The following is a 72,089-nucleotide window of genomic DNA, read 5'->3' as shown; positions in this document are numbered from 1 at the left end:
TCTTATTTCTTTCAATATTGAGCAGTAGCACTTTTCTTAAAAGCACAGATAAGCAAAAAACAATCTCCAGTTCTGTCTGCAACCAAATCGAAACAACATCTAAAGATTATTGGATCAAATCAGTCTTTCTTCTGACAGACCTAACAGATGTTAGCATTCCCAGTTTGATCCGTTGTAAAATCCATCACAGCTAAACATGGAAGGAGATTGCACCAGAACTTGCTGACACGGCACAGACATTAAAAACTCATCCAATATGGCTATTAACGGCTCACATTTCATCTTACAGATATGTTTTATGGTTAAGTAGGACTGGACTGTAAAATCTGACCAAATGCTGGCATTTAATTTCATCCGAAGCAGTCCTCTGTCACTTGCAGGCCACATGTCGATATGTGCAAACTTGATATCACACGCTGACTTTCAGTAGAGTCCGAGGAGTAACGGGAAAGTATAAAATAAAATAAACATGTTCATTAAAGAGTGCCTGAGAGGATTGTCTCAAGCTGGTTTCTGGAGGGTATGAAAATGAAAACAAGATTTAGTGATATGAGACTGTGTGGAATCTCGGCAACAGCCAGCAGCCAACTTGTCTGTTCACATGTTTCTTTTTATGATCAATGGAGTAAATGTTAACTGGCGATTAGCTGTGCCTTCATCAATTTTGCATAAAATCCCTGAGAGCTATTGTTTTATGTTCCACCAGCTAATATAGATCATCTTCTTGTGCACCTGCCAGAGCACAACTGAGGGTTTATAGCATTGACCTCCATGACCACGCTCACCTTAAAATACCTTTGCCTTTGCTTTGGATGTGTCAGTCAGATAAAGGTGATAGCTCATACTATTTCACCCTGTGCTTCTCTGTTATAAATCCAAGTGGATAACTGGTTAATTGCTCTGACAAAATGTTTGTGTTAGTGCAGGTATGACGTTCCTAACTTCCCTAAAGCTGCATGGGTGCAGCAGAACACATCACATTAAGTTTATGGCTTATGGTGAATGTGTCAGCAAACAGTTGCTACACATGCAGCAAACATGGAGCAACATTAGCATTAATGTAGAGTCGCCTTTCTGTCCGCCTTTTAGCTCTCTTTTGGTCTTCACACCAACTCTTCAGAAAAATATGTGGTTCGTAAAACCAAAACAAAGAGCTAACAGACATTATAGAGTCACTATTCACAGCACTACACATTTTCATGACTCTTTGGATTTTTTGTTGATACAAGAATACTGATTAGTGTAAATTTGAAGTTATAATCCTTAATCTTTCAGTTCTCGTTGATTTGGCAACACCTGTGGCTGCTGGTGGTTACCAACCAAGCATTCCTTGACGACACTGTGCCCCCTCAATACTGAGAAAATAATACCAGTCTGTCCAATCAAATATACAATATTTCCTTTTCTGTATCCTGTTGTTTCCTATTTATTTTCAATGTGTTTTTGTTTGTTAAGGAAAACATAATGGTGTGACATCCCCCCAGTTTTACACCCATGCTGTATGTGTGTATATGTGCATGCACACCTTCCAGTAAAAAGAGACAACAGAGGCAAAAGAGGCAAACAGAAAGCAGATAAGGTTCAAGGTGAACACCAGACTCAAACAACACTCTTATAACAATATTGCTGGCAGCATGTCGCGTGTTGTAATTTTATTATTTATTAGTTTGTCCGGTTCGAGGAAGAAAAGTTTGCAAAATGTAGCTAGCAGCCAACCTCCATATAGCTAGATGTTGGCCTGAGGTCTCTGCCTCTCTCTGGATTACTTGCTTCATTGAAATTAAACATTGGAGTTTCAAGCTTCGAGCAGAAGAGGCGGCTTGCTGACTGCTATGTTACGACCCACAGGGGCGGCTATCGGTAGAGCGGTTGTCCAATTATCAGGCTAAACCCCAAATTGCTCCTGGCCATCATGTGAATGGGTGTCAATGGGTAAACAATGTAATCACATAACTGTAACACAATAAGATGTTTTAAAAAAAATAGTAATAATAATCTGGAAAGAGTTTCCAGTGATTGACTGTTTCACCCTTGCTGGCAGTGAGTGTGTTTAAATAATACAGATCCCAGAACCCTGACATTTGTATTGGCTACTAGGGGAAGCAAACACACCTTAAATAGTAACTTAACACACCCTGAAAATGAGGGTTAAACTTCTTGTCCCACTGTGGTGATCTAGAAATGACTCTAGGGTGTGTCAGTATGCCGTGACATCACCGTTGGGTGTGTCTACGGGTGCAAAAGAGCCCGCTTCTGACCACATCCAGCCGCATCCATGAGCGATGCTGCGTCACCAGAGGTGGAAGTGAAACCCTGCTTTTCCGTCTCTCTTTAAGTGGCTGCTCTGCCAGAAAGGCCACATAAGAAGAGAATGTAATGTGCCTGTTTACAGTGCACCCACACAAACTGTGGGCTGAGAGGATCCATCGCGTCACATTGTTTTAAAGAGAAAGACTCTCGTGATTGTTTTCTGCGAATTCTCAGTGCATCTGTACGCAGTGTGAATCCTACACAGGACGGGAAAGCTCCGCCGGTAACAGTCAGAAAATGCAAATTCATTGTTTGGCTCCTGCCGAAAACAGGACCAGATATGATGAGAATCTATTGAGTCCATCTACAGAATATGAACAAAGACGTTTCACATCAGGATCCTCCAAACATCTGTTGCACTGAAGCTATTTGCAGTACAGTTGCTCTTTCACTCTCTGGCTCGGTGATGTTATGCCTCAAATCTTCATGACACAAGACTGTCTTTCACCTGGTCTGAGCTAACTTTGGCTTATACCTTGAAAGTAAAACTTATCTTTACCGTAATTCGAATCATACGCACCAAGATCAAATTGCAGATGAGTATTTAGAATCCTTTTGTAGTGAGTGAATTGAATTTGTTTACTTTGGGACTTTTCTCTCAGTTGAAATCTTAGAGCATGCAGCTCACCTGTTTCAAATTGTCTGAGAATAACACAAAATGTTTACGTGTCATCCAAGAAGACGTTCCAAAGTGGAATATAAAATAAATGAACAAGATTTCTCTTCTGAAATAAGAGGCAATTACTTCCTAGACTTGTTTTTTTTCCCCCCTAAATGAAAAAGCATCTGTTGTGTTTTGCGTGGTAACACTGAGTCTGCCCACTTTGTGTTTAAATAGGGACAAACATGTCAGAGCTGATAGAAACTGCACTCTTCTTAATCAAAATTGCACCCTGCGAATTTGACATCTCTCCACTGCAGCAACAGGAAAGATGGAATTTGTCTTTATGGAATTTAATCGCTTCAAGATTGATTTAGGTATGTACAGTATGTAGATCTTGTAAAGAGCGCGGAGCGATTGGCATGGCACATCCTTTCAAAGTAACCACATGCCTCGCGTGTATAAAAATAAGGTGATATTCCGGTTGTTCGTTTGAGGACCAATATGGCAAACACATGTTGGCAGCGGCGAAGTCTCAGGGCACGTTGTTTCAAATGTGATCAATCTTTATTTTCAAGTCATGGGAAGAGTTTCAAAGAAAATGCTTCCCATAACATTTGAGCTCCACATACATCTTCTGTTCACTTGACAGGATGGCTTTTATTTAAGTGCTCTCAATCATAATGTTGATGTTGAATAAATTGGTGTGATAAATTGCTGTGCACATGGTGTTTATGGCTATTCAGATGGTAATGTGGGTCCAAAAATGGAAGAGTTCCCTTCTTTAGTAAACACGGCTTTGATGGGGTTCCAGAAGTAGTGAGTTACAGAAAAGGTTGACATTCAGCTGGAGAATTATTTCATGAAATCGAAGCCCTAACCATAAACAAAACATTACATTTCACAAATAGGTTATTTGTACATTTCTTTAAAATATGACTGGGGCAGTCATCAGTTTAAACATTTTGTCCCTAAACACATGAGCCCCCACACCACCAGCACTACTCCATAACCACTCACACCAATTCTGAACATGCTCGAAAAAGCGCTGTTTTTTCCCTTTTTCTTTCTTTTTTCTTTCTTTAATGTAGACTACCTGTGAGCCATAAATCCTGAAGAATATTTATATTTATATTCGTCTTCACCCAAGATACTTGTTTTATATGTGCTGTATGTGAGCACCAGCAAGTGAACGCTCTCTCCAAATACAGCACTCATTTCTGGATTCTTTAAACAGTCTTCCTCAGGTAAAGGTGAGGGTGTGAGTGCACAGATGTGAGAACAAAGAATAGCTGCGATGAGCTCAAGATCTCATGCCCAAAAGCATGAATCTATGGCTATAGCACAGCAAGAATATAAATGTGTGTGCATGGAATTTCTGTGTGTATTGTCTGAACATTCCTGGTAGTGTGAACATATTGTCCTCCACTTATTGTCTGTGGCTTTGGGCCCAAACACGTCTCTGACATGCTGGTGCCATATGAACCTTGTAGGACCTTTAGGACATCTGGGGCTGGCCTCAATAGTTAGAACAAAACATGGTGGAGTCGTGTTTTGTTATTACGCAACACAGGCCTGGAATAGCCTCACACATAATATTAGACAAGCACCGACCATTTTTAAAGCTAAAAGCTTTTCTTTCTATTATGATGATGATGATGATGATAATAAAAGATGACTGAAGCTGAACCTTTTTTTTTTTTTCAATTATGTGCTACTCAAATAAAGTTGCATCAATTGTTCACTTTGCAGATGACATGTGCTCTGCCATCACAGCTCATCTGTATGCTACATACAGGTGTGTTCTCATCCTCATTTGGCCATTTGACCATTTGGGCTCAAAACATCATGTGCATGTAAAACAAAACAAGAACTTAAGAAAACTATCATTGCACCTAGACGCAATACATGCCTTACACATGTCATTCTCTACATGCTAATTTTCAGTTGGACCGAAGATCCCTGAAGAAGTCCTGTTAGCATTCTCCAGCTGTGTCCATAGATCTAGGGTTACAACATGGAACCACCAATCCATCAGCACCATGGCAGAAAGGGTTTGTGTTCTCCCAGGGTGGATTATCATGTCTGCACTTCACCAGGACGGAGTAGACAAGAAGACTGGTGATACAATAAACAGCAAGGAAAAAACAGTTCAGGATATCTTTGTTTACTTATAACGTTACAATGGGGCTGCATAGCAGTAATTATCCCTCTTATTTTGAAATTCCGTGATCAAAGTGTTCTGTCTTCTGCTGTTTGTCAAACACAGACAATTCTGAACCCAGTGATCATTTTAGTACTTCTGACAGTCCAATAAAGTGGTCATACTTGCCGGGAGACACATAGACAGAGAGACAGATTACAGCTCCAAACACTATTTTTCTTTTTCTGTCAAGCTGTGCTTTTGTTCTGAATCCTATTATTGTTTTCTCAGGCTTGTTTCAGGCCCTCCACTGATCAGATTGATCTATTGGGTTAATCAAATTAGTCAGTTGTGACTTTAAGCATTTACTTTTTTGGATTTTGTGGGTTTTTCTGCATTTAAAAGAATAACCAGCAGAAATAGTTGAGTCAGTGTTGTGCACAGCTGCGACAAACAATCTGCCCAGTCGCTAATTTACTGGTAATTCAGTCAGATTTGTCTCATTTAACACTACATCATTTCATAATTTAGCGTCCATGCATAAAAGAAAATTTGATTTGTTGTGGCATGACAGTCCAGCACCAAGTTACATATTCACAAGATAAGGCTACAGATTGACTTTTAGATGCTGAAGATTTAGATTTTCTCTGGTGGAAATGATGTGATGCATTTAATGCCTGAGCTTCCTGCATGAGTTTCATTCCATCTACAACAAACACAGATAAACATTCTATGTTCTAACTATTCGATTCTAACTATTTGGTTTTATTCTTTAGAAATATACAAGACAACTACCGTGTGAGATTTTAATTTGATCTAGGTTGTGATTTTGATGAATAAGCAGGGTACTGGTTGTCCTGTGTAACAATGCCCCACATTTGATTTAATCAGCCAAGAAGATGAAATGGTGATGAAAGGCTGTGCTTTGATAATGAACAATACATCTGAAAGTAAACACAGTGCTTCCCTCATGTTTTAGAGTTTTCTGCCAGTCAGCTTTTTCCTGGTTCTTTCTGTCTTAACGGGTGCGTTATTGGTCACGATAAGTGGTGATACTTAAATTTGTCATCACCAATACCTCGCTCGAACAGTTCCTTCCAGCTTCCTATTTTATCTTCAAGCATCTGATGGCAGTGCATTTAAACGCTGTGTAATGTGCGGATGGTAACTGAGCTGCAGTTTGTGTCTGGACATAATAGCTCGGGGTCATGCAGAAATCCTCTGCACAGATGACTGGGGGGATAATTGAGTTTGGAGTGAGCCTCAGCTGTGGTTTTGTCAGGCATTAGGAGGGAACTGAATGCGGTGAGGAGCTGTTGGACGAGGAGTTTGTGACACGTTACAGCGCAGTATGGCTGACTCACAAAATATTAAAACGCCTGTTTAACTGAGCCATTTACGTCTGACACATCTTGAAGGAATTGCCAAGACTGAAACACGTTGTACAGGATACGTGAATACAAGAAACAAAACAAAGCCAATCAAGCACAACCACGAAACAAAAAACATTACATTAAAAAAATTACATAATGTGGGTTATAATTTAGGTTACATCATAAATACTATGGACACTTATTTCCTAATGTCAACAGGATTATGGTCATTTATAATAACCCATTAAATTATATATGTATTACTTTATAAAACTGGACTGGTGTCCATTAAATGGTTTGACATGAAGCTATTTAACACTGAATCCTTTGCAGAAGCATTATAAATTGAGCTAAAGAGACACTTGTGGAAAGCTAGAATAGTCGAGATGAAAGACGGCAACCAGAGTGTTTCAGTAGGGAATAAGTGCCGTTATTGTGAGAATATCATGTCAAGATCATCAGTGTTCCAGATGCAATTTAACATGTCTTACATTTGAAATATGACACCATTATCTCTCCGTTTACATTAAAAAGACAGACAGAATGAAGAATCTTTTCTTTTCTGATCAAATTCAGGAGGTGGTTTCACATGCGTAGGCTGGGAAGGGAAATCCAAACCTGTCATGTATTTTGTTTATTTTAAAAAACTTATGATGTGTAGTTCAGATGATAAATGGTTACAACGTATTACATGGTTTTAAAATCAGCTCTTGTGATTTACCTTTTTTTTCAGGGGGGGACATTGGTGTTATTTTCATTTCTGGATGATGGATATGATGAACATCTGTATATCTTTTTCTGACATTCTCACTGTTCTGCACAGTCACAATGTTGGAGTCATAAACCTATCATTAGTCATCATTAATCCCCGGGTCTCTCTTTAAACTGGCTGCTCTGCAGTGTACCCTGGAGGTATTAGATTGCCCATAACTACCCTTGGCTTTTAGGCTACGACAGAAATTATGACCTTAATAAAGTCGACTTTGCAATATTTGCATACATAAGCATCTTACAGCTGATACAAAAAGTCTGTCTGGCTCTGTTTTAGGGCTCCCCTGTGCCGTCGCTTGGCAGGCAGTGGACGTCTTCATGACTTAACGGGCTGTGAGTGACTCAAAAATGCTTTAAGAGTAAAGTCCAACAGACTAGTTCAGAAGTGCCACTTGTCATTTACCCTCTTCATGTAAAAATAGTAACATTATATTGCTCCAATAGGAGCCTTTGCAGTCGTTGCTTATAAAATGCAGCAAAAACTGCACAAGTTGTCAAACTGTGCATGAACATTTAGGTCAGAAATGCACCAATCAGCTGGTAGAATAGTACAACCAGGTATATCTCACATTTTGTTTTTGCATTCATGCTAAGCTACGGCCACATGTTTTTCTTTGATGGCAGATGTCAAACTGCATCACAGGCCGCCATAAAGATGAAGTGATGATGTGCTATTTTCAGGGCTCTGGCTCTGTTTATTCCTTGGCGACTAGACACAAAAACAAACAGCCTGCTCTGTAACTTAATTCTCATGATAAATCCTTCAGCAGGATAAGTGTAGCTGAATGTGGCCGGTGTTTATCCAGTAGTCCTTCTCATCGTAACATTGTTGATAAATGTCACAGTCGCAAAACAAAGAATGCTGGTCTGCACGATCTCCAAGAATTGTTGTTTATGGCCCCCTGTTGGATAACAAGGAAATGGAGACCTCTCTAATATTTAATACTTACTGTATGTGTATATATACTGATTATGTGTTAAGATGAACAACAGCACCAACAAAAGGATTGAGATTTTCTTTTTCTTTTTTTTAATGATTTCATTTTAATGGTTTTTATTTTAGAGGCACAGGCTAAATTAACAGCATGATCTTTACATGTGTGAATTCAAAACGGTTCTTGGTTGAATTTATTTATTTATTTTTTTTGTCCATCTTATACTCGTGCAGATAGAAACGAGAAAACAAATCCAAGTTCAACATAAGCAGGGATGCTGCGTGTGCACGGAGTAACCACAGGGGCTCAAAAACCACAGTTAAAGGCTGAAGTAGGTTTGAAAATCATTTAAAAAAAAGACCAATCTAATAGCCTAATGTCTTGTTTATTGCATCAAACACTTCTGTGTCTGTTTCTGCTCTTTGCTTTATATTGTATTGTATATTTTTTTACTTTGTTATATTTTAATTTATTATTTATTTGTATTATATATTAATTTTCTCATGAGTAAGTGAGTAACTTTCTGTGCTGCATCTTTCCTGCCCAGGATCAGACACTTTCAAGCTCAGTTGGATTTAACTGTTTAAATAAAACTTGCAGAAATCAAATCAATATGAGTCCAGCTCTGCTCTTCTCAGGCGCTTTTTACGCTTTGTTGTTTAAGCAGAAGCAGGAAACTTAAAAAAAAAAAAAAAAGGATGTTAAATGGTCACTTATGGCGCTTTAAGTCAGACAGAGGCTCATCTGTGTTTGTCTTATATGGTGGCATGAAATACAGAAAGTGTATGGCACCTATTTGGAGTGGCTTTACTCCATGCTCCATTGGTGCACTAGCCTTCTCTGCAGGATGAAGGCCCAATGCGGAAACAATCATCTTCATCAAATCACATCGAATCAGGGAATAAACGTGAATTTGCACACAATGTAGGTCGTTTAACAGCGACACTTTCACCGCAAGTCCACCGCAGGTTTTTCATCTCTCAGTGAGAATCTGAGGGGTGGGGCCTGTAATGCCCGCTGGCAGTGCTGAGGTTTGGATGCAAATATCACGGCTTTGTAACTACTTGCCTGAGTTGGATGCAGTTCGACGCTTCAAAGTGGATTTAAAAAGCGCGACTCGCAGGAGCCTCAGCGCAAAAGCGCGTCCCGACTTCAGAGGACGAAATAAAAAACTCAGAGTGACTGAAGTCATCGGAATATGTATTTTTTTATGCATGTAATCTTTTACTGGAGGAATCCACTTTAATCCAGTGCGCACTGTCTGCCTTGCGCATCCTTTGCAGAGCCTGCAAAGAAGTTGCCTCGAAATTGTGGCAGATGTGAAAGAAATGAAATCATGTGTCTTTTTAAGTGATGACAGAGAAAGGTTGCATGGGGGTATCCTGTAGGAGGAGTTCGATGTGACCAAACAAGTAACGGATTTTCCCTTATAAAAAAGGAAATTGAGTCCGGAGCGCTCAATGAACAGCATTACTTGGGGACCCCGATGCACAGGTGGGTCGATTCTACTCTCACATTTTACTGATCGGATCAATTGATTCAAAGCTTTGGTTACATTTAGATTTGAAGAAACATCTTAATTCTGTGTTAAACTTTGTTATAACAAATGTTTATGTAAAAGTTACTTTATTGTTACTTTATTATTTATCATTGTTACTTTAAACAAATAACAGACTGAATTTTATTTTCATCATTATTATTATGATTATTTTTACTACATGTATGTCTGTGACGATCCTAATTCATTTTATTTTGCAATCAATAACATTTAACATTTAAGATTGAAAGTAGCAATCTGCAGCAATCATGACAGAACTTTTTCCTGAAATACAAACTTGCCCGATATGTAACCAAATGTGTAATAATAATGAGAATTAATCATTATTTTGGGACATTAGATTTTAACTGTGGCTAACCTGAACTTTAGAGTGAGATAGAGTTTACATTCTGTTTTTTTTTTTTTTTTTTTTTTGTCACTCATTAGGATTACATTGATATTTATCCATACACACACACACACACACACAGAGAGAGACACATACTGCCTCCCCAGCTTCAAAATGACAGACAGGGAGGCCTTTCTAAAAGCAACAGGACAATGTCGTGACAGGGGAGATGCTGGACTGGAGACAGGTGGGGATCTGCATCTGATTTTCCTTCTCCCTGTAGAGCAGCAGTGCAAACAGCTGTAACCCAGCCTGGTGTGCGAGCCTGCGAGACAAAGCTGAACTGTGTGCGACTGAGCTGCACAAGATCAATCCTCCGACTGCTGGAGCTGTGCAGGCTTTAGCCCTACGTGGAAAAAAAAAAAAAAAACCTCCAGGGTCTGGTGGTGGTTTGATTGGAGGGAGAGGCCGATGATGCTTTTCTCTGCTCTGAGTGTCCACTGTGATGCACATTTGACCTCTCAGCGCCTTGACCGTTTGAGCCGCACAGCAGAGGAAATAATTTGCAGAATGGTTTAGGCTTCTGTGGGTGGTGGTGGTGCAGTCAGGTGTTTCTCCACACTCTGCAGATAGCTGAGCTGCAGGTGATCTATCACCAACAGATTCTGATTGAAAGGTGTTGAAAGCATGGGTGCGTGCATAAGAACGATGATTATTACAATACCCTTGGTCAACACCTCATTTCCCCCATCCATTTGTTCTGTTGCGTCATCTCCTTATGTTCTTCTCTCTCTGTTTTCCTTGTGGGCTAGGCTGGCTAACTCCAGAGCTTATGGCTTGGATGTACAAATCAGGGATTTTACAAATCAAAATAAACTGAGCATTAATGGTCAGCATGAGAGGGTGAAATCAGCTGCAAATTCCTTCGCTTAGTACGCTGCACGCGAGCAGCCAAATTTGGGGAGCAAAATCAGCTAATTTAAAAGCCAGATTATTTGCCACTTATTCTACTGTTGGAGTCCAGATGCAACTTAGAAGTAATTTTATTTTGAGGTTAGTGTGGGGGCCACATGTTGCAGAAGTAGAGAAGAAGGAAGTGTTGGATCCAACATTTTGGTCATTCCCACATGAGGAAAAAGACATTTTGAGTAATGAGCTCAGTGAAATCTCTGAAGGTTGTGCCTTCTTTAGCCTTTCATTGCCTCCCATAGTTATTCTCAGTGTGTGTTTGTGTGTGATTGAGGCATTTTAACATACGTTACACATGTTGATGATCCTTGTTCAGCTCTTAAATATGCGTCAAAAAGCCAGTAGGTTCAGTCACAGGCACAAGGTACATCGACAGGTTGCATTTGTTACTCTGAGCTTAGAGTTGTGGCACCTTCTCCAGTTCAGTAAATTCCCAGTGTGGGAGCTCCCTTTCAGTGCTTGAATAATTGATAGATCAAACTTAAGACTTACAAAGGAGGCAATTTAATCTCCTGACTATTTGATGAGCGGGGCTTAGTTTCATTGGGCTCAGCTGAATGTGGCTGACGGTGAGGAAAGGCACTCAGTTAAATGGACGAGGGAGCGGAGACAGAGAACTTTCGAAACATGGTACAGGTGCCACAGTGGCAGCACAGTCACCTGGTGAGGTGTCTGCGATGCGGGACGCTAAAAATGCCAATGGGGCTAAGCCTGCAACAGTCATTTTTCTGAGGAACCTAACAGCCAGATCCTGTCTCTTATCTCCATGCTGTGTGAGAGCAGATATGGATGGGCTGAGGTGGGCTTTTGGCAGGTTGCGCGGAGTCGTGGGAGTGCTGTGTTATGAAAGAGCCTCTGGCACATGTCTTGAGTTACTCAGTGCTGGGAAGGTTGTGTTCTGAGTGATCCAGAGACTTAGCATGTCCCATTCTCCAGTCATCACTCTCCAACCAACAGGTGCTGCAGACGACTGGCTGCGCCACTCTTCTGGCGCTTTCCTGTAAATACGACTTTAGCCGAGAGGTGTCAGTGACATCGCGAGTCATTAAGTATTAAGCAGTAAATAAACTGGAGGGAAGAGAGACTGAAGTGTCTCCCGATTAGGAGGGGATACAAGTACCCGCGTCCTCTGTCAGGTGTAAATCAGTGCTATGGAACACTGAGAAAATGAACTTTTTTTCTAAAAGTCTTTAGAATTAAGAAATTATATATTGTGTGTGTGTGTGTGTGTGTGTGTGTGTTTGCGCTATTTTCTCGATTGATTTTCTTGGTGATCAGCGCCAACAGGCTTAGACAGATGCACCCATTTACCAGCAGCTCAACTTAACTCAAGATATCAAGTAATGTCATATTAATGTTTCACAATAATAAGACATTTTTATAATTAATGACTCTCTCTTTTCCTCCAGTTCATCACTCAAATCAATCCTGATTCATAGAAATTAAATAAAACTTAATCCTGGATGCTCAGTATATTTTGTGTCAGTCCAGCTAAAAGGAATATGGTGAAATCTGATTTGGTCGACACTGATATATACTTTAACAAAGAATGTAATGTCGCCTCCTGGAATGTTTAGACGCACCAAATGGCATTGTCCTTTGTGTGATTCAGAGCCACAACCAGCTCAACAGCCAAATATGGTCCTATTTTTCTTTATTGAGCTGCGAGGGAGGACCTCCCATTGCTCAGATGCTAGCATGTTCTGCGTGTCCTCTTCACACCAGAGCTGTAAATACAGGCAGCGCATGACACTATCTTAAAAAAGATCTCGGCACCAAATACGACAAAAGGCCTTCAGTCTGAGTGTGTGTTGCATTTCTCTGAGAGAGCTGACTTGACTGCATTTTCAAAGGATAAACAGGCTCAATTCATCATTCGGGTAAATAGAGCTTGAAACGACCCCAAAGTGTTTGTGGTTTTCAGCTTCCTGTTTTGACTGATCATTACTTCTTCACATTTCTAAAGCAGAGGAGTAAAATTATCATTTTTTTGAATGAGTGCAGTATAATGATGCAGGATGAATAGCATATCCTTGTTGCACGGGGTTAGAATTTAATGTCACTTGTCTGAGCATGCACAGCAGTGTGATGTTATTCTATTACTATTGGAATAACATATTAAAGTAATAGTCCCACATTGTGCTAAATAGGCAATTCTCTTTCTTGTTGAGAGCCACATGAAAGAGTTTGATAGCGCTCTTGAATCTGTACCAGAAATATGAAGCTACAGCCAGCAGCTGGTTAGCTTAGCTTAGCATAAAGACTGGAAACAGAGGGAAACGGCTAGCCTGGCTCCGTCCAAAAGTAACAGTTGCCCACCAGCACATCTAAAGCAAAATCTGCACAAAACCAAAAAAAGTTTTACTATTTCTTGGCCAGACGCTGTGACTTCTGGAGCCTAGTCGTAACCATTAGGATGCTGGCCGGAGACCTCAGGAAGTCACACCTCTAGCTAAGTTAGTGGGCTGTTGGCAGTAGCTTTATACATCTCAGGCGTGACAGAGTTATTGAGCTTCTCTCTCAACTCTGATCAAGAAAGCAAATTACCCAAAATGTTGAAATATTCCTATCTCTATCTGTTCTCCCAAACCTTTTTCCCATGTTTTTGTCTCCTCTGCCTCCTTTTGCTTTAGGTAGCTGTGTTGCCGCACGTAGTCAAGAACCTGCATCCACCTTGTTTCAATCAGCAAACCCTTATTTTAGTGCCTCCGCAGAGCACCTTTAATGAGACACATGCTTGTGAGCGCAGGCACTCACTGACAGCAAACCCTCCTCAAACAGCGGGTTCCCTGCTTCCCTGCCAGCCCACCCCAAGCTTCATGGGTTGAACCACCAGAAGTTCGGCAATCTCCTCTCCATTCTCTCCTCCTCTTCATCCTCCGCACGGCCCCTCGGCCCCCCTCCATCCTACAAGCCCGCTCTGTCTGCTTCCTTTGCCAGTACTACCACCAGCGTGATGGCTCGTTGTGCCTCAGGCTTGTTTGGACTCGCGACCGCAGCATCACCCTCCACTCCACAGACTTGCGGACGCTGCAGCCACTAGAGTGAAGGAGACAGCGAGACAGAGGGGGGGAAAGGGAGAGACAGACAGAGAAAGAGAGCAGTGCCACAAGAGAGAGGAGGGATCATCCGTCCCAGCAGCGGAGGGATTCACCTGTCCCACAGAGGAAGGCCCCCCCCAACCTGATCCATCTGGTCGCAGGGGGGGACCCTGCGTGGCCGGGAAGGCAACAGGGACTATGCAGCTGGGACTGGTGGCGCTGACAATGGTCTTCCTCAGCTCCATGGGTCACAGCGATGCTCTCAAGCTGTCCAAGGCGAGAAGGCAGAGACGGGGTGAGTTTCTCAGCTTGTTTTTTATCTCTTTTCTTTTTTCTCCCCCTTCAGCACTGCTGCCTTTCGTTTCTGCGGTCTGAGTCACAGTGGTGGACGTCTTACAAACATTTAACAAGCAAAATAAAGATAACATTTTGTTTATTTTCACATCATTCTTATTTGTTTTTTCAAGGCGGGTTATGTTAGGTTCAGTGTTTCCCCTGACGGGCTCTTCTTTCTTCCTCCTTTAGAGATTATGCCTCTCTCAGTTTATGTAAAACTTTTATGGGTATTAGGACTGTTTATAAAAGGGGTTTTGATGGATTCGCCCCCAAAGCCATCACTCTTTTTGTGTCTGGCTCTGTGGGTACATAATGGAATGAGTACCTGACAGTCCTAAGCTCTCAATTGGACCGTGCTGCCGGTGTTGTTGTAAGCATTTTTCTGACCTCACGCAACCACAAAGATGGTCTGAGGCCGACATGCAGTATATCTCTGGCCTCAGAGCCTCAGCGCTGGTGTTACTGTCAGCTTTGGAATAATTCTTCCTTTACACACAAGGAGCTTTCAGCCTATGCCAGCCTCAGCCCCAGCCTCTGTGAACCAGAATTCATATAATACCATGACTGGCCACAGTAACAGATGTGGTGTTATTGAAATCACACAGACTGGAGAAGAAGGACTGTCTGTGACTGCTGTTTATGGCATAAAAAAGAGAATATTTGCTACAGTATATAGACTCACACATACATGCACAATGACCTTAAATGCGTTCGCAGTTGTTCGTGTGCCATTGTAACGAGGACAAAAGGATTTAGGTCACTCACCATATACATGAGCTCCCTCTGCATCGTCACAGTCAGTTGAGGCTTTTGCCCTCCAGATATGGAAGAGGTCTGCAGTTTACACCTCTGATTTACGGCTTTTGCATCTTTCACGTCATCACATTCAGTGTTTTCTTTAACCATCCTCCCTGGAATGCGCATAGCTAAGCACAGAGGGACTTGGTGTCTTAGCTGTCGGCTTCCCTCTTTGAAAGAATTTAGTATCATGCAGGGATCAAACCATGAAACCATCGGAGAGGAGATGAGCTCATATCATGCTTCCGACAGCTTTTTTAGTCCACCACATGTCATAAACAGTTTAAAACACCACATTCTCACATCCTCCAATCTGCTATGGTTACTCCCCAGGACCATTATTACTTTTTTCATTATTAGTGATAGTGGGCAATAAGGTCTGGCTGTAATTGCTGCATGTGAGGTTATCGTGACTACGATTCGTTCGTGGGAGAACCCTTTAAACGCTTTTACCAGTCCAACTTATCGGTGCGAGGCAGGACGGCTGAGGGATTGCTGGGTGAGAGTATGTATAGTTAGAGGTACAGGACTGTAAATCAGCTCTGACGGCTGTGTAGAAAAAGGATGTGCACTTTGACACACTCTTCCTAGAAATGATTTAGATTACTGGTTGTGTGCTTTTTCCTCTTTGGGAGATGAGGGAGCTGGATTAATGTCTGAATCTGGGATTACAAGAAAGTGAAGCATAGCCTTAGTGCATTTTTGGAGTTAGGACAGGGGATTCATGCTGTTTGGTACCACCAACTGAAAACCAGTGCCATATTTGATTCTTGGCCATGGCCGTCACTATCACAGTTCTGTCATACCCAGATCATTTCTGACTGGGTGCAGTGGAGGTCCTGCGTGATGATACTTGACTGATTTCGACTGGCTCTTGGTTGGCTGTCAGCCCCGATTACCTGGGTTTCTCCCAATGAAAATCTGTTAAGTATCTCCGGCGAGCAGTTTGAAGTAAACAGTGAGTAAGTGTTCAAACAAAGATGTTTGGCCCAGCCCCCAGTTAGATTAAGCTGCAAGCATTAACCCCTCCTTGTTGGAGTGATAAAGCGCTGGCAGGTTTATGGCTGGATCTGTGGAGATGCCAGCAAAATATTAAAGCTCCCTGATGTTGTAGGCAGACTGTTGACCATTGCCCTTTTCATTCCCTCGTTAAAATTCATATCTGGCTGGAAACAATGAATCTTTTTATGTGATGCTCCGCCATGCTGTTATGTTGCCTACATCAACCTGACTGCTCCTTTCTCTCTGTCTGTGTTTCCACAGTTAGTACAGAGGGGCCGCCATCTTGCCCCAAAGGCTGTGACCGATGCTCTGAGTATAACGGCTGCATCAAATGTAAGCCCAAGCTCTTCATCTTCCTGGAGCGCAATGACATCCGTCAGATAGGCGTGTGCCTCGCCTCCTGCCCCATGGGATACTTCGGCATGAGAAACCCAGAAGGCAACAACAGATGCACCCGTGAGTTTTAGACTCAGTGGGCACATTAGATTTGTAGATACACATCTGGAATCTTCCAAATACACGCAGGCTCGAGCTAACTCGCTGGCAAACATCACACAGCTGATGTCAAATCAAGCCTGCAGAAGTGTAAACGATCTGTTTATCTTTGGCTCATCATCTCCTGTTTATGTACAATATGGGGGTATTTGGATGAGCAAAGGGATATCCTCCTAGTTCCTTTGTCTTTGTTTATCCGTATATTTCCACTTTGCTACACCAGGTTGTGTATTGAACAAAGACCAAACAAAAAATGGAGATCCTACCTGAATCAGTATTGCCCGTTTTGCCACACCCTTCATTCTCCTGTCATTTCATGCATCTTTAACCAATCTATGCAGCTATTTTCCATGTTTGCGAGTCAATAAAATGCCCCCACTTATTATTGAATGCACACTAACAAAACGCAAGTGTCCAGTAATAAGTAAACAGAAGCGACCACTTGATGAAATCCTCCTGTTGTTGCTCCTTATGCCTGTGGGAAAAGGACACAAAAAATAGCCACCAAATCCAGCAAAGTATTTGCTGAACCGGAGGAAAGTCAGTAGAACTTTTAATTGAACTGGTCTTCATTATAGTTATTGGCAGGTTTGGCTCATTTGGAAGCTGGGTGAAAGGGCGGCCACACTCATGGTACTTACCATGCATGCTTGGTTTGTTCTGATGGCACCGGTCCAGTCCTTTTAGCCGAGGAGTGCCAGCACCTCTGTCTGTTGTCTGTTTCCCCTTACGTGTGGGCAGAAAACAGGATCGGAGCAAAATCCCAACAAAAACATTTCTAATGCATTGTTGTTTGTCTGTTTTTGTGAGAGCATGTCTGTGTTTTTTATTTGGCCCTCATGTGCAGGGTTCATGCCAGGCCACAATCCATGTTTGTTATACTTTCACTTTTACCCATTTTTTTATTCTGATACACCCTTACTAACTGCACCATGCACTCTGTATATACATATATCTATAAACCCTACTTAGAAGGTTTATTTGAATGATAGCAGGTCTATATGACTACTGATTGTTCTTTGCACAGTAACTTTTATCACCTCAATAGTTAAGTCAAATTATTATGTCAAATTTGATGACATTCACTGATGCTTCAGGTTAGTCATAGGCATACAGTAGATGGTTGGGGGCAGCTACAGTGCCCACAGCTTGCACTGATTTTCTGCTAAGAAAAATGCAAACTATTCTACTCTTTGTTTTTCTTGACTTCCCGTTCCCACATCACCTAACATCTGTCAGATGTGCTAAATAATGTTTTCTCTCACGTTTACATAACCCCGTCAGATAAAGCTCATAACTCTGGCTATGGTGATGCAATATTTTCAGATTTTGATATTTCAGATTCCGAGTTGGAAAAACAGGAGCTGTAATTTTGTGCTCCAGCTGTCACATTGTAATGTGCTGGGCTTTCTTATTCTTTCTCACTGTACTGAGAGGTAGACAGCATAATCTGTATCTAATTCTGAAGTAACAGTGTAGATTACATTTAGAGCATTTACCTTTCAAGACTTGTTGCATCAATGCAAATGACACAATTGATGACACAAAACAATTTTTGCATCTTTCATCAAAATACTGGCTCATTTTCAACGAACCGAAGCCCCGTGTGTTGCAGCATTCATTCACTGTCCCGGCCTGTTGCAGAGAGGGCTGAATTTCCTCAGCAAATTCTTTTCGGAGGCCCTCAGTGGCTAACCTGGGTTATTATCCAATCATCTGACTTTATACATGTCATCCCAGAATGTCTTGTTAGCAACATTTGTCTTACATTATAGGGCTACAAACGTCAGTACTGTCAAATTTAGCTGTCAGAGGCTTAAAAATAGTAATTGGGAGCAGGAGGCAAGAACGTTAAGATCCCAGTGAGGATTCAGTGTTAGATCATTTCTGACCTTGGCATCGGGCCAGCTGCAGAGTAGACAAGTTAAGTTTAGTATGAGTACGATGAATCTAGATATGAATATTTCCTATATTGAAATATGGACAGGAATTTCCATGTTCTCCACTGTTTTTGATAAGAAAAAGGAAGTGCCTTTCAAGATGAACCCAAGCTTTTTAGAGTTGTTTAAGATGTTTTTTTTTTCTCCTATGTTTGTAATTATCCAAAATTCAACAAGTTGTTTGTTTGACTGGAAAGTTAAAGATTTTAATGAGTCTGAGGTGTGGAGAAACCCACTCTTGAGAAACCCACTGAAGGAATACGGTCCTGGCTGTACTCATTCACACCCGCTTTCCAAAAAAACAAGGCCTGTGGTGCATGTGTTTTTAAGAGAAGAGCGTTGCTCCCCCTAAATAGACCCCGTGTTGTTTAATCACTAATAAATCTCTCAGAGGAAATAAAATTCCTCTTGTCCTCTCTCTCTGGAGAACCATTAGCTCTTTTCAGCCAAGTGCAGCGAGTCAAAATGAACACACACACAATCAATGTGACTGAAACTGATGTGATCCTCTCATTTGATCCTCTCTTTTTGTCTCCCCTGTGTCTTTCAGAATGTAAAATAGACAATTGTGAAGCGTGTTTCAATCGCAATTTTTGCACAAAATGTAAGGAGGGCTTGTATTCACACAGTGGGCGATGTTATGTCAGCTGCCCTCCAGACCAGCGCACCGTCAATGAGACCATGGAGTGTGTCGGTGAGTGACCTTCAACCTTCGCAATCTTTAGCCTCAGCGTCTCTTAAAGCTCCTGTAATGAACCAAAGAGTATTATGTAAGTGCTGTCCACTTACTGAAGCTGCTCATAGGTGACTCATTTATTTAAGCAGCCAATTATGTTCAATTGTCTGGACCTGGAAAAGGGGACGTGAACTCATGAGAAAAATCACAAGATCTCTTGATCTCACCTTCTTGTTCTTTTGTTTCTCTTCTTCTTTGTAATTGAGAATAATTCTGTCGTAAGTTAGAAATGACAGCATCAACAGCGAAGTCCACCTCGGCTCCAGCGTTGGAAAGAGCTGGAGCCTTGAACTGACTTTCTGGCATCGGGTGTTGTTGTTCTAACTTGACCCCGCTGGTCCACTGAGACTAGACTAACATGACCCTGCCTCTGTCGTGAGTGCAGTATACATAATAGCCACAAGGTTTGGCACACTTTCAGGTTCATAGAAACCTTCTCCCATCTGCCCCTCTCTAGTCAAAAAACAAAAAAAGATGAAATTGCTTTCAGATTTGGAAATTACTTAACTCATTATTCTGAGCTAAAACTGCTGGGTTGTAAAAAAAAAAAAAAACAGACAGGAAGGCTGCGAGGCAAATGTGAGATGTTCGAGCTGTGGATCATTATTCACTCACTACCTCGGTCTTTGTCACGTTTTTTTCGCCCAGGTCAGCGTACTGCGGAGTGCGAATTGGGCGAGTGGAGCCAGTGGGGTCCCTGTATGAAGAAGAACAAAACATGTGGATTCAAGAAAGGCTCGCAGTCTCGGGTTCGTGTGCCCCTTCCGCAGGTCCACAGCCCAGACACCTCCCCGGCCTTTATACCCTCACAGGCCTGCGCTCCGCAGACAGAGAGAAGGAAGTGCGTCGTGGCCAAGACGCCCTGTGTGAGAGGTAAACGCAAACACACATAAAGTGCTGGAAACACATACATTAAGGAGGATTACATAGATGCTTCTAATAAAAAGTCCAGTTAATAATAGTTAGAATCAGATGGCAGCGCTGGGATTACAGATGAACATACAATAAAGTCTGTGTGCTTCATGAAATGCCTCCACCAGTTAATACGATGACTGATGGAACCATTACTCAACATCCGAAGGCCTGTATTCCCGCCAGTGTGTCTGTGACCCACAGCGTGTTGATTGGGTTTGGTTTGGCTGCACTCGCAGAAGGATACAGAATCTCTTGACTTCTCAGCATGTAAACAATAAACTCCATCTACGAGCCAAGCAGATGAAGGGCGGGCATTACGCACTGCAAAGCTGGACCAGGATCAGAGCTGGAAGGGGCTATTTGTTCTGAAGACCGTTGAAGCGTGAGGTTTACACGTCCGTGACATGTTTGCTTGGGCTCTTATCATCCACACAGCAGCTCGCTGTCCAGCAGGTTAACAGTCATTCTCACCAGTCAATGGCCGTTATTAACTTTCGTAACAGCTTATCAGTTGTTCTTGGCCTCACTTGCAGCTGAAGGCTAAGAAAGTCTTGCCCATTGGTGTAGAGTTTATAGGATGAAAAGTGCAGCAAAAACACCAGTGAGCCCGGTTATTCGCTTTCAACCATTTTGTTCTTAGTAGCAAGCAAAAAAATCAAATAATTAGCGGGGGTGCTGGGATAATAAACCTCATGAAGCACAGAAATAGGACAGAGCTATTGTTAAACAGTTTTTTTGAGCTATAGCATTTGTTCTCTTAAACTGTAAGGGACTTATTGCTAATGAAGAGTATTTACCAAATGTCTTGCTCTCTAAATGTCACCGTGTACTACTCTGTTTTGCATAATGTGCCCATTTGAACCAAAGTTGGAATCTTATACTTATTTACAAGGACTTAGAGAACCGTAAACGAGCAGTATTTAAAGCCTTTATTGGACAGTGGCACGCTTAGGGGATTTCGGGCAGCGGCAACATTGCGCAACAGTATTTGCACGGTGCTGGCATCAGTACAGATGTTGCGACATGTAACAGATGATATGCCTGATATATTTGAGTAAACATGGAGGAGGCTTTCGTATTCAAGCACCATCCTCTCCACTCTGGAACCGTTCCTTTAGGGCTACGAGTCCAACGACCAGAACACGATCTGACGTTGTCCCATATAGATCTGTGGTTGTGTCTAGAGGGAAGGAGGCCGGCGTGGCTTGTAATTGCTCGGTGAGGAGTGGGCTCTTCGTTGGACGGGCTGTGACAGCATAATTTGAGAAATGAGAAGCAAATTTACTCTGTCTGACGCCTGCGTCCTGGAAAGAATTCCAGCCGTGGGTTTCCGACGAATAATTAACAGTGAAATATTATAAACTGCCCTATAAAAACTGCAACGTAGGCTGCCAAATTTCTAAACTTGGATCAAAGCTAGTTCATATCAGAAAGGCAGGGATGACATGTGAGGTATCAGCTGACGAGTGTTGAGTCATAGAAGCTTTGTGGATTGTGAAATGGTCGACTGTTGATGTTAAGGAGATTTTTAGTCCAGTTTTTCCTCCATTTTACTGCTAAATACTTCTGTATGAAAATAAGACACATACTGCACAACTGCCAAAATGCACAGGAACGAATTTTCCTCTGTGAGGTAATTCATGGGTGATGGAAGCATGACTCTGGTGAAGCAGTTCATGCGGGTAAACTCACTCTGTGCAAAAAGAGCGCAGCTGTCGATTCATCTGTGGGAGTTGGCTGGCAGACTGGCTATATAAAACACAGGGGGCAGACCTTGTATAACATTAGTGATTTAGTGGTCTGCAGATCTCACGCTTTGTGTTGATTTGGCTGCAAATTTTTTCCCCTTTTCCTGAAGCTCCACTAAAGGGTCTCACGCGAAAACAGAATTTTCTGGATGTGTTATTGCATTTGTCAGGGAAAATTGTTTAGCTTGGATGGAGAGGAGGTACAATCAGGGCTGTCATAAACTGATGGAGTCCCCCTCTCTTGGCTCCATTAGTGATTTGCTAGAGAAGTAATTAAGTCCTCACACAGTAAGCACATCAGCTCAGTTGCTGCAGAGTGTGCGTGAGGACCCTTCACTTCACTCCGGCTTCGCTCTCGTTCATTGTGCCTCATTGTAATAAATTGAAACTATTACTGCTCGATATTAAGTGCTTGTTTGAATGGCGGTCATAAAAGCCCCGAAATATGTTTATTGATTCAAGGCAACGCATAAATAATGAACACGCTGGACACAAAATCATCTTATATGGTTCGAGCCAACTGACCAAATGATGTCAGCCGTAATGTTTTCATGATTTTGGCACTAATGGCTCCAGAAAAAATGAGTTAGTCCTTTTTGTGTACTACTGTGTGAGCCTCGTAGTTTTCGGTCAGGGATAAAGCTGTTGCGACTCTGCATGGGTCTGCGGTGGATAAATATTTTTGTGTTTAATCTGTTCACGTTCAGCTACATCGAATTTACTTTGTCACTGTATAATGATTTTCACCGGCTGGTGTGTAAACATGTTTCTGGTGAAATCTGAGAAATATTCTACCTTTGGACGTTCAGCTTTTTTTTTACTTTGCACTTAAACCAGAGAATCAAAACTGTTTGTATGACAAGTTTAAAAATTCTGGTAGGGAAATAAACACAGACCTGCAGCTATTACTGCACAGCAGTAGACAAACATGGTGGCGCCATAAGCCCTGCTCTTGTCAACTGTGCAGCGAACACTGTCCAGCCCTTGGCATGTGTTCACTCAGTTTCCAGGATGTGCAGAGACTCTCAACGCACAAGTTCATAACAAACATCCTCCACCGTAACTACACTCCTTCGGATATACAAAACCGAATACTTGTGAGTGCTGCCTAAACTGTAGCCATCTGACACTAGACACAGTGTCCATTTCCACTTTGCGACAGCTCTTCGCGTCTTTGTGGGCCATTATTTGGCCCTTGACAATGTTTAACTCATTTTGCCAGGAGTGATTTTAAAGTGATTTATGTGACAGAAAATTGTGTCACTTGACTGTCCTGAGTGCTTTTACAGTCTATGCATGAGCTGCATTTTTAAATCAGCAGCTAATCTCTTTCCTCTCCTCACTGGGTGAGTGTGGACATTAACCACACTGTGATGGATGTTTGTATTTAGGGAGCAATTATGCTCTTAAATGTGTGACAGGTGTGAATCCTAATGCAAGAGTGCCAGCAGAGAGAAGATGGGGGAGGGGGGGTATGTCTGTGTTTAGTGGGACGAGGGAGTGAGTGGCTGCTGAAATAGAAATTAAGAGTCTACAGTCATGTTAGTGGCTCTGTGAGGCCACAGCAGTGCTTTCAGCTAAATGCTAATGTCGGGATGCTAACATGCTCATTGTGACAATGCTAACATCCTGATGTTTAGCAGGTATAACAAATATGTTCACCACATTAATTTGGTGTACCAGCAAATAACAGCAAATGTTTACAATTAGCACTAAACGAAGTACAGATGTCATTAGTTTCTCAGGTGTTTGGTTATAAACCAAAGTATTTGACAAATTCAGTTTATGACCTGGTGGTGGCGCAACAGCAAAAGTCAAGGGATCAGCAAAGTTATTATAATTCATCCCCAGGGGAGCATGAATATATGGACCAAGTTTCATGATAATTCAATAGATATTTCACTAAAATCAGAAAGGTGAACCTTCATGGTGTCACGACAGGACGAGTCTGAGGATTATTATTGGATTCGGATTCAGCCTCTGGAGACCATGAACATCTGTGCAAAATTTCATGCCAATTGATCCAACAGTTGTGGAGATATTCAGTCAGACCAGAGGAGAAGAGGCAGGCCGGCCAACTAACGTGCCTAAAAACAATTGGCTTGCAAATGTTTAGATGTTTTATTTTATCCTATTAGGTTTGATTATTATTTGTCAACCACTTGCGGCACACTGGTCGCTGCTGTATACATCCTGCCAGCATGCCTAAACATAGCATTATAATTCTGGACTGGATGTGCATGGTTTACACTTGTTTTGCCTGCATTAAAACCCGCACAACCACAACCACAAGTCCTGATCCAACACACATCCCTTATCATCCACTCTCATCCCTCAGGAATCCATGTTTTTCATTGTGTTTAGCCAAGCGGAGGCACTTCCACATACAACATCCGATGATGACGGATATCTTACAGGAGTTTATTTGACAAATAGTGTAAACTATTAATCAGATTTTCGATGCGTTCTCATTTCAGAGAGGAAGAGCAAGGGAGACCGACAAGATGATGCAAACAGGAGAGAGAGGGAGAATGCACGCGGGCGAGGAGGAGGAGGAGGAGGTGGTGATGGGGGAGGAGGAGGAGGAGCAGGAGGAGGAGGAGGAGGAGGAGGAGGGAAGAGGAGAAAAGGCCAGAGCAGGACCACCACTGTTGCCAGCATCACAACCAGCTCTGTCTCCTAAAGTCCACCGCCTGCTGGATGGGGCCAAGAGCAAACAGAGACAATGCCCCACCCAGCAGCACCAACCATAGACAAAGATCAAAGTGATGAAGGAAAGGATTAATGCTGCTATGCATTGTAGACGATGCAAAGAGAACTGGAGGATTGCTGCAACTCGAAAGGCTGTTCGAATAGATGAACATATCTGGAGGACACCGGTGTCTCGGTGATCCTTCGTGAAAGACTGCAAAGCCACGTTGAGGACTGTGCTTGGACACGGTTCGCGCCGTGAGCCGAACCGTGTCACTTGACTAAGAACAGATCCCCCTGCTCTGACTGCAGCGTTCGAGCTGGAAGTCCGATAATGAATGAAGGGTCTCTTCAGTCTCCTCTGGTCTATGATGTATTTTGTTCCAGTCCGATTCTAATCACAATCTGTTCTTCATTTGTTTTCATGTTTGTGAGAGGTGGCAGATGGATTTTCTCAACAGCCGCTGTACGTGATGTAAAGACAATGAATAGTATTAAGTCTTTGTACCTTTATTTCCTGTTGTGAGATGAAACAAAATGAAAGGCACTGGAAATCATTTGTGGTTGCTGAGGACAGAAGGTCTTTGATATATTGTTTTGAGGAGGGGAATCTATTACAAAGCAAGCCTAAGAGAAGAGATAGAGGAGGATTACTGGGAGCCATTCTCATATCCTTCTCCGATGACTTGACACAAACTTTCGCCATTTGATAGCTTAGTTGTTTGTTTTGAATTAAATGTTGGTGTGTGTATCAGAAAATAACTCCGCACAGAAAACGAGGAATAAAAACCTGAGTATTCGCATGTGTACGAGGTTGCATGTGTGTGCCTTTGTGCATGCAGAAGTGTGCGTGCGTGCTTGTGTGTGTGCGTGCGTGTGTGCGTTTGCCTCTACCTAAAGTCTGGGCGTTTGCGTACTTTTGTGTGCATTTCTGCAAGGAATCAAGCTGTTTGTCGACGGAACTTAGATGTTTGTACATGTGTGTTTACGTTTGCACATGTGTGTTAATACTGGTCTCACAGATTGAAAGAATAAGGTCTGCAAAACAAGAGGAAGGAAATGTAAATGCACAGTGATATATCGAATATGCAGTAACTACAAGCCACTGATTATTATATAAGCCATCAAATCATCAGCTGCTCAGTTATCAAGTCTGTTTGCAACAGGGTCTGAAGATTTTGCACAACTATAATGTTTCCTACTGCTCGAGTTTCAGAACAAACATAGCATTTTACACATGTGTACTCCAAAAGCTGGCTTCATGACATTGCAGATACAGAGAATGTTTTCCGTGGGTCTGTTTGCTTTACACAAGATATTAGTTTCAGGAGAAGTTACACGCTACATTATTCATTCATACTATGGATTGTGATGCTGAATATGTCACACTGTGTTTATCATCAAACATAAGAAGTATTAGTATCATCATGTATAGCTTATTCTGTGAAAGCCTAAATAAAGTTCAGATGAAGCTGATGAAACTTCAGTCATACACTGACTTTGCTATTAGTTTGTTTGATTTCGGTCTCATGCTATTGGCTGCTACTGCTCCAGCGTTTATTTATCCATAATCATTGCATGGTATGCTTCATATTCTTCATATATGACACATTTTACACATCAGGACAAATTCTCATGCATAACTTGGGCTTTATTTTCATATTTATGGCCATTATTTCTAGCCGCTATCATAACATTGCACTCGCTGACTTAATAGCTGAGAGAAAGAAAACACGAGGAGTTACACAATCATGCAGTTTTTAAACAAACCTCGAGGTTAACCAGACTGTTAGTTAGTTAGTTAGCTTATTGTGGAGTCCACCGCATTGCATGTAAAACAATACAAGGATGACGACAGGCGCAGCATCAACAAACAGCGTGATTTAAAATACATAACAATAACAATAAAAGTAAAGCTTTGAGATGGAGGGATTGTCAATAACATTTTAGAGGCGCTCAGTTGTGGTTTTACCTCCAAGTAAAGTGGTTTAGATAGTCTGGATGAACTTGTTTTCTGATTGTCTGACCGCTCGTGTTTTTGCCAAGCAATGCCGCCATGTTCTCAGATGACAGCAATTACTTCACCAGCAGTACAATTACATAACCAATAGGAATAATGGCCAGAACTATGATATAAGACCCAAGTTGCAACGAACAGGAATTATCCTTTATGGGGGTAATTTAATCATCAATCTGTTATCAATGAAGCAGTAACAGTAAACATTTGCTCATACAACAGACTAAGCGTGACAAGGGCAGGCAGTCTTGATCAATCAGGACTATTCTGACAATTTTTTTTTTGATCTGCAAGGAGTATGACGCTATCTATTTAGAGGCCTCAGCAGTTATGGTATGGCCCTCCTCAGGCTACAGGAGGCCATCTTGGGAGGTGGAAGAGCTCAGATGGTGTGATGGTCCCGATCACCGGCCAAATGCTGGCGCCTGGGCAGGGGTCGTAAAAGCAGAGACAGAAATAAAAACTAATGGTGTGTCATAGCCAGAAGGGAGGGGGTATACCATGCCTTGGCCCTACAACAAAACAGCCGTTTCTCATTACCGAAAGGGAGGGCAGGGGGAATGGTAGCGTATGCACCGTAAAATACACATTCATCGCTCTTCCTGACCATAAATTCTGACGCTGGCTCCGTTGGACAGAGCTCTCCCTCACCTCCCACTCTCTCTTTTTCGCTCTCTTGCTCCCAACTCCCGTGTTTTCCAAGAGAAATGAATGGTAAATCTTTGGAGTATATGGGTGCCCTCGATTTTGCCAAGATCCATAGCACTGAATGATTTCATTGCCTCGGTTTGAGCCAGACCCCAGGGAGTGCATCACGTCAACAGAGAACACCAAGTCCATGTCTGCACGACTTAAACATACAATCCCTGATCCAAGTGTAAACAAAAGGGTACCACCACTACACCCAAACTCCAAATCAGAGCCTGATATCACTCTCAAATTTACTGACAGGTCTTATGTAGACGTAGGCAACAAGTAAATCTAATTGATTAATGCTTTCTAATGCTGCTAAGGTTCAGTTATACTAGTTTTTCTCATTTTTCCTTCATCAGGCAATGGAGCTGGCTCAGGTACTATCACAAGACCTAAATGTGGGACAGTGAGTGAAAGATGCAGCTGAAAGCATCAGTTGAAATGAGTGAAGCTTTGAGTTGAGATTATTTTGCCATCTACCAAACGAAAACAATGTCCAAGACTGAAGGAATGGCTGCATAGAAAAGAGATGCGTCACAAAAAGGCTTGCAAACACATAAATAAATAAAAGGCACTCCCTCTTCTGTGTTGCCAGCAGCACCATCATCCCATTTTGTCACACAAGCTGTTCCCAAGGTCAAGAGCGAACTCCGATGCTCTTACTATAGTTTGTTTATGCCAGTTTAAACAGTAAACATGGAGAAAAAGTGTTCAATATTTGACCATTTAAAAAAACTCACCAAATCAACACTCTTAACTTTAAAGCTTTCATGAGGAACTATTTCCTTTTAAATGTGGCAAATACAGGAAAGTGTTCACTACAAGTTCTATGAATTGACTGCTTTCATTCACAAAACAGCTGCACGTTACGGGGTCTTGATGTGGGAAACTGTACAGATTTCCCTGAATATCCATCCCTGCCCTCTTTCACCCCTGACCCCGTGTGGGAAATGTTCCGGAACATTTCAGGGACAGACTGCATGTGTGAAGGGGGCTTAAGGCGTGTTGCTGTTCAAACAGTCAAATGTAATTGTTCAGTGCCGTGAATAATGACTCCATTCACCTCCATTGATCCGTCCTGGGACATATGTCAAAATCTTGGTAATTACAGACACAAGATGTAAATGGAAAACAGCTATCCTACTTTCTGTTCATTATTTCAGTGATGTCTTGTTCTTTCTTACTGTAGATAGTTGGAACATTTCCTTTAGAATGCTTTTCAGTCCCATATGCCCAACATCGGTGACATAATTCTTGCATAAATCCTCAGTGGGTGAATTAAAGATCTGGGGTGCATGAGGCCGATGGACTCGCCAACTGAGTCACCAGCGAGTACATCTCGTGGACTCTCTTCTCCCAAAATAGTAACTTCCAGCTCTTTAAAAATTAGCCTTCGGAGATGTCCTGTCAGCAATCCTACCGATCCATGATAATTTCCATCTCTAAAGCTCCACAACCGTCCTCTCTGTATGGCTCAAGATCTGAGAAGTTGAATCTGGAGATCTACAAAGAGAAAATGTCCTCTTCGATTCGAAATATTCCAAAAATTGTACATCAACACTGACAGCCTGGCATGTTTGATCAGCAACAGATATCTATAAAAAGAGGGCTGCTAAATCAAAATAACAGAACTATTTCATGTTTTGAGGAAGCCAACGCTCTTTGTGAGAAGGACAAATCTACATCTGATTATAGTTAAAAGACATAAGTCACTTGAAATGGAAATCAAAACTGTGGCATGAGGGTGGTGTAGCGAGTGCAACTTGGGTTCAGCATTCAACGTTCACGCCAGATGTTCGACTGCCCTTGAGAGATTCATTGACCTTCTACATATCATCTGTTGTGTCTGTAGCTGACTGTGTGCTCGACACTCTCTGCAAAAAGAAGCGAGGAACGGTAGGATTTCCCAGGGACAAACGATGACGTATCAAGTAATTCTTTTTATAATAAGCAAGTGGAAAACCCAGGGCATGCATGGGACAAGCAGCACTTTTAATGAGGTTTAGTTGCTATTTACAAAGCTTAATTTAACCCAAATGTGTCTTAGGCTGAGGAGAGGGTCAGAAACTCCTGCTACAGGAGAGGAAAAGTGAAGAAGAAGGTTGTAGAATGGTAGATCTGATACTTGACATGTAGCGCCACCTTTTGGAATGAATCAGTACTGCACAGGAGGAGACAGACCCCTGAAGTATGGCTGGATGTGGGGTGTGTGTTGCAGGAAGAGCAAACCAGAAAACCCGCAGGAAAAGCTTTGTTGCTGTTACAATAATCGCATCCTTGTTTGCGAAATGTAGCGCTGCATTGACTTCTTTTCATGTCATATTTATGTATTTGGTGACACTGTTTGTGAAGTGATGTAGTTCATCCCTGTGGAGGATTTTTACTCTGTGAACACAGCTCTAACTTTGCTGCAAACCCGGATATTATGTCAAACATTTCTTTTATTCATTTAGATGGTTTTTCAATGGACCACTGCTCTTACTGACAAAGGGCAGCTGAATCATGACTTTAATCAACAATGTTTTGACAGAATTAGTTCATGGTGAGGATAGACAAAAGTGTGGCAGCTGTGGTGTTAGAGATATGGCAGCAGATAACATTTAATTTCCTGCATTTAATTATATTTGCTCAATAACATGCTGTTATTACATGCTCATTATGGTTTTAGTTGGCACTCATGGTTGTGAGTGCAATGAAAGAAATAACCACAAGAGGGAGCCATTAATACATAAAACACATTCTAGAAATTAGCCATTAATTACTAGTACATGGAGAGACATGATCATCTGAAACTGATGCAAGGCTTTCTGTACTATTCATGAGATCTCTGTAAGGGTCATGTGCAATTTGGCAACCCAAATATGTAATAAAAACTCTCTTTTCCTTGTCAAGAGTTTGGAAAGTTTTTGGACAGTGACAGAGCTGCAAAGCCAAAAGAAAAGAGGAAAACAATAAAAGAGGGGATACTAATGAATTCAACCATATCAATCATATTTTATGATTAATCTCTGTTTGTATTTTACAAAGAAGCACTTTTTTCCCCTTATTTTCCAGAATATCAAACACAAATCAGTCACAGGGCGTTATATTTACGCCTCCATGTTTTTCCATCCGTGACAGTTGGCTTCTGCTGGCGTCCTTGTTGAACTTGATGATAGATGTGTGACTTCAGAGTTTTTCCCTGACCATCATTCTCACATGCCTTTGGAAGATCTGTGGGGGTGTTTTATGGCAAAATGAGCTCGTGGGAGAAATACTTTGTTAGGCAGGCATTTGCAATTCATGAAGTTGGTAAAAAAAAAAAAAAAAAAAAATTATGAAGATGGCGCAGAAATTGATGAATTCTATCCATCTGGATCTCTCTCTTCATTTCAGAAACATTTGCAACATCAATAAACCGGCCTCTTGACATCACATACATCATCTTGATAATTTGCCTGTCCAAGTAAATCCTTTCAAATGACTGATACAGAATGGATAAGATCCAAGCTCTGTGTGCTCCCTTTTTCTTTCCATCAAAATCCAACACAAATTCTCATTTTTAAACTTACTGAGACAAGAATCAGATCAGCCCTTCGCCAGAAGAGCTGGAGAGTTTCGCTGCTTTTTTTTTTCAGTGCTGAATCTTCCTGACATTTTGAATTAAACAGTCAATCATGGTGAATCCACTCCTCAAACTTTTCACATTCCAAACATCTTATGTCCAAACAACTGTTCCAACAGAGCTGCCCAGCTGCCAGCGGTAGCAGACTGCAGATACACTGAGCATGCTCAGCAGCTATTTTACCCTTCACCATTCAATCACCTCGGTTTCATAAACCCAAGCAGATTCAAACACATGCTCTTGTAGAAATGTTTTCATTGACAACCTTCAATCCCGCTGAAGCAGGAAGTAATCAAGAGGCTTCTCACTTACCATCAGCAGCTTTGGCTCATTTGATCTGTCTTTCATCTCCCTCGCTGTTGGCCTGATTGCGACGGCTCTGTTCTTTCCTAACAATCACTAGAGAATTCCTGTTGCAGTTCAAACCCTATTACCTTCTTTTCAGCCGCTGACAAGTTGAATCTCCAAACACCTGCACCACTCGACCTTGAAGTCAGGTTAAAAGGGAAAAAAAAAGTTTTTATCAGGAACATCTTTATTTGTTTTCACTCCTTGAATATCACCCCAGCTGCTGCCAAACTTCTTGTTTTGAGCCTCCAAAGCTTCCTTGCTTCAAAATCAGCATCACTGGCTTCAGAAAGTCTGAGACGAAGCCAGTAATGCTGATTACAACAATACCAAGAAAAAAAAAAGTAAGCTATGATAATAATCTGCTGACACAAGTGGCTTTTCTCATCATACAAAGCTTTTACTGCATACTGTACATTTCACATTTTTATGTTTTTTCGCCAGAGCAATTACCAAGAAGGGCAAAGCTCAAACCACACTCAGACAAAAGATGTGACTAATACTCTTGTGTCCCGAAGATGTCCAAGTCTAAATTGCTTTATAAGAATTCATCACATTCCTACGCTCCCACATTAATGAACTCTTTTTGTTCCAAAACCACAGAAAACCCTTAAAAGTGTAAAAATGTATGGGCAGGGAGAAAATGGCTAAGCAAAACAATCACGTCCTAACACACTGTTCACTGTGGGGCCTGTGAAATGCAGTTACTTTTACTGTCTATATATACAACATTTACTGCAGATTTATCACCATGAGGTGATTTCTGAAGGCAAACTTTATAACATTTAACTTTTTACAGCTGAGGTGAAAGGTATGCCTTCTGAGACTGTTAAAGAGTGCACAGACAGCGATGCTATCCGGAGATGCAGTTGTCATCAGTCATCCTCAGGAAAGGAGGGATTTTAATGGAGGTTGGATCAGAGCGGCGGACGCATCCGACCCTGAACTCTGGAAAAACAAGGCCTTGTTTTCCTGCTGAGAGCGCTCATTACAAGACAGTATAAGAGCTTCCCACAAGCGAGCACAACTCCTTGACCTCGGATGGGAGTGAATGGAGAGGACAAGAGCCCGGGCCAAGCCACAGAAGCAGACTCCAAACCTCGCCAACAAGCACCAGCCCCGTGAGTGTCAGCTTGGGACACAGATGCATGTTGTTTTTTTCTGTCTCCGGCACACAGCACATACGTAGGCCATTAGGATGCGGAGAGGCGCTACAGCTGCTCTGCTGTGCAGTCTCACTTTCTGTTGTGGTATAGTTCCTCTGCTGCGGGAATACAACAAATTAAGTACAAGTATCGTAGTAGTATTGATATTCAGTCCCTCAAGTCCCAGAAATTACCTTGCTAATCAGTGCATCTTGAGTGTCTGCACCAAGTTTCATGGCAATAAAACAAATAGTTGTTAAGAAATTCCACTCAGAATCACAAATGTCTCATGGTGGCGCCAGAGGAAAAGTCAGGAGATCACCAGCTATAGGGATCTGTCCTCTGGGGACCATGAGCGTCCGGGAAGAGGGCTCGACCAGGTCTTGTTACAGGCCAAATCTAAACAACCAGGCCACCATGGGACTTTCAGCCAAATAATACATAAATTTAGTACATTTAGTACACAGAAGTCGGACTTAATTTCTGGCTTCATTTCAAAACAAGAGGGTTCCCACCAGCACAGGCAAGTTCTCAAACACTCAGAGACGTGAATTTTGAACAATCAATGAACAGTTTATTTTTGCGTCAGCGGGTTATCTTTAAAATTAACTCTAAAATACCTGAGCTTCAAATACAAAATGTATATACAGTAACTAAATATCAAACTAACAGTTTGCCATTACTACTATGAGACTAGAGGGGCTGCAGCTGATTGTGAGGGGGGTTTAGAGGTAGTGGCCTGTAATTAATGCCACACTCCACAATAAGAAAAACACTGCAATATAAGAAAATAAATAACCTGGAGCACACACACACAGACGAATGCATGTAAAAGGCAGAAGGCAACGGCTACACAGCACACACCAGTGCTGATGCAGCTACAGCCGCTCACAGCAAGGAAACACTTGCCTTTAGGTGGCAGTAGTGAGTTATGAGAGCAATCAAAATAAAGTGAAATATGAATACAAATGTCAGAACAAAGCTAGACTGAAAAAGATACTCAGCCAGAAACCAGCTCATGACTTTCAGACATCGTGGAGATCAGTTTTTCTGTCTTATTGACGAAGCACAGAGGGCTACCTCTGAAAATGTCATGTTCTTTAACCTGATGTCTGCAGGTCTATATTTGCCCTATCTTGGACACATTTCAGTCTTTGGGTTAAACTGTAAACTGACAAGCTTCATAACTTAATTTCTGTCTCTGCATCACCTCATTCTCCATCTTCTCCGTTAGCAAACATGCAGTTAAGAAGTCACTGAGGTATGCTGAATTACCAATGAGACTATAATCTCACAGACATTTGGGGTTAACCTCCGTCTGCTGAGGTTACATACAACAGACGTGACCGCGGTGGACCAGTGCACTTTGTCAAGTGAACACCTAACACTAAACTGAGTAATGACACAGGCCAGGGAGAGCAGGAAGAGAGCATGGAGATGCATGGACCTGGTTTACTTTCTGCTTTTTGACGTCTGTGGCAGCGACGGTGGAAAACTTCTGTCAAAACTCATAGTCTGTCTCTTTTAGCTATTGTCTTAATGTTGCTTCTGTTGCTTGTTAAATAAAGTCATAACTTGCTTCTTATAGTCACATAATGTCTCTGTGTCTACCTGTAATCAAACACTGTGTGGCCAAAAGGTGACCTCCTTTATCCGATTCCTGAGTTTTTTAAGGAGTGAAAATCCCAGAAAATCCCGGTATTTGATTGCAGAATTCAAGGTAATCCAGCGAACAAAACAAAACGACCACAGTTTTGATTCCCACAGAAATTGCACTTGTCTCTACAATGTGTGTGGATTTTTTTAATGCACTCACTTGTAGAGTGACTCACACTGAAGACAGAAACCTGGTGATGTGTCTGCTGTGAAAGGCGAGATCCCCCCCCCCCCTCGGTGCCTGTTTTTCAGCTTTTGTTGCGTCACTGCTGATAACTGGGCTGTAGACTCACACACTTCCAGTTACACTCTTTGAAGATGGATTAATAAAACAGCTTATATGAAACTCCAGCTGATGGGACCTCCAATGGGAATTTTATGACAAGTACAGTTTGTCTTGGAGTCATCTCCAGTGACTAAACGCAGTCTTAGGAATGCTTAGCCAGCTCTTCAGAGCTCTTGCTCACCTGCAGAAACAGAGCAGCCAAGTAATATTAACTTCACCCAAGTTTGGAAAGTCATCTCAATCTGTTAAATCTTAACCCCGTATGTATTGTTTGAGGGAAATTACACACTGATGAGAGATGTGGACGCTGGTGTGTTTTTAGCACAGATTTAACATTCAAACTATGAGTGAGGTTTAAAATATTGAAGCTGCCTGCAATTTGTCAACACGCCCCAGACTTTAATCTTGCATGAGGTATCCAAATTTCAACAGTTCTAATGACACACCACAGTCGGAGGTGTTTCCCATCAGAGGAAATTCCCCAAACCCCACTATCAAAGCCACATCGAGGACAGGAGCAGCTTAAAATGCTGTTTGTTCAGGAAGTCATTAATTCACAGCCACACTTTGATTCCACTCGGTTTCTCCGAGCAGCATGGAAGAACAAACAACACACCTCGCTATATATACACACACCATGTCATTCACACAAAGGTGTTTCCCAATCAGTAATCAACAGGTGAGACACTCTCAACAGAATTATTGCTCCTGCCAGGTGTGTCAGTTGCTTCCAATTAAGCCTTCAGACAGTCAGATCATACAGAATTCTTGTCTTCTTCTCCTCGACCTGACGAATAAAGCTGATGAGGCGTACTGTCTGCGGTACTTGGGATACATGGGACACAGCAGGCTGCGATGTGAACAGTAACACTGGATAACTGACTCATACCATGTCGTGCTTGTCTAGGCAGCGAGCAGGACGTGACCTCGAGTTGCTGCAACGCTCACAGCTGCTGGTTCGAGCTTGATCGAGTTTCTCCGAGCATGTCTGCCTTGATGTTTGGCAAACAAAAAATAAGATGACGGTCATTCATTCATTAACTCATTCAATGTCTCTCAAGTTAAGCGTAAATTCACAAGCAGAGTAGAAATGCTGGCCAATGCTGGTGCAGTGCATAAACTGTATGTATGACACTAAATACAGAATATAGTTTAGTGTATGGTGTATATTAAAATACCCCAATGCATGAATCCTGTCCAAGAACAATGGAACAAAAACTCAGGTTGATGCGTTCGGACTGAGGTAATTGGTTGAAGCACTGCTGGGAATTACCTAAGGTCACAAAACATAATGAGCTAATGAACAAAAACTGGGCGGGATATTTTTACACTTTTGACTGTTATTTTCAGTTAACCTCTCAGGTTTGTTTTTTTGCCTGTGGGGCCCGAACAGTGACAGTGAATTTTGCCACTGAAAATAAAATCCGGCTCTGACAAGAGAAACACTTATATTGGAAAAAGATGTATTGGCACTGAAAAATGTTCCACTGAAAGATAAAACACAAACATTAACCATTTTATTTTGACAATGTTTGATCCTGATGTGTTTTTCAATGAGAATCTCATGTCATTTTTTTTAGGTCAGCGCTTGTTCCAGCAAGCCGCTGCCAGACCAGCATAACGTCAGTTAAAAGTGAACTTTAACCGATTCGATTCTAGGTGGAAAAGCACGGTGAAACTGACTTAATGTGCTAATGTGCTTGTGGTTTGAGAGTTTCAGGTGAGCTCGTAGAAGAGGAGATATGAGAGGAGACAGCCATTGAAAAGCACATCTAGATCAAATACATTCAAATGTTTTATTCTTCAGTGGAACATACTTCGATGCCAATATGTACAGCCACTGTTTTATCCCTATACTTGCCAAAATACCTTCGTATACACACACACACACACACACACACACACACACACGTATGCAACACTCCCAATTCGTCACATATGGATGCTTAAACCAGGACCCCATGGCCTCACTTTTTAAGGCACTGGATACCCCTAGCAATAATAAATGTACAATGTCTGGATAGCAACAGCTGGTTATACTTTCAAAATAAAGCTTGCTGAGAACAATCGTGAACACATTGTTAATGTTGTGAAACGCACGTTGGTTATGTTTAGGACAAGATCATGATGTGGCTTAGAATAATAAGTACTTTAGTTATGTGTGTTACTACCAGAAGAAATCAACCTTCACTTTTGGCTTCACACAGGACACAAACCTGGTCCCCTTGGTGAAAATCCTGTGCATGACCCATCCAGCCATCAGACCTTACTCCAAATGTGGACTTTCCTCGCTCTATACTAAGTTATTTGATGCAGTGGGAGTGTAGATGACTCTATAGAGGTCTATCGAACTATTGTGCACGTTCAAAAAATGACCCAGTGCTTTAAAAAGTGACAACAAGGGGTCCTGACCAAGCATCGGGTATACTAGCACATGTGACCTGGCTTCCTAAAAATGTGGTCAGAACCATAAATAAGCATTTTGTGCATGAAAGTGGAACAGGCATGCTTAACAGTCACTATGCTGACATGGCACCCCCCACCCTAGCATCGCAGCATGCCGTGGTGGATAACTTCAGCTGTGTTCTTGGTCAAATTAGTGACAACACTAAACACACAAAAACCAGAGAGATATTTTTCCCTCTTTGGAGGAATGGGGTAAGAATAAAAATACAAAAGACAAACCGCTGGACCCAACAAGATCGGTCCCTGCTGAGTTTCACTCACCCATCAAATGTCATGAATTTGACACCTTCTTCTGTGGAAAAGTCATACCACGTTTTTTTCACCCGCTACCTCAAATGGTCAAGCCGGGCTCCTCCACCTGCTCCCTTGAACCAGCTCCATTAAACATGTATTCCCCTGTCTGTCACATGACGTACTGAGTATTGTTAGCAGTTTTTTACAATCACAACTATTCCCCTCTTCCCTCAAGCATGCTAAAAAATAGAACAAATTAGACTGATCTATAAAGGCAACTATAGACCTACATCCCTTTTCTTAGTAATATACTTGAAAAAGGTTGTCTACAATTGTCAACAATCAGTGTGATGTGAATCAATCCAGCTTCAGGACTAACCAGAGCACAGCTCTCATAAAGATGATCAGTGAAGATTGACAGTGGCTCAAACAAACCCTCCATTTTAGTATTACTAGACCTGCCAGCAGCCTGTCACACCATTGACCATAACGTGGTCTCAGTAGAGGAGAAAATGAATTTCATCAATTTCTCTGTGTCTCTTGTCATTGTTAAATCTGACAATTTTAACATTCGCTGTGGGGTCCCACAAGGGTCAGTTCTAGGCCCTTTACTGTTTAATCTATATCTGTTGCCACTCGGCTGAATCATACAGAAGCACAATACTTTCACACAATAACCATCAGTGACATCAAATGCTGGATGACACAAAACCTTCTGCGGTTAAACAATGATGAGATCCTTGTAGTAGCTGCTGGAGGTCAGAGGCAGGAGATCCACTCCGAACTGATCTCGCTGTCTCTGAAAGCCAGTGAGCAGGCTAGAAACCGAGAGCAGCTAAACCCATCCGATATCTGCATCCACAATATCAGATGCTCAGAGCAAGATGACGTAGTATAGTAAGCAAGAAAGTCTGCAAATAGAGGAAGGTGGGATGGATGGATGGGTCGAACAAACCAAAAGTGAACAATGATTTCCTCAACCTAACCTAAGTAGTTTTGGTACATAAGCGTAACTTAACTGTGAACGTTTCACAACATTAACCATGTGATAGAAAGGCTGTCTGGCAGGAAGCCTTTGTGCATCGCTGGGACCGGTTGCTCTGGGCGTCTAATATAGCTGCAGATGGGTTTACAGTGGAGTTAGATGAAAACCCGGTGCGTCTCATACAGTTACTGAAGGGTACCTCGTGCATCTGTACGAGATGGTTGACTCCATCTTGTCTCAGTGAAACGCTGAAAAACTGGTTCATGCATTCATCTTCTCTAGTCCAGATTACTGTCTGTCATTCTTGCGGCACTTCCCAGAAAGGCTATGGGACAGCTCCAGCTCATTCAAAACGCTGCAGCCAGACCTTTCACTGGGACAAACACAGTACTCCTATACTTAGATCACTTCACTGGCTTCTGATAGAATACAGAAGTGATCTCAAAATATTGCTCAATGTTTCCGAGTCACTTAACGGTCTAGTTCCTAAATATATCTTTGACCTGCCTTTTCTATCAGACCTATGGCTAGCCAGTTACTCCATCTTTCTGTCTGCCTGGCTGTGTCCTTGGTATGTGTGGATGGGTGTGTTTATGTTGTGGGACTGACCACATGGGGAGGTAGAATTGCATATTGTGAAGTTGCTGCTTGAAATCTTCAGTCTGAAAGTGACAAACTGCTGGTAAATCTGTCCAGATACACGTGGATTCGGTTTAAGTTAATTCAATCATATGTAAGAAAATTGATGACACGCAAACTACTTTCTTACATCACATGAGGCACTTACATTACATCACATTCATACTGAGAGAAAGAGTTTTCCCTAACTTTTCTCTGTTGCTTTGTTTCACACACAAGTGTAAAAATAGACACTAACTCAGTTCTTCCACAAATACTCTACATTGTATTTGATTTAATTAAACGTAAACATAAAAGCATGATTAAACACAAAACTCATTAGCTGTATAAGAAAGGAGCCATGAAGGACAACAAATAGATGGATGCTTACAATAATTAAAGTATTTTCATATTCCAGATTTTTAAAAATCTTAGAGCTTAGATTTGTTAAATTTTCTGCACTTCACAGGTAAAAAATTCATTTCTTTTTTATCTTACCTCACTTTTTACTCTGTGTTCTGAGGATTTCCTTCCCTCTGAAACTGCGATAAGTGATTCTGATTTTCGGCTGAAAAGTGATCCAGCTGGGTGAAAACAGGGCAGAGAAGACATCTGGGAACGATATGGATGGGGTCTGTGCTAATCATCCCTCACTGCTGCTTTTATGGAGCCAACTTTCTATAAACCTTTGGGATCTGAGCCTGTATTAACATGATTCAATCAGCCCCACTCCTCTTCTGATGCACTTTGGTTGGGGCTACCTTATAAGTAGAGATTCAGTTCTGTTTCATGCTATGCTGTATGTTTTATGACTGCAACCTGTCATTTTTTAAAGGTCTGGTGATGCACGGTGTGGTACAAATGTGTATTTATAGTCTGATCATCAAACTGAAAGGTATTTCTGAAGGGTATCCTCTCTGAACCTTAAAATACATTAAGTATAGATTTTGTTTATCCCGTGTATCAATATCTGCACCAGACAAAGCTACATACTAGGCAGCAAATGACCACTAGAAGTAAATGCATGACTTTGCCTTCAACCCATAAATCCTGCGACACGGTGTCTGCATGAACCATAGAGCATATGTAAAGATTTTCTTCATATCTTTATATTCTTTATTTTTTCTTCAGGCCATGGTATCAACCATGACAATCTGTACTGCACTTTATACAAGAGCACACAAGTGCTGCAAAGGATAGCATGTTTTGCTAAACAACGCTACTGTTTATGATTCATCGTGTATTTTAGCTTTTTGTTCAGCAGCAAAACTAAGCTTGTAGTGTCTCCATTAGGAAGCAAAGTGTCCCTCAAGTTCCACTTTGTGATATAGGCTGATAAGGAAAGCTCAATTCTACATACAGTATAAACATTCACATGTGCAGCCTTGATTAAAATAAACTGAGCTGTGTTTAGTGCGTGAACTGCACCAAAAGCGTCTCTTTTATGTGAAATTGTAAATGACGTGACTGGCAGGCAGCCTAGCCCGTTACATCAACTATAGACGGCTGATGGAGTCCTGCTCGGCCCGCTTGTGTCAGTCTTGTCATGTTCAGAGCCTGAGTACAAGTCCCACTGTTTGTTTTTCCATCCAGGGCTGACGTTTTGGTGAAATGTCAGGCCTAGCAGCGAAACTGCGAGCCTGACATCTTTTGTTCGAGGTGATCAACCTCTTGTAAGGACGCGCGAGAAGCCAGCTGCAGCTGCTTGCACACTTCGAGCCAAGCGAAAGGTCATGCTTCCTCAGACATGTCCTGTTTTTTCGGGAACATCTGTTGGGTAAACTTGATTGTGGGTGGCAGCGATAACAAAGACGTGGGATCAATTCAAGGAGAAAGAGAACATGTTGTTGAACCCCGAGTGCATGTGCCATATGATACAGTTCTCTACAGCTCTTCCTCTGACCCTTCCTGCTAGCCGTCACCTCCCCGCCCGCCTCCTCCTTCCAATAAATCCAAAGGGGTCCGTGTGTGGAGCTGACCCCCCAGTGAAAGTGCCATGGAGCAACTCCAGATGTGAACATCCTCCCTCTCTTTCTTTCTTTCTCCTCTCTCCCTCTCCCACACTCATATCTCTCCCACTTTCTACCACCAGCCACCCCCTCCCTCCCCCATGCAGCTACGAGTTTTCCATTTCCTTTTTTGGTGAAAAAATCTCAAACGGAGGCAGGGAGGAGGACATTTCACCAGTGCCGACAGGAGAGTGTATTTGGCCGTCTGTGTATGTGTGCTTCATCAAGGCGGTGAAACAGTCGACTCAGCATAAACAACAGTGTATATACACACATTCAGGCACACGCACACACACATACACACAGATGTGCGCGCGTTTATCTTTTCTTCTCACACAAACACAAAATATCGACAGACGCACACACTTTTTGCTCTCGTTTATTACACATGCATGGCTTCTCTCTTTAACACTTTCTCACACTCACACACTCCCATGCCCCTCCCCCTGTGCACTCTCTCACTCTCTCTCTCACACACACACACTGATCTTTCCTAGAAAGACTTTTTAAACACACCAGAAGGGTTTTTTCTCTGGCTTTGACAGTAAACACAAGTCCACAGAAAGCTATGACCTCATAAATAAGTAATGGATAGTTCACTCTAACCACAAATACACACAGAATATAAAAACTGCCCAGCAAGGATCAGACAGTGTAAATTTATTTAATAAGCCTTCACAAATAAAACTAAACATGTAGCACTCAGCCATATCAATTATCATCTTTTTTTTTTTTACAGTAAGTTCATACTGTTATCGCCTCAGTGGAGTTTTTTCCATATTTAAATGTATATTTGCCAACTCTGACTCACCAGCATCAAAGCTGAAATAATGAAATAAAGGAATTTCTTAATAATTTGTCACATACACGTTACAAACAATGCAAAACAAAACACTAACAGCGTTAACAGCAACAGAATAATTATTGAGGCGAATCAGGGCAGATGTAGACATGCATACTCCCGCAATACACAACAGCACTGCATTTCATTTCAGCTTCAGGTTATAAATGCTGGCTCTTTGAGCAACCGTGATAACAAGGTTCAATACAACAACTGAAACAGACAGAAATAAGAAGAAACTTTATGTAAAAATAAGTGTCATTGCAAAGTTCAACAAAAGCAGATACGTGACAAAAAAAAAGTGGTCTGTGTGCCATGTTTTTTTAATTGTGTTTTTATGTGCACATAACATGGTAGCAAGAGAATATCTTATCCAAAGTGCAAATGACTTTACTGATCATATCTACCATAAACTACCTCAGTTTTTCTAAATTTTCTTCTTGCTTTTACTTTCTGACATATTGTAATCAAAAATGCTTAAAACTGCAGTTATAAGAGCATCACAACAGTACCTCCACCATACTTTGAAATACACACTGTAAGGTTTACATGCTATACTGTATCAGTGTTCTGTGTCTTCTCTTCAGAGTCTGACCTCTACCTGAAGTGGCAACTTTTTTTTGTAAAATAGGATTGTTTTTTTTTTTTGCAAAGTGGCTAGCATTTTGCATTTCTTTGGTTCAATAGTACAATAGTTCAAAAGTACATAAGTAATGTTATTCATAAGGCACTCCGTTAACTTTGTTTCACAAAATCATGAACTTTTTGGTTAAAGAGGAAATGTTTGTGGTCGTTCATTCAACCAATGCAGCATCAAAAGAAGGATTTTGCGCACTAGCTCCTGGATGAAAATCTGACCCAGACAGGCACCACGAGGAACTGATCTCTTAATATAAAAACAACCTGAGAGGCAGCATTTGTTAGCCTGCGTTACCTTCCTCGGTTCTTGAAATGCTGTGACGAAGGGTGGAAGGTAAGTCAAGGGGAGGGCGAGGACGCGGTGCGTGACTGCTCTATAGGTTGCTGTTGCAGTCGCGGCACAAGATCCTGTCGCCGTCGGGGAAAAAGCCGGCGCCCACCAGTGAAACAGAGCACTGGGAGCAGGTGAAGCATGGCTGGTGCCACTGGCGATCCTCAAATGAGATGTACTTTCCTCCTCCAAAACCTACGACAAGAAGAGCGAGGAGACAGAGATCAAACTGCATGTCGAGCTTTAAAGGGTTGGCTCTGAATTCAGCATGACTGAAAGTGCAGCTCATAAATCTCTAAAGTGTGATATAAGCAAAACTGGCAGAAAATCCTGTTTTCATGCAGGACAGCATCACTCATAGATTGAAAATATATGTTTTCAGGGCCTTTGAAGACATTTCTCATACATTTTTTGCTTCTTTGAATGGAACAGGTGTGTATCATCCTTTATTTGTCTGTGTGCTGCTGTGATTTGCATAAATTTAACAGACTTTGAGACCAGGTGGCACACAATCTAAAACTGGCTGCCAATCTAAGAGTCAATTTTGTTTACAGCATTAATAATATTTCCAGTATTTAACCCCAACTCCACATCAGAAGTAGCACCTGCAGTAGCCTATCAGTGTTAACCTGTGGAACAGAGTGATGTAATCTTGCCTGTGATTGGTTTGCTGCAGGCCTCGCACTTCTTGGCGTACAGGCTGCCAAAGCACTTGAGGCAGTAAGGGCTGTCGTCTCGGGAGGTGAAGTGTTGACCCGCCAGCTGCGTCTTACAGCTGGTGCACACAAAACACTCCTTATGCCACGGCTCGTCCCGATAGGTCACGCCACCTTTAGCCAGGGTCTGAAAATGAGACAGGTCGAAGGTCATGTGGAGGTCTTTATTATTCACTTTGACCCGCAGACCCAGGATTAATCATGTCGTCCACAGGTTTGCGTGATTTCTTTTAACTACGTACCATGCAAGGTCAAAGTCAGCTAACAACCCTGGCAGCCGTTTGACGACTTAACTGACCTTTTTACAGCGTGTGCAGCGTGGCGCAAACTTGTCCTCGTAGCAGGACACACAGTAGTGTTCATCCTTGTCGGGGATGAAGGACTTGGAGCCAATCGGCTGCTCGCAGCTGTGACAGATGAAGCAGCCCTCGTGCCATGTAGAGCCCGCATACTCCAGCTTCCTCGTACCTAGTGAGGAGAAAGAAAGATGACAGAGGGGAAAAAGAGAAAGATGGGTGGAAAGAATGACAGAGAGCAGAGGGAGACTTTACTTTCTTTGTAGAGTGGGTCTTATACCGTCCTTCAAAGGATTGTTAAGGCCGTTTTGGTGTTTTTTGGTGGTAATTTTATTGAACTATGAAATAATACACTTGAACTGCATGAAGGCATATAAAACTAATTTTGTTTCACAAAGATTTATTTTATTTTAAATCATAATACCACAGGCCCCACACTTCTTCCCTACTGCTGGAAACTGGCGGCAGGCCTTACAGAAAGGCATAATGCCGTTTTCCCCTCCGTGTCCCCAACCAATCCATCTTCTACCCCCTGGCTGTTGAGTTTTTTATTATACTGCTCGGTTTGCTCGATGGTGACGCAGCGGTTTGTGTGGGGCCGACATTTTGTACTACTGCTGTCTGCGGATTGCTTACGTTTCACTGCTTCGGGCGGCGTGCTGTGGCGTTCTCTAATCAAAACCTGCAAAAGTACGCTGCAAAAACATTCCAGGTCACAAGCTTGCAGGAGTCACAGTGGCTCAGGGAGGACAATAGTAGCATTTGGGTAAGAGCATCTGACATATTAGAATAAAAGCGAACAAGCTAAAATGCTAAATGCAAAACGTATAAACTTTGGGGGCAATTTCTTAAGAATTTCAATAAGTTTAAAGAGCTTTGAAAGTAATCTGAAATCAAATCGGTGTAGTGTACAATGGGATGTCAACAAAACACAAAATCTCTGCACGAACAGCCTTTGCACATAAAAGAAGATTTACTATGCAGCAAAGGATTTTATCGAACTAATCAACTCAATTTAAGTGCCTCAATCCTTACACTGCAAACACAGCGACTACACTCGGCTGCATATGATCTACTGTAAAAGATGCTTTGAGCCGTCTCTTTGCCCTACACGCCCTCCCCCTTTGCACCACATGCTTGTTTTACATACATTTATTCTTGGCAACTAAATTGTCTTATGCATCATATGAAGCTCAAATGCGAGGTAGCTGGGGTGGATGTGACAAGAACAGAAATTAATGACGTCCTGGCAATGGCAGCATTATGAGAGCAATCTTATAAACCCATTCATCTTATGAGGAATCCATTCACACGACGTTGGTGTTAGGTTTCTTCACTAGTTTTGTCACGCAACGTAAACCATCTCAGCCAAGCATCCAGAAAGCAGCCCGTGCTCACCAGAAAGACAGCGCGTAGGTCATCTGTGCAAATGGGTTATCGCGACATATATTTACATTTATCGAGAGGCGGCGACCTCTAGTGGAAGTGCTAATTATGACAGGAGCAAAGAAGAAAATCAAGTGACATAAAGAGCAAGAAAACAAAGACAGGACTTTTACCCAGGAGACAGCTGAAAGTTAACGTTAATAAACTAATGTACGAAACGGTAACGTACTTTTTTAACTCAAATCATGGCCTTTCACAAAATCTAACCAATTAGTTTCATGTGGAAACATAATCAGGCTGCGACTGTTTCGCAACCACGTGATGCAGAACGTCTGGTACAATAAAGGTCCAGTGCGCCTCATGTTTGTACTCTTGTGTGTCATTTTGGGAGTCATTGGCAATCAACTTGTTCAATGGTTTAGGTATGAAGACGTGTTGCAACACAGATAAGTGTGTGTGTATTTGTTTTTGAGGGTGTGCATATTTTTGTATGATGGCAAAGGGATAAGGCTGTTAGTTCTTTTGTTGGAGGAGAGCAACCAAAGAGCACCTGAATTTTTAGTCATGTTGAAGAGTTTGCATTTTTGTGTACTACTAAATCCTGGGAGCTTTTCTATGTAAGACGCCTTTACTCTGATCCCTTTCTAGAATGACTCATATGAGCTTGACTCACACTAAACACTGTAATGAAAATGTGTGATCTTCACAAGGAGACATGGCTTTGCCAGCAGCAGAAATAAAGGGGGATGTCGTACTCTTCCTGCGATCATTTGCTGCTTTATGAGGGTTGTGTAAGCTGCTGCAGGGGCGCTGGAATAACTGACTTGCTTATCTCTTCATATCATCGGTCCGCTGGCAGCCTGCCAGCCCCGGGGATCTGGCTTACAGGCAACAAGTCAAGCAGACTGGCAATTACTGTGTCACATTCAGTCCTGGCTGCGGCTCAATCGTGGACCCTCTCCTTCGTCTCTTTCCCATCTCCCTCTTTCTCCTAAAGCCTCTTTCCTTTCTATATCAGCTTGATCTGTTACTTTTCATTTGTCGCTGCCTCTTGGACTTTGCCATGTCATCATTTTCCAAAGTCATTTGCCTATCTATCTTGACATTTGAATTTGTATACTACATGGAAAATAAAATGTGGGTCAATGAGACTAATGCTTAGTGGCTGAGTGAAGAACCATAATATACGGCACTGTCAGATGCATGAAGTGCAAGATATTTCACAAGTCACTTCCTCTTTTGCTTTATTTCATTTTAATCAACTCTCTCGTTCGAGATTTTAAGCTGAGATAGTTCATGGCTCAAAAGGGTGAATCCTGCTTCATTAACCTCTACTGTGAGACCATTATATGCAGATAAAAACATTAAATGGTTGGCAAAAGAGACATTCAGAGAGGAAAATGGAATGAGCTTCACATTTCTCTGCGCACAAATGCAACACGCCTTTACCTGGCATGACGATCTTGTCGCAGGCTACACACTTGGACGAGAACTCATTACAGTAGCAGTCATTGCAGAGCAACGCGTCATCCTGGCTGGTGAAAGGCTCGTCCGCCAACGAGCGATCGCAGCGGAAGCAGCGGAAGCAGTGCTCATGATAATGCCGGTCCTCGTAGAAGAGCTCCTGGCAGCAGAACAAGAGGAGACAACGAGGAATTGGAGGTCACTTATGAGTAAATGCTTCACAGAAATTAAATCGCCTTAATTAGTCGCTTTGAAATTTATTTTCAGTGTCACAGTTTCAGAATTGCAATAACACAAAGGAAGCAAATAAGGGAAAGACTGCAAGACTAAGCACAAGCACAAATTTCTGGTAACATCAGGAGCAGAGGGGAGAGTTGGATTGGTCTGGGTCAAACTGACACATGTAATCTCTGCAAGGCTGTAAAGAGTATTTGGTTTCTGTGTACCTGTACACACAGTACTGTACTTGTGGTTAAAAAAGGTCTCATAAGGATGTTGAATTGAGTGTTTAAAGGGCGCAGAACCAAGAAAGAGTTGGCTTTACTTATCATCCACTGCCCACGAGGGTGTTGAGAATTCATCGGCCTTCTTAGCTAAGCAAACTGCTAGCATGCCCCTTTCCGTAAACTCCACTGAGTAGCATATGTCAGACTTAAATGATCCACTGCATGTTAGTGTTTTCCATTAAGGGAAGATTAAATTCTAACTTGATTGTGGCGAAGAAGGAGACGTTCCCTCATGCAGCATTTTTACAATCTTAGAAAAAATTAGCCCGTTGGCTTATGTGGACTTTGTGGAAATTGCCTGTATAATTGCATGTTAAATTAGCCTTTACTATGTCTTGCCACACAAAATATATAGAACACGCCTCATTTAGAATGAATTATGGATCATTAGCATGACATGACTTCGGGTTAAGCTATCCGAGACCATGTCAAAACACACTAACAAATGGCTTAAAGCTAATTAGGGCAGATGTTTAATGTGCTTTATCTTTGTTTAAACTGTTAATATGTGGCAAAGACTACGGTCACACATGGGGCTCAGTCTTGTGAATTTATTACAGAAAAAAAAAATAATTCAATCAACTCTAAAAATGAAGATGTTTCATGCTGATTGCATGCCTGATCGTGTCAAAACGGACGTCTCACCCTTGCGTCATGGCCGATCAGCTCTTTGCACTCATCACATGTGTTTGAGAAGAGGCTGTCGTAACAGGGGATGCAGTAGGGACTGTCATCTGACTGGATGTACTTGCGGCCATACAAGGACTCCTTGCAGTTGTCACAGTCAAAGCGGTCAGCCATCGTAATATTCTGTAAGCCTGGAACGCAGGGAGGAGACGCACAGGTCAGCAAAATTACAAAAACAAAAAAAATGGCAACAAGAGATGAGGACAGGAGCAACAGGTTGAGACAATGAGGGAGGAGAAGACAAGGAGGGGGAGTCTTGAGGGATGGTTTTGTCACCTTTTTCAGCATCAGCAGTTGGACATCAGTATAGGCTTTCACTGCCAATATTTATGCTGTAAATACTTGTACCAGCGATGAAGCTGAGCTCAAACAAAGCACACAGTGCAAGTGGGAGCAAGTGGAAAAAGAAAGACAGAAAAGGAGTGAGAGAGAGCGCCACGAGAGGCAGTACAAAATGCCTATTAACTTTTATTGCCGTGTGATGAAAGTGTGGTGGATGCAGAGGGAGGGGACAGGAGAGGGAGCTGTCACTGTGCTTTCTCTGCCAAACTGCTTCCTGTCGCCGCCGAGCGCTCATTAAAGCGCCGGTGCAAGCCGAGCGACCTCTCTCATGATGAAGCTGCGCGTGAAGCTCACACATTATACACACCTGAGAGTATTTATGAGACAGGGAGCGTGGACCACCAGCAGATACAGAAACCCCATGAAGGATTTGTGAGAGTTTGTGTGTGCCGGCACTTGAGGCTGTTTGAACACGACTCCCTAACAAGCGGCTTCCTTTCCACATAAAGACGTAACTCGTCGTAAAGTAACGCACACATACTGATACAGGATGTATTCTGTCTAAGTGCATGGTTTTCACTGTGCGACAGGCCCCTTGATCATGACTGAGCACACAACAAAGTGACAGAATAATATTGTGAGAGCATTATGGCAACAATATCGGGTTGCCAAAACATTACAGCATGGCTGGAGGAGAGCCCAGTGATAAGTGATACTGCCCTCTGGCAGGGCGCACCGCTGGCTGTTCATTCCCACCACCCAGTTACAATAATCACCTCTGATATAATAATCAATCAAACTTCAAACTGGCCCTGTGCTGCCTGTCTTACACCCACATGCACACATGCAAAAGTGTGTGCACATGCAGCACATGCACAAAAAATACAGTGGGCGTGCAAACACACACACACACACACACACACACACACACACACACACACACACACACATTCACATGCCACAACACAGGGCGACACAGTAAAGGGAACAAAAACTAAAAGCCAAATCACACAGGATCCGTCATCAAAGAAAACATTAGTCCCAGACTCTCGTGTTTCATCTGTCTCAGCCCGCTGCCAGACAAAAGCTCTTAATGAGTCGGGGTGAGAAAGTCAAGATCCAACAGACCTCACCTGTTCGCAGTCCTCATATTTAAGCCAGCGACAGGCTTTTTTCTAACACAACACCACTTCCCCAAACTCTCAGCCCCCCTTCAATAACCGTGTGATTGCTCGACAGCTCTGCAGACACGGCTCACATCACTAGACCGCCGTATCGCTCTATCCAATCACTGAATGGATACATCTTTAGGATCTCATGTCTCATATTATAGCATCCATCTGGAGGTCATGGCAAAATCTCAGAATAAGCAGCTGCGGTTGAATTGTGCATGTAATGCACAGCAAGGCGCTGAAGTTGTGAGTCTGCCTTTTAACATCCATTTCATCTGACACGCCATCCGTAAGAACATTCCAGTAAGCTTGCAATCAGCCCACATTACTGCAACGTCAAGATTGTATCAGCAGAGTATTAGGCTAAAAATTGAAGCACTATGACTTTAATGTTATCTGCAGTGCCAGGTAGGTATGCGCTGCCTTTGCTTGCCAGGTAAGAGAACGAGACGAGGCATGATTCACAAAGCCGAGAAGCCAGAGCAATGACGTCTGATGTCAGCTTTAATTTCCAAAGCAAATCAGGCAGCTGCCTATTGCCCTCCCTGAATTCATATTTATCATCCACTACAAAAAAGGGTGCAGAAAGTAGGTCATGAAACTTTTTCAGATGGGTAGAAATACAAATGTCCTCTGAAAAAAACAATGACACATTTTCAAACGCAGATGTTTAAGGAGACAACATCCCTGTACCTGAGATGGATTATTCAGGGTGTCGCATTGTTTCCCCACTAGTCCCATTCAACCATGGCTAGTCTCCCTCTCTGCAAGTGTTTTTAAGGTCTCCGAGAGATGCATTTTTGAGCCAGAATAACTAGTTTGCCAGCAATCAGGTTAAGATTAAGTAACGGAGAACTCACTAAAGCACAGATGGGAACGTTAGACTCAACTGCAAAGATTCCAAAGCCTGACACATAAATATGTATTACTTGAGAAATCAGAAGTGCTTGTTTTGACCTCCAGATCTTGTAGTGTTTCCATTTCAGAGCGATCCACTTCGAGTATCGGTGTTTAAGTGGCCAATGCAGAACCTGAAATGAGCTCCTGATGGCACAGGCTCTCACAGAGAGGGGCATGACGTCAGCGCATTTCACCCCTGGAGCAACAGACTAAGACGTGACTGCACGCAGAAATTTCTGACCCAAAACCCACTTTCCCAAACTGAAGGGGAGAGAAGAGCTGGATCTGGGTCACAATGAACTCCAGTCCGGAGGCCAGTTCTCACAGGGCTTCGTATCTACAACTGTGCATGCTAACTTCCCAGCAGAGGTCCATCTCCTTCATGTCCAGAACCCAGTGACTAAGAACCTCACTCTGGGTTAAATAAAGTTCCCAAATACCAGAGCTGTGACTGAATTCAGCCCCCTGGGAAAAGTGTGGGCTTCAAGGAAATCACCACGGCCTCCACACAGGACAATGGTCCAGAAATATTTGACTGAGTTTAATTATAGTAGTGCAGCACAAAGTAGGGATCTCTGTTTAATAGAGGCAACAGTGCATGTCATTCTCTATAATGATCCACAGGGAGCTGATCTGAGAGACAGACTAAAATATATATTAAATGCAGCTATATGGGTCAGTATGAATGACTCTGCAGAAAAGGCTCTATCTCGTTTCCTTAACCCTTGTGTAACCACCAAGAGCAACTGAAAAACGGGACAAAAGGCTTCTCAGTGAGAACCAAGCGAACTTCTTCTCAAATGTGTTTGATATTTTTGCATGAATCTGGACTTCCAATCAACTCACAACAAGAGAAGGAAAGATAATAATTTTAAAATGATGGTGAAGCTGGAAGCCTGGAGAGGACAACCCACACCAGAGTAAATAGACATGGAGAAGTTAGATTGGGTGACAGAAACAACAGGAAGTTCTCAGGAACTACTTTTATGATTTAAACGCAAAAAGCTATTAAAATTGGCTGTATGTGTACAACTATTTGCTATTTGATTACATACTACATGTAGGCAAGTGGTCTTGGTATGACCAGGATAATACCATTCCGAGTCATACATTACAATCATGAAACACAACTTCCACAAGTTTTATTCGTTACTTAATAATGTGGGGTGGGATAAACTTTGTACCTTTATTTGTTTTCACACGTCCGGCTATAAGATAGCAGAGGAACTCTACGGCTACGTTCTATTAGTCATCACAACACTCCCTGATTGGCATAAGGGGTAAAGTTCAGGGCCAGTCGTGAGACACCACAGAGCCAAAGACCAATGCAAGCAAGCAGACTGTATGCTGTTTCCAGGCAACAAAGTCATGGTTGGTTACTGAAGGGCTAGCAGACACCCAGTCCAGTCCAGTCCCACAGGCAGGCCTGCTAATCCCCAGCCCAAACTTTGCTTACGCTCTGGTTGATTTCAAATGAACAGTCCGCACAGCCTGCTGGGAACAAGCCTGCCGGTTCTTCCCCCCTTCCCTGCTGTGCATTAGAAGAATCTGCTTGTAAAATATCTGTTTTACGAAGGCTAGGGAAAGCACTTGACATCATGTTGCACCAACAGAGGAGGGAGATCATCTTGACCGCAGATGGCTTCTGCACAAGCAAAATGACAACACACTTTAACGACAAATGTTCCCTTCTTTAATGTCTTAAAGTACAGGACGGGGACATTGCACTACTGTGTGTAGGCTAATTAGAAAAAAATATACAGTGAAATGCAATTTATGAATTGTCTTTGTATATGTCATCAAAATGGCATGTCTACATGTCTGGTTCAGGTCTGATGACACCCACTGTGCATCTGTGAGTGTTTGCGCGAGTCATTGGGGAAAAGGCTCGCTAATCCCAAAAATATGACCTTGGGACAGGAGCTCATCTCAGTGACATCACACCAATTATACGTGTGTTCAGTGCTGTGCAGCATAAACACACAGAGCAGAGAGACAATGCATTATGTACACTGTAAATAAAGCATAAGTGTCATGGATTGCTTCTGTTAGTCAAGTTAAAGACTTCAAATCTGATCGAACTCTACTAAATTCTCCTAAATCTGTTATGCAATATATACACACAGCAGGCTATTGCAGTATTATAGTTATATTGTAATATTACATCTAGCAACAGCTTCATTCACAGTGACTGACTAGGTTCCCAAAAGGTAAACAGAAACATCTAGTTGCAGAAGTACAAACCATGACCATGCAGGGGGCGAACCGACACAGTGACCAATGTTTGAGGCTCATTTTCAGTTTCGTTACGCACATTGAAATTAAGCTCTATTTTAATTTAAGTCTTCACTATCTGGAGAGGACCAGCAGTCCATAAGGGACAACAGCTACATCTGTTTTTTTTCTTCTTTACAACAACAAAACACATTTTGAGGTTGTGATATTGCAGGGCCAGTGAGGGAATGCCATATCTCTATCATAAAAGCACCAGAAGTGGTGCAACTGTATCCACCCTGATAAGACAACATGACCACTGGTGGAAATAGCATCAGTATGCCAAACATGGCTTGGCTGACCATTTTAAAAGGTTTAGTTTATTGCCAAGCGGGAAACTGTACAAAAGTTGTGGCTACACTGTTGTAGAGGTCTGCAAGCAATACAGTTAAGAAGAAACTGCTCTATTTGTTAGGCCTGTGTTTATAGGTCCATTGTGACTTGTGTGCTTTTATGTCCGAGTGGATATTTTAAGAAGTGTGGACTTTACTGTGCATAGTAAGGTCTGATTTACTTAAAAAAGTAGCGGCTACAAAAGCCACTCAGTCACCTTTAACTATCTGATCTTTTGGCAGCAAAGAGACTCACAAACCAAAGGAAGGAGTGTGTTGTTGAGCAGGTCCTCTTAAAGTACACATGACTTCCTTTTATACAGGCCCCAGAGAGAGCGATGAAGGAACAGAGCAGACATCAAACAGTGGGACAAGAAAAAGAGACAAAGAAAACAAATGAAAAAGGTGGCATTTAGAGGCAAATGAATGCTGGAGCAGGAACTTAAACCTATGACAATACTTAAATTAGAGGAAAAGTGAAACGGCTGCGTTTGGATAAACACATTACCATCACCTCGCCCTAAGTCTGGTGCCTGGACATCTTCCAGACACAGTAAAGCTGCTTGGCTGGGTTTGAGATGGGAAAAAGTACAGCAATGGACATTTAAGTATATCATTTGAGGGCCTTGTTGAGCATATCAAAAATAAAGCACAATGTCAAAAGCACACTTGGGGAAAAAATCATTTGTGTCTTAGTTCATTGGCCACTGGAAAGGACCCTGATGGAGATATCTGATCGTATTTATTCCAGCACCTCATGACCATGGAAGACTTTCCATTTGGTGACTAATGCGAAAAGGCGAAGGCATGAATTGCACAAGACTTTTTTAATGGCTCAGAACTTATGTTTATGACACAATGTCAAAGGGATTGCATTCATGTGTTTCTTCAAGGGGCTGGAAAGCGAGGTCAGGTCCTTCGGGAGAAGCTTCCAGATCCACATATTCTGCGAGACTAGTCACTCCACAAGCTGAATGACATCAACATGACTAATTGTGTGCATGAGCATCATTTAGAGTGGTCAGAACCATTCAGGTCACAACAACACAACACATTTGTGCTCGTTGGACACTGAAATATGTTTGTTATATATTAGCGTGGTGCGCTGCTCCTGCTGGCTTTCGCTGCATCAGATAAATGAAGTCCAGTAATCGAAAGGACACACTGAGGCAATGAATCTCACCACAGGAAGAGGAGGAAATTGCTCATGAAGGAGAGATAATGCTGCAGCCCCATTCATAAACAGATGTGCCTATTTAAACAAGCTTGCAAGATCTGGTTGTGGAAATACAAAAAAACATTTTAACTCTCATGTTAGGACTGAGTTTTGCTTACTCAAAGGTAATAAAAAAATCTCCTACAATGGCAGTTTAGTAAAGCCTCATGCTGTTGAGTGAAGCTGTGACACTGATGCAAAGCCAGAAAACCAAAACTGCAATCATCATCATGACATTTAAGACTTTGAGCAATCTGCGGTCATCAAAGTTTATAGGATGGGGTCGGCACTAAGCCACTGTTAAGATGCTGTTGGTAAACAACCAGTGGCTCTACTATGAATGCTGTCATTTTTGTATTCTTTCTGTCTTGCTGTAGGGGAGACCCTGGGCCACCCACATTCTCAGGACACCGCACGAGGCCATAAGCAGGAAGCTACTCAGAGCAGTTTCATTTGCTGAGTTTCTTTGAACAACATTAACGAACGAGCTGCGGCAGGGTGAAGGGGGTGGGGGTTTTGGTGCGGGGGCACCTGAGAGCACTCCTCAGTGGGAGCCTGGGTCAGACTTGACGATAGAGTACAGGCTGCGGGACCAGACACTGGAACGCAAACCTGTTATTGTCCCTGAGCGTTTAAACACCGCCTGGTGTGGAGTGGGAGGCGACAGAGGGCTCAAATGAAAGCCAACACCATAAACATAAAGGAGGAAAATGACTACCTGCAGCAGAAAATGTCACCACAGCCTTTGTAATTTGTCCCTTCTCGGCAACTTTTAATGACCATGCAAAGCGTAGGGATACGACTTGATGTCTTTTAATATTAGCCTTGATTCTGTTGTGCAGCTCGCACTGACTGCAGCATTAGAGGAACGCTACGAGTGAAGAGCAGCTGGAACGAAAGAACAGTACGTCTAACCTTCTGGACTCAATTATTAAAAGGATTTGATGTGGTGATTTAAGTGTGTACAAAAGATAAACAAAAGCACAGCAAAAGCCTGCACTGACGTATGTTTAGTTACACTTAAAACATAAATTTGTCTCAATCCGGCAGTCGCTTGGCACACCGAGATGTGAGGACGTGCAAGCGAGGACTCCGCGTGCACACAGATGGCAAAACTTTCTGAATAAGAGCGCAGCTGAAAATGCAATAGTCACATCTCATCCGTCGCCTTCCACAAGCTGGTCTCAATCCCAATGTTCCACAATACTCCACCAACACCAAACAATAACATCGCAATTATTCTAAATCATACAGTACTGTCCCAACCACCATGAGGGAAAGTTTGGAACTCAGGAATGAATCTGAATTTATTTTTATATCACTGTGAGCGGAGGGCCAAAAGACTACATTTTTGGCCTACATTTGTCTTCCTTTGAAGAAAAAAAAAAATGCTGCCATACATTAGTGCTTCACATCTGGATTGCATTGAGGAAAGTATGCAGTCAACTCCTGTGTGTGTGCCAGTGGACAGGAGGAGAGCGGAGAACGCAAGAAAGGTCGTCTTTTTTTCCCCCCTCTCTCTGCGCCGGTATTTGCCGGTAAATGTTTAGATGGCAGAGGGAAAACTGGAGCGAGAGTGAGAAAAGAGAAAGCAAATCTTGAAAGCAAGCAAAAAAAAAAAAAAGATCTTGACAGTCTGCTAGCTGATCTTTGGATACACTTTGAGGTGTTAAGCAGTGTGGTGAGAGGAGAGGAAAGGTAAGGAATGCAGAAACAATGGAGTTAAAGAGAACGTGCGGTAAATAATAATTCGACAAAAGGACTGAAAGCTGACGCCTGCTGAACAAAACTGCGCCGTCTCACAGATAAACACACTGTATATAGTAGAAGGAAAGCTGAGAAAGGTGCTGAAAGATCGCAGGGTAACAGTTTTTTTCTGGGGGTCTCACTCAGTGCTTTGGTGTGGCTGCTGGTTTCAGAGTAAATAAGTCGAGTAGGGTTGTTCTAAGGCCTCTGTGCAGCCGTATGAGAGGAAGAGTATATTATTTCTCTTTGAACAAACATGGTCATTAATCCCAGGAACCCCTTTACTCCAAAGTTTCCCAGGGCAGATTTGTGCCCAAAAATGGCTATCTTAGCTACTGTCCTGATATCTTCACACACATCCTCCCTGTCATTCTCTGCCCTGTGATCCAAGGGATAGAGCATCCCTTTGAAATCTGAAGCTGTCGCTGTTTAGCGGAGACCCATCTCAGTTTTGACACCTGCTTTGGCCTGTGGACCTGCGCGCTGTTCAAATAAATGGACAGGATTTGAAGGCGCCGTGCCTTACACATACAGTACTGAACGTGCATAATGCAGCCCAGTCTCCATTCAAATCTGTGCAGAATGAGAAGTATGCACAGTGAGGTCAGGGTATTTTCACTTGCAAGCTGGGTGATTCAGTTACTGGTTTGTGAGCCCCTGGAGAGGATGTTGTTTTCACAAGACCAACCTCCAGAGGGGGGAGAGTCCCTCTGATGCAATATCTTCAGTAGCAAAAGAAGAAATACCAATTTTTGTCTGTCTTTGTGCCATCGCTGCTGGCCAGGCAGACACAGCAAATGTCTCACATGTCATCACAATGGAAGAATTTCCTCTAGACTGCGCCTATAAATGCAAAAAACTTCTTTAAATTGCTGGAGCCAAGAGATTTAGGGGCCAATTTGGCCTCGTTTGATTTACACAGGTCCTAATATGGATTTGAGGCACGTGCCTTTGAGCTGTTGCTATGGAGCTGACCATGAAACCTGATCACAGACGACACAGAGATGCTTTGACTTTGCTGTCTCTGCTTTTGATATGATGACATTTCTCTTTTTCTTGTCTTTCTGCTATGGCTACACGTCTTGATTGTTGAACTTTGGTGGAATTGTGCAGCTTTGTGGCCTTGATGTGAGCCCAAATACTGTCTGTTCCTGTGCTTCATCAGTGGAAGATCATTTCAAGGTGAGACAAATACGAAAAAATAATTAAAGAACAGGACTAAAGCAGATTCTGCCATCATATATATTAATGTGAGCAAGGTATATCACTCAGTAGTGGAGGGGGGCAAAGAAAACAACTCTTATTCAGAATTTTTGCTCAGCTGATTGCCTTTTGAATGCAAAGTCACTTTATTCATGTTACAGTGTGATCCAACACTGTCTAAGTCCATGCTTACAAGATTAAATAATTATGCAGTTGTATGGTGTGTGTGAATAATTTAAAATCCACTAGTTAAACCAAAATAACTAAAAAGCTGAGCCCAGTAAGCACAACGATAATGACTGCATCATCATTTTGACTTCAACATGTCCTGACCACTGCTGTTTACGCACCGGCTTCACGGCTATTAGGAACCCACAGGGACTGAACACCAAGGCTAACCGTGAACCAGAAGACACAAAATGGCTCCAGCAGACTGGTCATTCCCAGGTGGTCTTCTAATGTTGCTGAGTCAGCCCAACGAGCCCGGACATCAAGGAGCTGCGCTAAGGTTTCACAGGCCGCACACTCAGCAGCAATCTAAGCATGCCACACACAACTGTGCGGCACACGCTCGCAACTGCTAGCAATTATTTATAACTCATTCAGACTTGCGGCTCGTGGCTGCAGTGATGGCACCTGACCCTGAGGTTAATGCCCAGACAAGAAGGGTATTTTTTTAAGCATGCATCCCCTAGACATGAATATTCAGCATGGCGTTATGAGCAGGTGGATGTTTCCAATCTCCGCTTGCAGAGGGCTTTCACGGGTATTACACATTGTAAGCAGTAGGAACAATCTACACTCTCAACAACAGCTGCACGCATTATCTCCCACTACCGCAACAGGCCGAAGCTCTCACCTCTCTCCCTGTCCGACTCTGTAACCCTGAGAAGATGGGTTCATGCGAAGAAGAAAAAAAGCATTACGTTAGCTCAGAAAACCGAGAGGCGCCTGCCAAATGTGAGACGACTGGGATGAATATCTAAGAAGTCATTTCCAGTATATGCAGCCATTTTTTCCCTTCCCAGGCACATCTCCCTGGCAACGTGTAAACAGTGCCCTCATTCCCCAGGACCATAAACCTCTTGGCAGTGGCGTTTAGCACTCGTTTCATCCTGCGCAACGCCGACTGAGGGCACAACCCAGCGTTTTATTTGGGATGCTGTGGCAATGTGAAAATTGATGTGCTGCGCCATTAAAAATTTTGAAGCCATCAGGGAACTCAGATACTATATTAATACATCCCAAATGTAGATCCTTCAGGGAGATTTTAGACTTCCTAATTATCATCTGAGTGAAGCCTGCAATGCAGATGTGGAAAATCAGGTCGAACTTGCCTAAAATAAATGTGACAATTCACCAGTGCATACAGTTAAATGCATACTGTTATATGTGTGTTTTAAATCACCACACAGCATAAAACCAAAGACCTAAAAATAGATGTAGTAATGTGGGTTGACCTTTGAAACATCCCTGTGCACCATTTTCCTGTCATGAAAAAAAACATGTCTTCTTCCTTTGCTTTGGTATGTGCTGTGGGAACCAAACGCGGGTTCATTTCCTTCTGGGCAACAACCCCTTTCACCAGTGCGGGGTTTGATAACAATGAGGAGTCCCAGCCAGCATGCACACGCACTGTGCTTCTTCCTGTTACCCCAAACAGAGACATCTCTGGGACTTCTCAGCAAGACGGTCGCACACATTTGCAAACACACAGTCACAATGAAAAACAGGCGTATTATGTCTAAACACACTGACACGGTCCTGCAGAAGGACAAAGCCAAAGAGACGGAGACACACCTGCAGCTGTGTGCACGAGCAGTCACACACCTACAGTAGTACACACACATGTGCACACACAAAGTAGAGGGTAGATAGAGGGATCAAACAAAAAAATAAACACAGCAGCCAAACTGGGGGACAATGGGCGACTTGTGCAGGAAGCGCAGACGCAGTGAGCAGTTTTTTTTAAGTCTCTTTGTTGGGACTTCCCGGTGAGAGTAATTACTGCTCATATTCACAATCCCCAGCTTTTCTGCTCACATAAATGAAGCTGATAAGATCAAACAGCTTGATGTATTTAGGAAATGAGTTTCAAACAAAGTGGGAAGATATTGGTTATAACAATCCAAACACAGCGGACAGATGATGAATTCAAACCAGACTGACGCACTGGGACTGACTACAGCCAAGCCGCCCTCCTTAGTCCTCAATCCTCACCAGCAGAAAAGAAGATGGAAGCTTTACTTATTCAAACAATGATGTCATCATTGGTGAGCCTACTGGAGAGAGAGAGAGAGAGAGAGAGAGAGAGAGAGGAGGGCAAAAGAGAGCACGAGAGAGAGAGATTTAAACTGCAAAGGATGTTAAAAATCGGTTTCCGTTCACATTCTATGGAGATACTATAAATTTCCCCTTACAATCCTGCACACTTCAGCAAAAGCAGAGAACTCTGGACTCTGTAGGAACATATCTCTCTTGACCCAATTTTTATGATCCCAGAGAGGGACCACCTCCTTTTCCTCTTTGTCACTCTCCCTGCTCGCTTTGACCTCTAAGAAGGTTGCCGAGGAGTGAATCGCGCGTCCATTGGACGCCCTGGCAGCTCATTTTCGCTCACTGGGAACCAGGCACACACTGATGAACTGCCACATAATCAGGAAGTGCATATGCGAGTGGTACACTAGTGGAGGTTAGCGACCTCGGGGTCATTTATCCCCCTCGCTGCACCGCCAGGGGAGCGTCCCTGCTCTGAAATGCAGCAGGCAGGCCGTGTGGCTGGAATGAGCTCACTTCAAAAGGTGTCCATAAATCATGCTGCCATGCTTCCCAGGACCGCCTCCACCCTCCACGTCCCCCCCGTCACTCACCCACCTACCCTTTTCTCTGCTGTCCTCCAGTCTAGGTGCAGACCTTGTGCCTTTGTGCATTACTAGTTCTCATTTGTCAGTCGCGTCTTGAGCTTTTGCATCCACCCGCACTGCCAGGAGAGCTGAATTTGATTGTGTGGTAACCTGGAGGTGTGCAGCTCATGCAGAAATCAATCATATCAGAAGGAGGAGTGGAGCGGTGGAGCGGTAGTGGTGGGTGTAAACATGTGCTCACTTAAAACTGATTAGCTCTGGTATCAAAAAGCAATACTCCCTTTGGTAGACAATGGATTTATCAGAGACTGCAAGCTGCAAGTTCAGAAATCCTACAGCTAGTTTCTCGACTTTGCCAGAACTGAGCTGCAATCCGTCAGGCCCTTATCTCCCGGTGTCACAGGCTGGGATCTCTTTATCATGCAGCCATGCAAAACACCATTCATCTTCCCTACCTAATTCATTATCAGTGATAAAATGCAAAGTCGCAGCTGCGGTTGTTAAATGGAGAGGCGACGTGAAAACAGGTGCTTTGGTAAACACTGATAGCGTGGTTGAATTATGTTGCTTCCCAAGCAGACCTGTCTATCTCTTTCAATCTATTAACCACAACTCTCGCCCGACCTCGTTCTGCTTTTATCCTGCTTCTCTTTCTTATATAGGAGTATTCGTGGGATGTGCTGAACACAAAACAGACACAAATAAAGTGGCTAGTTGAAGGCACAAGGTTCTCCTCACGGCTCCGCGGCCTCTTCATCCATCAAGCGATGTGCAAATGTGCGTCTCGCGTCACGTAAATTAGCGGGATATATGAATGTTTGAAGCTACATGGCACTAACTTACACACAGCTCTGTGCAGAGGCACTGTAATACTCCCCTGACAGATCACCACAGGCATGACATGGTGTGACCGATGGCTATCATCCTGCATGACTTCTCATACTATAGGACGCTTTTTCTTCCATTTTCTCTTCAGCAATCATTAAACCTTAAACAGTTTCCACTCACCACTGTAGAGAAAGCGTGCGATGGGATGAGGGATTGGGGTTTTTAAGGGGGGTTGAATACTTCCACAGTGAAGTCATGGTGCTTGTGTCACTGGCCCTCTGCTGTGCTTTGCTCACCGTCTGGCCCCCATTTTACCCATTGATCTAATTTCCATTGCCAACATTGGATGTGGTTCTGTTTGAAGCTGAATGTTTAGGCCCATTAAAGCACTGACAGAATTGCAAACGTATGGTGGACTTTAGGGAAAGTAAAGAAGAAAACAACTGAGTGATGTTTGCCAGACTTCTCAGTAAACAGAATGTACAGCTTGGAGCAGCTTTTCGCTGAGATGGGAAAATCCACGACCGTATTTGCACCTGGTGTTAACAAGCTTCTTGCAACTTAGCTCTTGTTTGGCACGAAAATGTCACAAAAACTGAACTCTCCCTCATAAGGTGGCAAATATCACCAGAGTTCATCTGCTCTATCTGAAAATCTTTGTTTGCACTTCTTGTTGGGTCAGCATTAAACAGTTTTATATATCACCTGTATGTCGATTGGTGGCAGAGAAGTGCTACATTCACACTTTGCTGCTGCTATAATGCGGTCAAGCGCCGTCTCTGTAGGTGGTTTGGCTGAATGCCCGAGACATATACACTACATCAAGCTGCCAGTTGTAATGGGGGTCTTTATCTGTCACATAACTCCTCCAACATCGCAGCGAAGGCTTCACTTCTACGCATAACTGCAAAGAACGACGCAGGAACTCCTAATGCTCAGATAAGACAAAATACACCAGACTGTCGTTAACTTGAAGGAGTGAAATCCACACCTGACTGACGGCTTTATTAAAAGCAGAGTGTCTGAGCAGAGTGTCTGCTGTTTCTTTAGTGATGTTCCAGATGATAAAAGGTTTTGAATGGCAGGATGAAAGACTTTTCCATGGACACAAAAATATATGCCTTTTAAGGCTCAAGCTAGCATTGACGACAACGAGGCCCAGACATCTGTAATTTTTCCCCATCAAATGAGATGAAATTGCTGCAAAAGCACAGCGAGTTGCTGTTCTTCTCCGTCACTGAACCATCTGAATATGTATTGCTGTACCACATGCTCATTTTTGTACCCATCTTGGCTTTTCCAGCTGCGGAGGAGAGACAGGAACTGATGGTATGTAATAAAGTATATTTATAATAATGCACATGTGTGTCTGTAATCTCTGTGAACTGTGGTGACAGCTGAATGACAGACTGACAGCATCAGTAATTTCTTGAATACTATGTAGCTAAGCACATTCAATACATTTCAAAAATAAAAATGTTAATATTCTTTATTTGTTTGTGAATTTGTGCTACCTTAGAGCCTTAGTAAATTCCATAGAATAAAGGTTTCTGCCATCTGCTTCATGTTTCTCAGATGCAAAGATGCAAGAAATGAATTTTCGGCAGGACGACCTCCTCCACTCTTTGCAGCTTGGTAAAAACTGGAACTGGTCCAGCTACATTCCCAACGACTGTTGCATCTTCGAGGATCTACCAACACTGCATGATTACGCTAAATAACAGTCAAAGCAAAGCATCAACAAGCGTATTCTCTGGTGCTGGAGGTCTGTGAACCATTTGGTAATTGTGTTGAATGTAAAAGCTCTGATCTCCCTCTGGACTGAGTTATGTCCGATTACTACAAACATCCTGAGCTCACTATGCTGTCAAACAAAGCGGTATTTCACTGTAATGATCTCACTGCACCACTTTCGAGAACTCCAACTGCAGAAGGTGAATAAGAGCTGACGCCGGATGCTTCTGGGGAGTCACAACATGTTCCTTCTCTTGGGTACATTTGTTGTAATAAGGGTAAATACTTTCTGTGCGCTAACAGAAACTTTACCAAGATGGAGAGGTGGTACGCACAGAGTAAACTATACACAGTAGGGATTTCATTTGTCTCTGATTACACTTTTCTGTGACAGCCTGTTGACAGATGTGCCCACAGGCAATAATAGTGTGCTCAGGCCACTCCTCTCTCCATCCCATCCTTTCGTTCTCTCTCCTGACTTCTGCTGAAGAAGCCAAGAAATCCCTCCTTAGCGCTCTGTTACTCGTCGCTGCCGTAAATCACCATCATCTTCTCATCGTGGCGCTGCCGTCCTTTTATAGCCACGCCAAGGACACTTTCTGCCATTTATGGCTCCTCTAAGGCACCGTAAGAGGGCCGGTCCCACGAAGGTGAGAGAACGCAGGGAAGCAAAGGAGGCCAAGAAACATCCTTTCCCGCTTCCTACTCCCATTCAGCACGACTTTGACAGCTTTACACGCTTGTGCCAAAGTGTGCCCGAGCAGTGCCAAGTGCACTCTTCTCTGTGACTGACATAAATCCACGCCTCAGTGTATGTAGCAAGTCTGGCTTGTCTCAGCCTGTCTTCTCTGTAGATACTATTGTCTCTCCAACAGAGCCATAGAAACGAAAGTGAGCGGGTGAGACAAAGTGTGTGTGTGTGTGTGTGTGTGTGTGTGTGTGTGTGCTTGCGTAAATACTAGTGAGCAAAAGAGAAAAAAACAATGATGAGAGAGAGATGGTGTAAGACATTCTGGGTACGGAGTCACATTCTTGATCGCTCGCTCGCTCGTTTCATCATGCGGAGCAGGCATTTTAACAGTGTTTACTTTCAGCGAGGGGAACGCTCTCGCTCACAGCTGCACTCCAAATAAACACTCTTGTATTTATCAGTGGCGAGACAATACACATCTAATCTGAACAAGTAACAGCTTCAAGCCAGGTCCTTCTGGTTCGTCCCTGGAAGACGGTTGTGCAACGCGGCGAACATCTGCATGAAAATGTTCGCACGCTGAGCGCAGACACCTCGCCGTACACCCACACTCTCATGACTGCACTTCCCCTGCCATGATGTCAGAGTCTGGGTTCATGCCTTGCAGATGTGGGAGCCAAACCTGTTCAGTGTTTGGGAAGCAATCAACGCTAATGCAGTTGGCATTGTGGCAAACTGAAGTTACTAGCCATATAAAGACACAACTACCACAGCGGCAGGGGGTGAACGCGGGGATACAGTAGTGGCATGGTGGAACAAACAACGCACACACTGCCAAGGCTAAATTACCTCTCCACGACATCTGTTATGAGAACAGAGTCCTGCTAGCATGCTGTTGTGGAGAAATACTTCGTTAACGGCCCCCTCTCTCTGGGTTCAGTGTTTTGAAAGGCGACATTTTGAGCCTCGGTTATTGTTGCCTTGTTTGAGGCCTGCTGTGTATCACTGCTTGGTTAAGGACTGCTTGCCACAGCTTGGGCTCAAGTTATTGCCCAATTAAGCCAGCGTGGAAGAACATCCAACGGGAAGGATGACGACATTGCTGCTCCCATAGGAATAAAACCACCCTGTCAGTCATATGTCGCTGGATGGCTTCTGTTAGATTATCCTAGACTCATAGGCTCATATATTTTTTACTACAACCCCAATTCAGAGATGCCATGGCTGGTAGGCTTGTCAGTCAGCGTCATGGATTTGGTAATTCTTCACTGAGACTACAATAAGTAATGCACACAGCAATTTAAAAGTGATTCACATCAGACAGAAGCCATGATAATTGTAGGTCAGTGATTCCCTCAATAACAACATTATGCAGAAGAAGATGGCTCTCTCATGAAGATGTGGTGTTACAGTATGGAGTGTGAGCCTCGGCTCTTTACTGTACTTTGTCATCTCTCTGAGCAGCGATCCATCAAGGTGAAATAACATCAAGTTCTCCTCACCCAACATTCTTCTCCTCAAATGTCTCCATTAACCATAGGTTATCCTATGATTTAGCCATTAGCCACGGCCCAACATAACCATTAGTTATAGGAATTCATAATACATATCGCATTACCAGTTGTAGAAAAACCACTGCAATTTGTCCGCAGACGTTAGATTTGCGCTTCCCTCTCAATCCTCCCTTCGTCCTGCTGCCTGACGTGACTTGCTTTTTCGGTTTTGGAGGCCAGTTTTCTGACAAAATATATCCAGCTGTCATGCTTATTTATGGGCTTTTGCGACATTTATTTCCTGGGTAGAAATGTACCGTTTGCACAGGATAGCATCTTTTAATGGGAGCCAATGTATTGGGCAAACAGTATCATTAAGCAACTCTCTCTCAAACTGCGCGCCTTTTGGCACAGAGTCTTTCAACACACAGCAGAGGTGAGAGAGTTTCCGAGGAAATACAGACAGGTTTATGTGGGATCACGTTCCCAAGAGTAAGCCGAGGCAGGTTAGGCACACGGTGGAGGGGTTGGTAACCGTTGCACGTTTGCATCATGGCATTCCCTTTATCAAACCCTGAGAATTCGTACATGGCATGCACTTCTGTTGGCGTGCGACCCTACCCTGCTACCTTCAGGCGAGGGCGCAGGGAAACAGTCACGGCTGACTCACGCGTTTGCCCAGCACACATTCATAACATGACAGAATGTGATGATGCAGCAGTGAGTCGACAGGTTTCCTGCACCCAAACACCATCTGTTTCATGCAATACGTGCAAAGGAAACAGTGATAAGTTAGGGGGGGGTAGCGTTAATTCAATGTGTAACAAATACAACAGACAGAAGAGGCTAAATAGAGTAGATCAAGTGAAAGGTGTAGTGAGGCAAAGCTCAGTCGCCCATAACACATAATTAGCTTGTATTAAACTCGTAAGTGTGTAGTTATGAGGCATCTGCAGTTCTGTGCTTACAATTTGGTATTTCCTTTGAAAACAGCACTTCCTTTGAGAGTTGCAGGTAAGTGCTAGGTATAGACCTGTAATTGTATGCCTAGAAGAATATAATTACCCCATTAGCACACACTCAGTTACCTTTTACACTCTTTAGCTGCCTATATAGGGTTTATGCTTATCTTTACATAAAATCTCACATGGAGTGATCGCTGAGGCACAGAGTGTACAGAGAGTGAGAAAGAAGAGACGGAGAGAGAGACAGTGAGGCAGGACGGCTGGGTTGTGAGGGGGGCATATGACCTCCCACAGGGGCCCTGGCTCAAGGGATCAAGTTTCAGACGTTTACCAACAAAGCATCCACGGAGGAAGTCTTGCTCCCCTCACAATAACACCTGGCCATCCCTGCACAGGAAACCTGAGGTCACTTCCCCCCGTTCAGGGAATTCAGACACACTCCTTCTGCCAGCCACGCGCCCCCACAGCCATTGACGAGGCTGTGGGGGCGTCCTGACTACCATGGGAAAGACATGGAGACACTCATATAACAAACTATAAAAGAACATTTGATTTATGACAAATATACACCAAAGCCATATGATTTCCCAAGTTTTCAGCTCTCACAGAAGTGAGAGCTGTGCGCCAGACAGGTTCTGTTAACGCCAAAGCAGAAAGAGTTCCAATTTCCCTTTTTTGGTCTCACATGCAACACAGATGTGATGTTTTTTTAATCAGTCCGAACAGCTAAATGCTGGATTGGGTTGCATTGTTTAATTCTGGTTGGAACCACATGAAAAAGAGGCTGAAAAAAAAAAAAAAAGGTATGCACCCTAATAGCTGCGCTGGAATGTCCAGATTGTCAAAATTCAAGCAAAAATGAGGACACCAAGACACAACAAAGAAACAGAGTAACTGAACAAGAGGGTGATGATCAGACCAAATGTGTGTGAAACACGCACAAGAAGCATTGTAGTCTGAAGTAAGAATAGAACCAGATATGACCAAAAGTTTGGAGCTCAGCGTGAAAACCTCCTGACGGACGCACCCCGACACAGAATGTGACGAAGTAATGAAAGCAAACTCTGGCCAGTGTCCTCTGAAACACCGCAGAGGGACAGACAGCTGCGGAACGTCAAAAGGGCACCGCTTCAACACAAATCTAAATTCTGCTCTGTAACCACCTGCAACCGCTTGACCGCCGATTCTCCATCATTATCGTTGGCCCGGTTTCAAACGATGCCAACCCGTAAAACCAGCCACAACCAGTCCGAGTCATTTACTTGCAGTCCCGCTGCAGTTTAGAGCTGGCCAGGGTCCAACCACCACGCGGAGCTAACCTTTGGAAAACACTGAGACCTCTGAAGAATGTGACCATGGTCAATGAAACAGAGCGAGAGGGAGGAAGAGGAAGAGAGCAAACAAATACATTATACAGCCCGTGGGCTCTGTCGAGGCAAACTTCCCAGATGGTAAATGGGACAGAATGAGTGGCTTCTGGCTGCTAGGGGACTATTTCTGCTTGTTAATATGACAAACAGCTTGTGTAAAAACAACCTGTCAGCGGTGAGAGCACAGCGTGATGCCTTCGAGAGCAAATTCCTCCAAGGTGTCATGTCTGCAGCGAGAGACAGAAAAGTGTGGGAGCAAATTCGGCTGATGAGATTTGAGGACTTCTAGCCTTCAGCTTCAAATGTGCATAATTCGAGGCAGAATGTAACCAAAGGCTGTGACATACAGAAGAAATGTTCTATTGAGTTTGTTAAGAATGGATCAAGTGTGTATGTGTGATGTTAAACCAGTTGCTCTTTTAGCATCCTTCAACTCATTGTTTTAGTTTTTCCGGCCTGCATCTTTACTTTTTCTGTCCAGCGTTCTCGTCAACCTCCTTCCCAGCAGCAGCACGCAGCTGTTTACAAAAAAAAAAAAAAAAGCTCCACTGCACACTACCTGCTGGGAACCGAACACCAGACAGACAAAGTTAACGACTAGCTGGTGAGCATAGTGGAGCATCTAGCAGCTAAAGAGCCAGATATTTCCCTCAGGAGGCGGCAGAGACCAAAAGCAGAGTTACAAGGAGTGGCTGCTGGCCAGAAACATCCAAATTAATGATAATTAATGGATGTGTAAATCAACAAATGCCATATCAACTTAAAAGCTTCTGATGTGCCAGCATTATGTAGACAGCTACTTTCCCCAAGTGGCCAAAAGAACAGTTGCAGTACAAGTTTTCATTTCATACCTCGTACCTGTATGCTACACTTCGATCAAGTCGACTGAAAATTACTAAAAGCCACTCCTGCCTGACTAAACTTAGCTTTAATTATGTCATTATTACAATTAGCAGCTCAACCTATTGGATTTAGAGTTATGGTATCAGGTATCATAATGCTTAAAAATGAACTGTGACACTTAAAAAAGAATAGAATAAATGCTGAAACTGGAGCTGAGAGAAAACATGAAGTGTGGAGGCTAAAGAGTGACATCTTCATCACTCTTCTTTCATCCTCCACAAAAGTATTAGAAACATGTGAGATCCTGATAAAAAAAAAAAAACCTTTTGGCAAGCACACTTCGCTTTCCCACAGCGCCCACCACTGCTCCCACATGACGCAACAGGTGAAGCAAGAAACCGTCGTCATGTGGATGACACCGCTACTATGTGCTGTGATGCGATGATGTACACCCAAAACAAACCAGGAGCTGCAGCGACACACCCTTCACCAGACGCACGCTGCCTTATCCCACTTCCTGCTGCTGGAGAAGAGACAATTTTAGCCTGAGGGACTTTGCTCTCTGAGGCCTTCACACACCGCTCAGCTGGGAGCTTCTGTGACACAACAGTTGTTCCTCAATCCGTCCTCCACACAGTTCAGCGGGGCACAGTCCAACACGGTCTGTCCCTCCACTGACGAGATGTTGTTATTTATCTTGGGGGGTTTTGCCTTATTTGTGTGTGTGTGTGAGAGAGAGTGAGTGCAGGTGTGAGAGCGTGAACACACACACACACACACACACACACACACACACACAGGCACACGGAAAATGTCCAGACCCCCTCACTTGTCACAGGAAGTGGTTCCTCTTACGTCAGGGTTTTGCTTCGCAGGCTTCTCCCCAGGCGGCGTGTTTGACTAAGGTGTGAAGCATTAAGGTTTGTCACGATGTGGAGCCCACGCCTGCTTTAATCCTGACACTCACTGATTCTCACTAAACAGCCAAAACTCTTAAAAAGAACAGTGTGGAGTAAATATGATCTCAAAGTGTTAAATTACTCATGTATTAAACACAGTTACTGATACTAGTTGAAATAATAATAATAATAGTCATTGTTATTTTATTGTTTTTGAACGTTTTGGCAAACTTTGGCTAAAGGAAGCAACTTTTTTCCTCAAAAGACTTTTATTTCCATTATTAACAGATTCAAATCGTTAATGTTTCTGCTGGCAATCACAACGACTGAAGCTGATTCTCTTAAAGTCATTCATTTCCATCTGAAACCCTCAGCCACAGCCACTCCAGTGCTTTAAATGACACTTGGGACACACTCGTTTACATACCCATCAAATAAAACACCTGAGGTCGAAGAGTTGAACGGTGAAAAAAAAAAAAAAAAAAAAAAAAATTTTTAAAGTCCTACCAGGAGTAATGTCTGAAGTGTGGAGTCACCTTCTGCAACCAGTGGCAACCCGCCTCCCTCTCTCTGCCAGGAGACGCTCGCTCGGATCGGGACTGGGATCAGGACTGGGATCAGTCTGCAGGTCGCGGCTCCGGCGGCTCAGGAGCGTCGCCCTCCAGCACGAAAACTTTTTTCTGTTCCTTTGTGACAGCAGTCAAATCTCTGCGGCGGAGACTGGTGCAGCTTCCCGGCTACATTTGTCCTACAACTGAGGAAGTTGCCTGTGAGTCACAAGATCCCGCCCCCCCCCAAAAAAACCCTAAGTCCTCCCTCCCTCTTTCCAGAGACTTCAAACGAGCCCGGAGAAGAGTGCAGGCGGTGGAGGGTCTGATGGAAGCGGCTCCCAGCAGGGACCTCTGTCTGCGCCCTGGTGCCGCTTCTTCCAGCCGGTCCTAATAGAAAAATAGGGTTTATTGGTGAAAACAGGACAGGCCTGCTTTTCACGACGAATTAGGAATTGTTGATCACGAGGTACTTTTGAACAAGTTTGACATTTTTAGCGCTATAAACACATGAGTTTGTACCTGCACGCGAACTAGATTTCAAAATAAAATGCATTCTTTGTCATGTAATTCCCATAGAGTCGCTGCTCAGTCTGATACTGCTCTGATGAGGGTCTTTAATAGTGTGAGCGAGTGAGTTTTGGTCACATTTTGCTTGGAAAGTCTGAATTTTTCACTCTAAATTGACAGCTGAATGTCAATCAAACGTCGAAACTTCAGTGATTCCCTTCAGAAATAGTTCTGTAAGTGTGGTATTGATGGATCAGCAAAAGTTAAGATCAGACTCAGAGCTACATAATAGAGAATAGGTCTGCTTTCTATTTTTCCTTATTGCCACTCCATATTTTCGAGTTTTAATGTCCTTGAGTCTAAATTCTGTCTCAGACAAGATATAAAGGCAAACTTTAAATAAATCTAAATTCGTGACACTGAACAACAGCATAAATTAAGGCACATCAGCATTCAAACTTCCATATCACTCATAACTCTCTGTATTCTGCGCCTCCTTCAGTGACCTTTGTTGACAACCCTTTGTACGGTCTGACATTACCAAACCGGATAGACCCAACCCAGCTGTTCAAATTTCACTTCCCTATATTTTACAGTGTGGCTCCTTTCTCCAGTCCTGATGTTTCGTGTTTTTGTTCTGACTCAACTCAAGTGGGAGTGACGGTTACCCTGAACGCAGCTGGCTGCCGCTTTGTCATACATGGAATGATTCTTACATCTGATCATTTGAGTCATTACTGTTAATCAGTCTGCGCCCACCCTGTTAAAACACAGTGCTGTTGGCAGAGGCACCACCCTGTGTGACAGATAGCATTGTTCAACCGCTTCTCCTGACCTGAAGGATTCAGAGAGGCTGCCAGTATCCAGCCTGCCAGTCACCATGCGCTCTCTGTGGTCGGTCTTTTCAGCCTTAACCGCTGTAACTCAGGCGGCATGACACAAGAGTTTGACTGATGTGAGATTTAAGAGGCTGATACCAAGAGTTGGAGTCACCCAGGGGAAATATTTTGTGTTGTTGTGTTCACTGTCTCACAAATAACTGTGTTAAAAAAACATCCAAAACACCCAGTTTGACTATCGTCCTACATACACTTAAGGTGGGTTTATGCACAAAACAGCTTCACTCCTACAACTTGTCGTCCATGCAGGCAAAAGTGATTACAGGTATTCAGAAGGCCATAAATGAAGGCCAGGCCTCGTGTGGATGACATTAAATAATGATATGGAGAGTAAGAGAAATTCAAACAGACGTGATTAAATATCACCTACCATCTCACTAAAAACACTACATTGTATTACGTTCTACACATTGCTGGATTCTTACACAACTCACATTAAAGGGATTAAAACACTATAATGCACACTGCTGCAAGACTGATCTGGCATCAGTGTTGTTTTCTCTCTGTCTGAGTGTTTCTATCATTCAAGATTCAAGATTTCTTTATTGTCATTGAGCATGACATGTCAATGAAATTTGCATTGCAACCCCCATGTTAGAAACAAGATAATAAGAAAGATAAGAAAGATTCTAAAATAGAATTAAGATACTAGAATAAAATAAACCAACATGCAATAAAAATATTCGTAAATGCAATTAAAAATATGCCAGAAATGAAAATATACCAAGACAATAAAATATACTAAACAATAAAATATACCAGTGAAATGAACCGACAGCAGCTGAAATATACTAAAATGTATATAAACAGTAAATAATAAAATATACCAATGAAATGTGCCAATATACTCAAATGTATATAATTTAGTTAGTTTAGTTATCATGTTTTCGGAGATGCAAAAGCAGCTGCAAAATGCGACACATGAAATGTCTCATTACACGTTGAACTTTTACTGCATGAATATGCGGCTCTTATCTTTCATGGTCTTGTGACAACTGAGGGACCGACCCGTGTGCTCCCCACAACCCCCTAATTATAAATTCTAAAATTGCACTCTGGGGCGTGGTCCCGTCGGACTGCGTGCAACAAATTAGAGGATAGACGTCTGTCAATTCATCCTGATGACTCCCTCACTGCTGCTTTCGTCATTAAAAAAATGAAAAAATGGGAAGCTCTTTTTATCTACTACATAAAACATCTGTTTCACTTTGGAAGAAACAAAGTTAAAAGGTTAATAGGAGGTAAGTGTGTAATCAGCTCATACAACTGAAGTTCACTGTACATTGAGGAGAAGATAAAAGTATCAAGATGGAAACTGACAAATGAAATTAAGATTTGTGCAAACCTTAAATTTTTTTTTCTTGGATGTGTGGCGGTGGAACACCTGAGTGAAGTTAACTCTAATGAGCATCATGGCCCTGAGCAGCAGACCAATGCAGCAATTAACCTGTTAAAAGTCCCACTTAGCTAATAGGTAATGGCTTGTAACAATGTGCCTGTTCTCACCACATTTGTGAGCGGACGTCACAAAAAAATTATTTTAAGTGGTGTGATGCACAGACACACGGAAGGAATCATGTGCTGGCTTTTAAAGATAAGCTTGAAAAAAAGCACCAAAAGACCATCAGCTGAGAGGTCCTTCTGATGATCCTGGTGATGATTCTGATGATACTGGCATGAACAGTTTTTTTTTTTTTTTACAG

At 42.7% G+C, this 72,089-nt stretch overlaps 2 protein-coding genes across 3 annotated transcripts; one reads left to right on the top strand and one right to left on the bottom strand.

Moving 5' to 3' along the window:
• Nucleotides 1-9,217: 9,217 nt before the first annotated feature.
• Nucleotides 9,218-26,151, top strand: rspo1 (R-spondin 1). Its single transcript, XM_041942663.1, has 6 exons — nucleotides 9,218-9,627; nucleotides 13,622-14,324; nucleotides 16,427-16,621; nucleotides 19,151-19,294; nucleotides 19,985-20,209; nucleotides 24,477-26,151. Exons 2-6 carry the CDS (start codon nucleotides 14,228-14,230, stop codon nucleotides 24,680-24,682), a joined length of 867 nt encoding a protein of 288 aa, XP_041798597.1. The 5' UTR covers nucleotides 9,218-9,627; nucleotides 13,622-14,227; the 3' UTR covers nucleotides 24,683-26,151.
• Nucleotides 26,152-41,401: 15,250 nt separating this feature from the next.
• On the bottom strand, nucleotides 41,402-69,171 carry fhl3a (four and a half LIM domains 3a). 2 transcript variants are annotated; one of them, XM_041942654.1, is made up of 6 exons: nucleotides 68,937-69,171; nucleotides 47,576-47,748; nucleotides 46,410-46,584; nucleotides 43,577-43,746; nucleotides 43,219-43,405; nucleotides 41,402-42,757 (listed from the first exon to the last, which is right to left on the bottom strand). In XM_041942654.1, the coding sequence occupies exons 2-6, from the start codon at nucleotides 47,729-47,731 to the stop codon at nucleotides 42,606-42,608; spliced, it is 840 nt and encodes a 279-aa protein (XP_041798588.1). In that variant the 5' UTR covers nucleotides 47,732-47,748; nucleotides 68,937-69,171; the 3' UTR covers nucleotides 41,402-42,605. The 2 variants fall into 2 exon arrangements, with proteins under 2 accessions (XP_041798588.1, XP_041798589.1); XM_041942655.1 differs by having other exon boundaries at nucleotides 68,966-69,171.
• Nucleotides 69,172-72,089: the final 2,918 nt, after the last annotated feature.

This window comes from Chelmon rostratus, chromosome 8 (genome assembly GCF_017976325.1).
Source record: "Chelmon rostratus isolate fCheRos1 chromosome 8, fCheRos1.pri, whole genome shotgun sequence".
Lineage (NCBI taxonomy): Eukaryota > Metazoa > Chordata > Actinopteri > Chaetodontiformes > Chaetodontidae > Chelmon > Chelmon rostratus.
Note: the sequence above shows the minus strand (reverse complement) of the source record. Positions and strands in the feature narration are given on the sequence as shown.

What these genes read in the sequence shown, in the direction of transcription:
- rspo1 (XM_041942663.1), top strand. Translation starts at nt 14,228, where the DNA reads ATGCAGCTGGGACTGGTGGCGCTGACAATGGTCTTCCTCAGCTCCATG. An exon ending in AGGCAACAACAGATGCACCC is followed by an intron (nt 16,622 to 19,150) that starts GTGAGTTTTAGA and finishes TGTGTCTTTCAG; the next exon opens with AATGTAAAATAGACAATTGT. An exon ending in CAAGACGCCCTGTGTGAGAG is followed by an intron (nt 20,210 to 24,476) that starts GTAAACGCAAAC and finishes TTCTCATTTCAG; the next exon opens with AGAGGAAGAGCAAGGGAGAC.
- fhl3a (XM_041942654.1), bottom strand. Translation starts at nt 47,731, where the DNA reads ATGGCTGACCGCTTTGACTGTGACAACTGCAAGGAGTCCTTGTATGGC. An exon ending in GCTGCACACGCTGTAAAAAG is followed by an intron (nt 43,406 to 43,576) that starts GTCAGTTAAGTC and finishes TCTCATTTTCAG; the next exon opens with ACCCTGGCTAAAGGTGGCGT. An exon ending in CTGCAGCAAACCAATCACAG is followed by an intron (nt 42,758 to 43,218) that starts GCAAGATTACAT and finishes TTCTTGTCGTAG; the next exon opens with GTTTTGGAGGAGGAAAGTAC.